The sequence below is a fragment of the Natrix helvetica genome, assembly GCF_964273705.1.
Source record: "Natrix helvetica genome assembly, chromosome: 5".
NCBI classification, from domain to species: domain Eukaryota; kingdom Metazoa; phylum Chordata; class Lepidosauria; order Squamata; family Natricidae; genus Natrix; species Natrix helvetica.
Genome location: NC_138551.1, coordinates 69,147,864 through 69,219,952, shown reverse-complemented (window position 1 = coordinate 69,219,952; position 72,089 = coordinate 69,147,864).

Genomic DNA, 72,089 nt, shown 5'->3' with positions numbered 1-72,089 from the left:
AATATATTCCAATTCAGACCTTGGGTATGGGATTAAAAAAATAATAATTTTAATTTTATGGTAGGGATGAAATGCAGACAGGTAATATATGTAAAGAGGGGTGAGAGGCACCAGGAGGCAATGATATGGAATCCACATTAGAATGGAATGGGTGCAAGTGATGGGTAACACAATACAAGACTTATTGCTTACATGCTTTAATAGCTTAATACCCGATGCCAATGGGGAGCAGGCCTATAGAGAATTCAGAAGTTCTAAAAAATATTAGAGACTGTCATAAAAGTCAGAAGCCAAAGAGCCTAATATTCATTCCCCAAGATCTACTTATAATCCTATGTCCAGAAACTGATTAAAATGTCTGAATCAGCTGCACTGTATGTTTGAAGATACCCATTAGCAATAAGACAAGAGACTGGAACATGTCTGCTAGCATATAAGCATCACATTTGGCATCTCTTAGACTCCTTGCCTTACTTTACTTTATTCCTTATATTATTGTAATATAATTTATTATTATTATTATTATTATTATTATTATTATTATTATTATTATTATTATTATTATTATTATTATATTGTAATAGAGAGGGCTGTAAAGCACTGTAAAGCAAAGTGTTATTGCTATTATTGTAATTAAGCAAAATAATTGCTATTAGCATAATTAGCATTCTATAAAGCTAACAATCAGCCATAGGCATGTCCTTAATTTGCAGTTTTTAGAAAATAGCTTGTGGGTGGGTACAGTCCAGGGTATTTACATCTGCTCAGAATAATATGAATTTGACGAGGTTATAGTAATAGCAATAGCACTTAGACTTATATACCGCTTCATAGTGATTTTACAGCCCTGTCTACAGAGTCAGCATATTGCTCCCAATAATCTGGGTCCTCATTTTACCCACCTCGGAAGGATGGAAGGCTGAGTCAATCTTGAGCCTGGTGAGATTTGAACTGCTCGAACTGCAGCTAGCAGTCAGCTGAAATAGCCTGTAGTACTGCTTTCTAACCACTGCGCCACCTCGGCTCTTATACACTTCCTCTTATCTAGGAGAATAAGGATGCATCTGAGAATAACTGGATTGGATTTCTTAGATAGTTGCTTTTGCAGTTGCTAATATTTGCCATGAGGATTATTTAATGCAAATTGTTATGACAAGTTAATAAAAAATTCACTTGTGCCCCGCCAAACATAAAATGCTGAGGAAGTTGTTATAGAGAAACATCAATTTACAAAACAGTTGGAAATTGGTGTCAAGCTATCCAGAGATGCAGTAATCAGCAGGAATTTTATGTATTGTATTAGAGCAACCATACCTGGGCTGCCCAAAATCCAGATGATCACTAGATGGGAGAAAAGAGATATAGAAAACTCATAATTCTTTTCTGCTTTATAGTGTTTATTATATAGTTCCAAGCATCAGGCCTGATTTTGTGTCCATGATTATTAGATTTTGGCTACAGTATCTATGCTTTTCTACCTGTTGCTATCTGCATGCTGAAAAACAATCCATACTTTAGGAACAGATAATCAAAATCTCTGATCCATTAACTTAGGATAATGAGACCTGATGTTTCACTCAGCTGATCTGTTATTATGTGTGCAGCCTACTCATATCTTACTCAATTAAAAGAAATATTATTGTGTGCCAACAACCACAAACAAAGAACGCCTACATTTTTGGTGTGGCATCAGTTTTTAAATCTTCCCAGACACCACTTCCTAAATTTAAAATTATTTGAGTTGTTGGGCAAGCATGAAAACCACTGTGGCATAACAGGAACTGTTTACATCCCTCCATGATATTTCCTTTTTCATCCTTCTAAACCAAAACATGGCTTACTGAGATGTGTGTATCAAGTTTTACCCTTCCAATCTATTTATGGCTACTCACTTCTTGGCTTAGTCAATACATAAGTTGAGCTATGTTGTATTTCATGGCTTCTGTTCCACAAATAATTAAAATATAGAAGAAATGCAGGCAGACACACACAAATCTCTCTCTCTCTCTCTCTCTCTCTCTCTCTCTCTCTCTCTCTCTCTCTCTCTCTCTCTCACACACACACACACACACACACACACACACACACACACAAAGAACCATACCACATCATACAACAACATCAAAATACTGTTACAGTGGTCCTCCAGATAAGAAACGGCGAAGACAGTTCTGCTAAAAGCGAATTATTAAAAAGAAAACAAAGGAATATAACATTGGTTTATTTGATTAAGGTTAAAAATAAGTATGTTGTTATCTCTGCTAACCACTAATGGGCTTTGTTGATTGGCATAATAAGGCTTTAAGAATTTGTTTATAGACAAATCTTTGGATATGAGAAGAAGAGTTCATTTATTATTACATTTTAAGAGAAGATGATGAGTTACTACAATTGTTTATACTTGAGATGATAAAAGAAGTCATTTTTATATGTTTCTTTATTCCTAGACTATATTATTCTGTCTTTCTTTTCTCTTTTTCTTTTTAATTTTCTTCACCTTCTATATCTTTCTTTTTATTCTTTTTTGTCTTTGTTAGTTTTTAAGTTTAAAACTGTAATTTCTAATAAAATTATTGCTAACAAAATTCTATCGCTTACCATGTTGCATGTTAACAAGCTACCACATCTAGCACATGAATTGGAAATCCACATGCATTGGAATTATAAGTCCTCAGATTCCTTACTAGTTTGGCCATTGAATTACCAGTTAGAGAGAGCTGCAATAGACAGTTCCCTTTGCAAAATTATACATGTCTCAAATTACTTGCCATTAGAGGTAAGGTAGAAATTAAAAGTGAGAGGTTTCTGACTGCTTTAATTTTGTCTGTATAAAACAAAACAACTGTTTAAATAGTCATTAAACTCTGCATAGGAAAACAATAAAGCTGAATTTTTCACCTTCCCCCACCCCCCCTGAAGTGTTTTAGTCTGAGCATGTGAGCCTCTGGCAAACATTGATACATCAGAGAATCACATCATCTTTCATTTTGTTGTAACTATTTAAAAAAAAACAACAAATATTTTTTAATGTCTTGCTTCAGGAGGTTATTATTGCAAAATGCATCATCCAAACAGGGTCATTCCTGTCTGTGTTAAACCATAAATGTACATGCCACCATTGTTAAAATATCATTTTTGTTTGTTTATTTGTTTTAGAAATTTCATTAATTGTAAATCTGTTCTATATTTGCCGCAGAATTAACACTGCCTCTTGATTAGCAATAGACTGAGCTCTGAGAATTTCTGGATACACATGAAAGATCTTTTGTTAGAAACCTCAAAAGGAAAATCTTCCAGAGGGAAAAAAAAATATTGGTGCAATTTTTTAATATGTTGCATATTTACTACAGAGAGAAGGAATCCGTCAACTCAACAAAATATTGCATGGGACCTTTCGTACTATGTGAAAAACACTTCAGTTATATTAAATGTCTCTATAGATAGATACCACATTTGTTGGTTTTTGAGGAAATCTAAGCTTATCTATTACATTAAAAGAATAGGGAAATAGTTCCCTTTGCAGTAAAATAATCTATATTCCACTAGAGAAAGCATATAGTAGTTAGCTTATTGAAAGAAATAGTGCAGTCTCTTCATAGTTTAACAGTCAAGACTATGCACATCATAAGGTCAGATTAGCTTTTTGAAAAATATTGTCCATATATATATGGATACATATATATATATATATATATATATATATATATATATATGTGTGTGTGTGTGTGTGTGTGTGTGTGTGTGTGTGTGTGTGTGTGTGTGTGTGTGTGTGTGTGTGTGTGTGTGTGTGTGTGTGTGTGTGTGTGTGTGTTACAACCCCTGGTATGACTATATATATATTTGTGTGTGTATGTGTGTGTGTGTGTGTGTTGTATTTGTACTGATAAATAAATAAAGGGAGACTAGTATAGATCTATTTCGAGCTAATTAGCTCTCATCAGCTAGCCATACCCTTACTGGGATTTGAACCTGGGCTGTATTATATTTTAGGCAGGAGTCTTAGCCACTAAGCCACAGGCTCGCCTCCTTATCAGTTGAGCCAGGGAAATAGGTATGTATTTGTGTCACAACCCCTGGTATTCCCAATTAAGTAAGAAACGGTAAAAGATGAGTGGAAAAATCCCTATCTGTAGAACAGTGTTTTTCAGTCTTGCTTTAAGATGCATGAACTTCATGCTGCCTTGGGAATCCTGGAATTGACATCCATGCATCTTCAAATTGCCAAAGTTGAGAAGCATGGGTCTACACTACAGCTTAGGATTTTACATTCTTGTTTTATTTAGAGTTTGGTACAATTAAATAAATCAGTTGTAGTTTCCCTAACAAATGGTGATTAAAGCGATATGAACTATTACTGGATTTTTTTATGAGAAACTGAAATTAAAATTTGATCTGGGCTTTGAGGATTAGATATGGGATTATGGAAATAATGTAGACAAATGTTAATCTTAGAGTAAGGATATGATATATTTTTACTTATATCGGTACCAAAAAAGATGGAAGTCATTCTTTTTTGCTTTTCTTTCTATTCCTCTTTCTTTCTTATACTTTCACTCTTTTTCTTTCCTGAACCTTGTCTTTTTTCAAATGTTTTTTATTCATTTATCCCTTAGCTTTGTATTTTTTTGATGTATGAAGAATATACTCAGCCATTATAATTCTACATTCCTTATTATAGAAATCATATCAAGAATTAGAAGTAGAATGAAGTTCACTGGGAGCCATCTCATATAAGGCTGGCTCTGAGTCTCCCTAACCAAAAAGTTTTTATTGATAGAAGAGAATATTTGTAGCTCAGGATTGAGCTGTGGGGTCCTTGATGCTCTCTGAGCTTGATGGTATTCTTGCCGATGTTTCATTACCAAACTAGGTAACATCATCAGTACTAGAAGGAGTGGAGTTTGCTCTTATTTTCATATACTTAATGGGGTACCCTGTCAGTGTTGATCAGTTGCTTTACAAACAGTGTTTTGATTGGTGCCGGGCCTCTACACCCTCAGGCAGAAAAGGGCTATTCTGCACCCTCCCTCAAATGTTCTTTAAAATACAGAGTTTCCCAGCATTCCTTTAGGAGTTCACATGAAGCAATGAATAAATACAACCTCTCTGCTCATTCACCACCAGCCAATAATTCCAAACAGTAGTATATTAATTCTTTCATTCTGAGATGACATATTAAATTGAAGAAATAATAGAGAAAAACTATTCTGGTGATGAAAACATAATATTTTAGCTACCTGTATGTTTTAGCAGCTAGTTCTGTGTCTCAGAAATCTTGAAAATAATTTAGTGAGGCTACTTTCTTTTTTGAAGGCTGGCAAATTTACAGATGAAGATAAAATCATTAAAAAAGAAAAATAATAATTAAAGAAGACAAATTACAGGTTTGGCGATAAAATATTTTCTTTCTTGCCTGTGTTGCAATCTGTACGAATTATATTCAAAGGCTAAAATTAAGTACTTTTATTACTTTTGCTGAAGATAGCATTGAATTTATAATACAATGACAATCATTAAAGGAGGGTAATGACAAAAAAAGTCAGCAAAATGAATAGCTATGATAAAGGCTGTTGAGATTCCTGTAACAATGGTCTCTCTTCCCCTTCTTCTCCTCCTCCTCCTTCTTCTTTGCAGAGGCTAATATGTTGCACTTCCAAATGGCTTTGCAAATATTAGGCAAGCACTTGGGACTCTTATTTCAATCCGTGCAAATTTGTGCAGCACACGAAAATCCTGTCTCAGCCAAACATCCATTCATTAGTTTCATCTTCACCAGCTTACACTCCCAGATAAATGTTATAATGGCAGGTTTCACATGTTTGCCAACCTCAAGCTATGACTAGGCAGTATGAAGGATGTAAGTGACATGAATTATAATCCTTCAAAAAGCAGTTCCTTCTAGAGGAGGCAATTGAGATGCAGCAAGATTTGGTTCAGTTACCAGCTAATGTTAACCTACAAGTAAATATTCCCTTGATCCGGGTGACTAATAGTTTTCGTACAGTTTCCTGGGATATTGGTTTTATTCAACTTCATAGCCTGAAATTCATATTCATTGCTTGAAATAGCTGGCCTTAGTAAAGATATTCCTTGAGTATGAATTTTAAGTTTTAAAATATATATGCAGTCTTTTTATTTGGAAAAAAACTACCCAGGCTCATTCCTTGTTAGTTTTAGTGCTGTTCTTCCATAAAAATATCAAGAAATCATCAGACCAGCATTCTAAGAAAAAGAAGATTGTGGATAAAAGTTAGGATGACTAGTACTGATTTCCAGTGATATGTATAGCAAACTGTGATGATAGTTTAGTTTAGTTTAGTTTATTAAATTTATAAACCGCCCCCTCTCCCCGAAGGGACTCGGGGCGGTGTACAGACAATAAATATAAAATAGACAATAAAACAAAGCACAGAAACCCCAGACAAAACAACTTAAACACACAGTCTGTACAGTGACCATAAACTAACTAATAGTTAAAACCAATTTAAAATCAATTAAAATACCCCAATTTAAAATTTAAAATTTAAAATGCCATCCAGGAGGTCAGGATTAGATTATAATTGTGGTTGGGCCAGGCCGGCTAATTGGAACAAGTGGGTCTTGAGTTTCTTACGGAAGGAACGGAGATCAACAGTAGTTCTAATATCGGGGGGGGGAGGTCGTTCCAGAGGGTTGGACCCATCACAGAGAAGGCCCTACTCCTGGGCACCGCCCGCCCGCATTGCTTAGCGGATAGTACCCGGAGGAGTCCCTCTCTGTGAGAGCGGATTGGTCGCAGGGATGTGTGGGGTAGGATGCGATCCCGCAGATAACTAGGTCCTGAGCCATGGAGCGCTTTAAAGGTGATAATCAACACCTTGAAACGCACCCGAAAAGCCACAGGCAGCCAGTGCAGCTCGCGCAGGAGCGGTGTTACATGGGAGTACCTAGTACTTCCCATAATAGTCCGCGCGGCTGCATTCTGGACCAGCTGCAACCTTCGGCTGCATCTCAAGGGGAGCCCCATGTAGAGAGCATTACAGTAATCAAGGCGGGAAGTCACCAGGGCATGAGTGACTGTGCGAAGGGCGTCCCGCTGTAGTAGGGGGTGCAATTGGCACACCAGGCGGACCTGATGGAACGCCCCCCTAGCCACGGCCGTCACATGGTCATCCACTGACAGCCGGGAATCGAGGAGGACGCCCAAATTGCGCGCCCTATCCACCGGGGGCAATTGTTCACCCCCAATGGCCAGGGATGGAACAAACTGGCTAAAGCGGGGCGCTGGTAGCCACAGCCACTCCGTCTTGGAGGGGTTGAGCTTGAGTCTGTTGTCTCCCATCCAGACCTGGACGGCTTCCAGACACCGGGACATCACCTCGATGGCTTCGTTGGGGTGGTTCGGGGTAGAGATATATAGCTGAGTATCATCGGCATATAGATGATACTCAACCCCAAACCCTCGAATGATCTCGCCCAGCGGTTTCATATATGTGTTGAACAGGAGAGGTGAGAGGACCGACCCCTGCGGCACCCCACACGTGAGTGGCCTCAGGGTCGACCTCTCCTCCCCTGTGAACACACATTGCGTCCGAGCGGAGAGGTAGGAGGAGAACCACCGCAGTACGGTGCCTCTCACCCCCATCTCCTCCAGCCGACGCAATAGGATACCATGGTCGATGGTATCGAAAGTTGCTGAGAGATCTAAAAGGACTAGGATGGAGGAGCAACCCCCATCTTTCGCCCTCCAGAGATCATCCACCAACGTGACCAAAGCCGTCTCAGTGCTGTGACCGGGCCGGAAACCGGACTGGCGCGGGTCTAGATAATCAATTTCCTCCAGGTGTCGAGGGAACTGTTGCGCCACCACACTCTCAACAACCTTCGCTAGGAAGGGAAGGTTGGAGACAGGACGATAATTGGCTATCTCTGCTGGGTCCAGAGAAGGCTTCTTAAGCAGGGGCCTCACCACCGCCTCTTTCAAGACGGCTGGCAAGGATCCCTCGCTCAGCGAAGTATTCACTAGTCCCTGGAGCCAGTCTCGTGTAACCTCCCAGGCTGCCAGTACAAGCCAGGAGGGACACGGGTCCAATAAACATGTGGTGGCCCACAGTCACCCACGTAACCTGTCCATATCCTCGGCGGCAACAGAGTCAAACTCCTCCCAGAATGGTCCCTCAAGACTCGCCTCCGATGTCTCCCCTAGATCACTAAAGGAGACCCATTCACTCCGGATCTGATTTTGTCCTGCAGATATTCCCCAAATTCCTCTGCTCTACCCTGCAGAGGGGCTTCCCGTGGCCTCTGTGAAAGGAGGGAGCGGGTCACCCGAAACAGGGCGGCAGGGTGGTTTTCTGCGGATGCAATAAGAGTGGCATAGTATCGACGCTTAGCCACCCTTAGTGCCACGAGGTAGGTCCGTAAATAGGCTCTTACCTGTGTTCGGTCACATTCGGAGCGAGAGGATCTCCATCTGCTCTCTAGGCGTCTCTTGTGGCGCTTCATCACCCTCAGCTCCTCGGTAAACCAAGGGGCCAGGGTGGTTCGCTGCCACCGGAGAGGCCGCAAAGACGCAACCCGGTCCAAGGCCCCGGCCGCCGCACTATTCCATGCGGCCACCAGGTCCTCCATCCGGGAGCGGGTCAGGGCTACAGGAAGTGGCCCAAGCTCCGTCTGGAACCTATCAGGTTCCATCAGTCGCCTGGGGCGGAACCATCTAGGACCTTCTGGTTCCGCCTCCCCGCAATGGGGACAACATTAAAATGACAACATTATACATCATGCTATCATTCGATACTTGCTTTAAAACAACTGACATAAGTATGTAAGTTTCACTTGTGAGATAATGTCATTATACACATGTCATTATGTGCTTTTCCTTGCAGAAGTTTAGACTCAGGTCTTCATGTGAAGGTCCACATAGAGATCAAAACAGTGAGGATTTTTTTGTTTGTTTATTTATACAAACTGTATAAACTGTATTTGACACTGAGGTAAACTCAGAGTCAAGATTCCATTTCATATATTATAGTTCTATGACAAAAAGTCAAGGATGCCAAGAGAAAAAAAAAGGATAAGTATCCTCTTCTGCTCTACTTTCCTTCCTAAAAATACCATATTAATAGAAAATGCAAATGATATAAGACATATTTCACTTTAATATTGTTATTTTCTCTATTCTAGGTATGACATATAGCATTAAGCTCTAACTCGAATAGAATGATAATCTTATGCATGTATAGCACATCATATTCTATCAATGTATTCCATTTTATCATCCTTTTTCCTTTTCAATGATGGCAATTATCAAATGGTTTTGCAAACTGTATAATACGAACCTAGATATGAAAATAGGTGAAATCAGCAATATTGTTTAATCCATAAAAACTAGGAACTATTTGTTTATTTGAAACCGAATCTCAGGTTCTATGGGATGCTTACAACATAAATTAGACCAATTTTATAGATAAATGAAACTATAATATCTTACGCATCTTAGTAGCTATTGGAGAAAGGAAAATCAGTTCATTGATAGATGGCTCTTTAACTCAGTGGGTGGCTAGTGATCAAAGTAGTCTATAACCATGTCAATACTAATGCTTTGGAACTAGGCTATGATTCCTTTTATGATAACTTGTTTCATATGGCCCAGTCATTCTTAATCAGAAGATTCTTTTAAACGTATTTAAAATCCTTACTTGATTACTTGTCTGGCTAAACATGTAGAACTATAGCCTGAGTTTCCAAATGGCACCCTCAATTGACTCAGTAATTATCCATAGTTTTAAGACTTCATATTAAGCATGATTTATGCCTTTTCCTGTAAAAAAAAGTAATCTACTTTTTAACCTTTTATACGTGGTATAGAATAATTTGTTTGTTAATTAAAGGTAAAGGTTCCCCTTGCACATATGCGCTAGTTGTTCCTGACTCTAGGGGTCAGTGCTTATCTCCATTACAAAGCCGAAGAGTTGTATAAAAACTCAAATGTTCTGACTGAAATTCACTAAATTCTTTTTGAAAATGCTTCACTAAAACACATATCCCTGACTTCATACATTGCGGCAAAATGAAATTTTCCAGGCTTGTCCCTGTTACAAGCGTGCCTGAAATTTTCATTGCATTAGATTGAAAACAAAACAAAAATTCAAATGATAAATTGTATTTGCCCTAATCTACACTAAGAGATAAATACATTTCTCTGTCAATTAGCAATCCAGAGTGAATTAAGCTGCTACCAAACCTTTAAATCAGGCCTTGCTCTGATTCAGTGATTTGTGCACATCTTACTAAAGGTGATAAGCATTTTTCCCTTTAGTATATCCATGCATAAATGAACATACAAAATTCTACATAAATGGACATACAAAATGAGACACAACACTAGAAAGTCCACAGCCTAAAATTATCGAGCTATGTCATTGTATCATTATAGATAGTTAGAAGTTGAAATACTGGAATATGCCATTATAGAATTAAAAAATATTTTTTACCCAAACCGCTGATACAAATTTGCAAGCCCACAAGTCAAAAATATTTGGGAATTGTGATTAACATTTGAATTTTGCAGATCAGATGTTTCTTTTTCAGTATCTTATTTAGTTTGAATGAAGAATGTGGGGATTTAAAAAAAATTTAAATCTGTCTGCATAATGGTTAAAATAATACAAGAAAGTCATTTTACTACCAGGTATGTATAATACTTCAGCTGAAAGAAATGTGATTTATACTTAAATTATAACTTAAGAGATATTTATTCTTTTTAAATAAAACAGCATTTTGTTAGCTAGCAATGACCATCGAAAATGTACCACAATATGAATCTTCATTTATAGAGAATGTCATTTCTTAAATTAGATTGACTATGAAGTATTTTGCAATCCGAAGTGTAAAGTTGTTCCTATTATTATAACAGGCTGGAATAAGTACAAGTTATTTTGAAATTAAGGTAGAAATTCCATTTGTTTCTTTCTCCTTTCCTGACAGCAATAAAAAAAAATGCATAATTAAAAATGAGCTGTCCTTTTGTAACATCCCAAATCACTTATTTTCTTTCAATATAGATACACATTTGAAAGCTGTTTTTCTTCCCTTGATTAGTTACTGATTTGACTCAAGGGCGGAGAAGGTTCAATTCTCCATCAAAATTATCCAAATACATAGAGAAGCATATACATGCATATACTATACCATGCATATCTAGAAAGTTTAATAAGAAAAAAAAAGTTCCCCTTGATGTCAAGAACTTTTTACTAAGTCTCTTTGCAGCCCAAGTGAGAAAGGGAAATTTTAATTCTAAACATGATTGCTGAGTGCAGAAAGACACTTCCCTCCCCACATATCACATTCTTCACAGAGACCTGTAATTAATTAAAGAATAGCAAAAATGTAGTTTCTTGCTACACCTTCAGTGCTCACTTGCCTTTTACTCTGCCTAATGATAGGGCTGAAGAATTATATTGCCTATCTCTAAACTTTCCTTCCTCCTTTAATATTAATAATAATTAATGATCTCCAATTAGAATATTGCTATCTATTTTCCATATGTAAAACATAAATTGTTAAATGGTTTATTCTCTAAAACAATGTCTTCATGATACAAATCTATACATGCACTGAAGCAGCTAGAATGATTTGCTAATCGGTGGGCTGTAATAAATATTTCTTTGTATCAATCTTTTCATCTATATTTCTAAACTTCATAACAAAACTTCAAGGGGAGACAGGAAAGAAACTATTAGCTGTGAATCAGACATTCTCTGGGAGACATAGAATTATTTTTCAGGATGGAGGGCTCAATTTTCTAATCTCAGGTGTATGATTAAAATCAATTAAATCACTCTTCCAATGTCAGCATCAAGATTCTCCTGACAAATGAAATTATGCGAGAAAAGTGTTCTCTTCACTTCTCAACCCTTTCTCAGTATCACTCACATCCACAAATGAGATCAAAATGTTCAGCTTAGGGATTTCGGAGATATTTTCCATAAGAACACGAAAAACCCCAGGAACTCTATGTAAGTAGACTTTATAGTCTCTGGTGGCCAGATTTTGATGGTCTCTGTATGGCTAGATATATTCATGGCTAACAAAAATAGTAGAAAAAAAACTGAACAAAATTTAACTATTTACCACCCTCATTCATTTCCTTTTCTTCATCACCAAATATGTTAATATTTCAACTATATAAAATTCTCTTTTCCTTGCTTCCCAGATATAACAAATTAGAGCTCTAGATTAAGCTTCATATAACTACACTGTATTTCTGAAGTTCTAAATAGGTTAATATTAATGTATATTAATATTAATCAAAATAACATGTTACATTGCTTTTCTTTTCCGCATTGGTGAGGTTGGGGAGGAACTGATTAACTACTAAAGAGATCTCGCCTCTTTCTCCTCCTCCTTAAATAATTATGTATTCTTTTAAAAACTGTAAATTCTAAATTGATCAGATGGCCTTCATATTTATTTATTTATAATTTTTAAATCATATTTGTGTGAGTGTTTGTCTATGTTGCAGTTGGAAAAAGGTTGCCCAATTGGGATCATACACATGCTCTCACCCAGGAACTCATGATGAGTCACCAGCTGGCCACTGAAAACAGATTGTTCCTTTTTTGCTGCTGATGGTAATTGAAGCTTAGTAATATATGCACCCTTGAATTAATAAGCATATACTGTACAGAAACAGAGTTGTGCCTTATCACATTGTGGTATTTTATGCCTAATCCATCTGCACATACTAAGAACAAGGGTTTATATCTATTATGGTGTTATTTAGGACTCTATTGCCTTGATTGTTCATGATACCTCTAAACTTTGAGATGCTTGGCAACAGTAAAAAAAAAATAAGAAGGGGAAGGGGAATAATAAAGATATTTTTGAAGCAGTTGCTTGAGATGGAACAATAAGGAGATAAAGTGTACTTTGGATAAGATCAATTACATTTTGACTTTATTGCCTATTTGATTAAATTTCTAATACCAAGATTCCCAAGTTCCAATCAGTATTTGTAGTCTTTCTGGATCACAAGAAAGATTTCATCATGCAAGGGTAATTCAAGGTGGGATTTCCAGAACTATCCTTATTTTATGTACCGTCTTTTATTATTATACTATTATAGTATTGATGAACCGCAATGAATCTTTATTTCTTTGGAATTGACACACAATGATTGAAACCCTCAAGAGGCAAAGCATGGAAGAAATCCACCAGAGACAATTATTCACTAAATGTTACCCCCCCCTTTTTTTCTCTTTTTGTTCTTCCATTTCTAACCCCCACTCCACCCGAAACCACGACCACAAAAACAACACCTCCAAGTGCTTTTTGACTTTCATTTTGTTTATTCCAATCATAAATATTTTATTACTTTAAAAGGAAAGCAGTGTTTGCTCCTAATTGTTTTTGATTAAATATGCTAATTACATTTTGGAATATTAATGACTCATACGCTACTAAATGTTTTAATAATGCAATGAAATAAGCTGGCAAATATAACAACAAATTAACCTGAAACCGCTACAAGATTTTCAGAATTTTATATTGCTACTACAAAAGAGAGTAAAATAAATAGTCTTTTATTCTGGCATGGATATTTAAGCTCCAGATTTTTAAAAAAGTAACGTAAACCACAGCAGGATGAATTTTCTTTTCAGAAGAGTTGGTAATAACCAACTACCAACCAATAACCCACCGTCCAATGCGATCCCACAGAGTTGGCCTCCTTAGGGTGCCGTCGGCCAGACAGTGTTGGCTAGCGACCCATAGGGGGAGAACCTTCTCTGTGGGAACGCCTTCCCTCTGGAATGAGCTGCCCCCGGAGCTTTGCATAATCCCCGACCTCTGGTCCTTCCGACATGCCTTAAAAAGTTGGCTTTTCCAGAAAGCCGGCCTGGCCTGAACAAAATAAAATAAATGATTGATTTAATTGTTAATTTTAATCTAATTTTTAAAATGTTATTGTTAATATTAATTGGGTTTGTTTTTGGATACTCTATCTAATTTCCTTTTTAACTTTTGTAATATGTGGGTTTTTTAAATGTTGTATGCCGCCCTGAGTCCTTTGGGAGAACAGTGGCATATAAATCCAAAAAAACAAACAAACAAACAAATAAATAAACAATAAGCTGATGGTTTCCTTGACTGAATATTTGACGGATGGCTTCCAGGACTGGCAAATTCAATTTTGACTTTCCTATTATATAGGACAGGACACATACAGACTTCTTACATTTTTATCTTTACACGAATCAAACTATGTTCCCCACAGTGATGTGCAGTCAGGTGAGGCAAGTGAGGCACAGCCTCACCACTCTCATCATGAAAAAAAAAAGTAAAAGGAAAAAGCTGAGCTAGTTGCTGCCTCACCGTGGATGACTCTGCTTAACCTCACTGGTGCTCTCCCTCCCCAAGTGTAGTGACTTCCTCCCCAGGCCCCCATTCATTTCTCTCTCACACACACACAGCTGGATAAAACTATATAAAAATCTAGCCCAACTTCACTGATTACAAGTTTGAAAAGGCAACGTGGCTCCACCTGCAATCAAACTACACTTGGGGAGGGAGAGCACAAGCGAGCACTGAGGAGACCACAGGAGGAAGCAGGAAGCCAGGCAAAGAGTCATGCTGTAGTACACACACTTCCCCCCAGCCTCTTTCTTTTGGAAGGCTCAGCTCCCCTCCGGCTTCTCTGCCTCTCCTCTCACCCCAGCCTGCCAGCAGGAGGTGGTGGGTGGGCTTTATTGTGTTCCAGGCATTTCCCACCCAGACAGCAGGCTGCATTTGCAATTGTGGAGGTGTTTGGGAAAGGCAGCAGGGGCAGCTTCTTGTAATCTGGAACTGATTACGTGGTATTGAAGTCTCCCTTGTATAATTCCTTATATGAATGCACATAGATCTCTCTCTCTCTCTGTGTGTGTTTGTGTGTATCATGTTAGTAAAAGAAAAACAACAGATAAGTATATTTAACAGGCATTAAAATACCAAAAATAATTTTTAAAAAGGAAAAAGAACTATTGACTTTCTCCTTTGTACATATTTTACCATATTGTAGAGATTTAAGCCTCTTATCAACTTTATTGTAAGAGATTATATTTGGCATGTTATGTGGATGTGTTTTATGCATGGGAATAATTATTGCTTAATTTTAAACTTCTATTGGGTATATATACTGTTGCATTTGCCATTGCTGTATATTCTCCAAGTTTAAGATCTCAACCAGATATTGTCAGAATTGTATCTTTCTTGCAGTATTGAGCAAACTCTTCAGATGTCTTCTGACTATAATTTTCAGAATACCAGCCTGAATGTTGGAAGCATGATTGGGAAATGTTAGAATTTAGAATTATAATCACATCTGGAAATTCCACATTGACAATTTGTCTTATATAGGGTGGAATGGAGAAACTTCTACTGAAGTGCAAATTCTCATAGTAAAAGTTACTGCAGAGAGTTTATTTTAATATTTATCATTCCGATGCAGAATGGTTAAAAATGGAACTTGAAAAAGATTTGAGTTGGGTGGCTAATAAATTTAAATAAATAAAATGTGAGTCAGCAAATAAATGATTTTTGTCAATTTCCATTGCTTAATTCTATCACGGTTTTTGACAAACCAATTATAACCTAAAATCCTCATTTTTTATTCCCTTATATTGCAATCTGGAACTGGAAATCTTCTTGTTTCTAGACCTCATTATCTTCAATCACTGCCAGTCCTATTGATTCTGCTGCTTTTAGGAAATGTACTTAAAGAATTATTCCATTTTCTCTAATACCTTATACTGTTACCATTAACCTAGGTTCCTGAGATTACTTAAGAACTGCAGGTTGTATCTTCTGTATAAATTTTTGAGCACTGTATGAGGATGTCAAGAGGGATGATAGATGGAAGAATTTCACCATTTTAATGCAGATACATAGAGTACATGTTAAATATAAATATGTCTTAAGTGCTGCTTCTAGATGTTGAAATCATGAAGAATATAGTATTCTAATCTGCACTAATTAAATAAACAGTTTTTCAATATGATTTTCCAATTTCCAGCTAAAAACACTAGATAAACTGGCTTCGTTATCTTTTTTTCATTTGCGAACACCTAGAAGCAAACAAAGCAATAGCCAAAAGCCAACATGGGTTTGTCAAAAACAGATCATGCCAGACTAATTTTATTGCATTCTTTGATAATCTGACAAAATTAGTGGACCAGAGGAATGCCGTCGATATAGTTTACTTGGATTTCAGTAAGGCATTTGATAAGGTAGACCATAACCTAGATAAAGTAGAAGAATGTGGGTTAGACAGCATCACCACCAGATGGATTCGTAACTGGCTGACCAACTGCACTCAATGTGTAGTCCTCAATGGAACTGCATCTACATGGAGGGAAGTATGCAGTGGAGTACCCCAAGGCTCTGTTTTAGGCCCAGTACTCTTCAACATCTTCATCAATGATTTGGATGATGGACTAAATAGGGAACTCATCAAATTTGCAGATGACACCAAGCTGGCAGGAATAGCCAACACTTCAGAAGATAGGCTTAAGATACAGAAGGATCTTGACAAACTTGAACATTGGGCACTATCTAATAAAATGAAATTCAATGGTGAAAAGAGTAAGGTTCTACATTTAGGCAACAAAAACGGAATGCACAGGTACAGTATAGATGGTATCTTGCTCAGTAGTAGTAACTGTGAAAGGGAACTTGGAGTCCTAGTGGACAACCATTTAAATATGAGCCAGCAGTGTGCATCAGCTGCCAAAAAAGCCAACACAGTTCTAGGCTGCATAAATAGGGGGATAGAATCAAGATCACGTGAAGTGTTAATACTACTTTATAATGCCTTGGTAAGGCCACACTTGGAATACTGCATTCAGCTTTGGTCGCCACGATGTAAAAAAGTTGTTGAGACTTTAGAAAGAGTGCAGAGAAGAACAACAAAGATGATTAGGGGACTGGAGACTAAAACATGAAGAACGGTTGCAGGAACTGGGTATGTTTACCTTAAGAGAAAGAAGGACTAGGGGAGACATGATAGCAGTGTTCCAATATCTCAGGGGTTGCCACAAAGAAGAGGGAGTCAAACTATTTTCCAAGGCACCTGAGGGTAGAACAAGAAGCAATGGGTGGAAACTAATCAAGGAGAGAAGCAACTTAGAACTGAGGAGAAATTTCCTGACAGTTAGAACAATTAATCAGTGGAACAGCTTGCCTCCAGAAGTTGTGAATGCCCCAACACTGGAAGTCTTTAAGAAGATGTTGGATAGCCATTTGTCTGGAACGGTATAGGGTTTCCTGCCTAGGCAGGGGGTTGGACTAGAAGACCTCCAAGGTCCCTTCCAACTCTACTATTGTATTGTATTGTATTGTATTGTATTGTATTGTATTGTATTGTATTGTATTGTATTGTATTGTATTGTATTGTATTGTATTGAATGGGTGGTGGTGGCAGAGGAGCTGCTTTCAAGCCACTGGAAAAGATATCCAATCCAACTTTTGTGTGTGGGGGGGTTTGTTTGAGAGTGAGTGAGAGTGAAGGGGTAGGAGCGATAGTCCAATCCAACTTGTGTGTGTGTGTGTGTGTGTGTGTGTGTGTGTTTGAGAGAGGGGGAGGAAGGGAGAGAGGGAGGAAGGAGGGGAAGGAGAAGAAAAAGAAAAAGAAAGAAGGCGCAAAGGAGAAAAACAAATGCTGTCACTTTAAATTGGAACTGAGCATGCCTGGCTGTGGAATTCTGGGAGTTGAAGTCCACAAGTCTAAAATTATTTGAAACTCAGCACTGTGTCAGTGCCTCACCAGTCATAAACCTCACCGCACGTCACTGGTTCCCCACCATTATGAACAATCAGTCACTTTGGAGTTAAGAACATATAGAGCAGGCTATATCTGGCCCATTTCATTATCACAGGCATTTCAATCATTACTCGGTTCCATAAACATTATACATTGTTTTAAAAAAGAAATGTAAGAATATCCACTTTAGCTTTATAAACAGTTTACAGTGTTTCCAAAATGTAAACTACAATTTTAAAACCGATAAACATTTTCAGGATGAATGCTAACAGATCCCACTATTTACATATATATTTGTGCTCTGACAGATTTTGATTACTATCAGATTTATTAATATGAACACGTTAAATGAAAATGAGAGTATGGCAATAAAAAGACACTGGGAGTGCAGGTAGAACTCAACATACAACCACAATTGAGTCCAAAATTTATGTTGCTACACGAGAAATTTGTTACGTGAGTCTTGTTAAATTTTATGACCTTTTTTTTGCCCCAGTTGTTACATGAATCAGTTGTTAAGTTAGTAACCTGGTTATTAAGTGAATCTGGCTTCCCCACTGATTTTGCTTGTCAGAAAGTCGCAAAAGGTTATCACATGACCCTGGGACACTGCAGCTGTCATAAATGTGATTCCGTTGTCAAGCATCCAAATGTAAATCACGCTGCCCCAGGGATGTTGCAACAGTCGTAAGTGTGAAAAATGCTCATAAGTCACTTTTTTCAGTGCTGTTGTAACTTTGGTCACTAAGCAAACTGTTGTAAATTGAGGACTACTTGAATGGAATCATCTGAACTTTACCCTAGAAATGAAACTGTATGCCCCTCCCCTGTGTCTATTCTTTGTGAATAAGAAGACTCTTCCATGCATCCCACAATGCTGAAACTAACCAGTGAATGAAGGTTTACAGCTTCATTGACCTGCATGTGCATTATAAGAATAAATCAAGTTACTTTATTTATAATGCCAATGGTTGATTTGAGCTGCATAAGGAGATCTATATTAATTAGTAGGAAAATGTGGCATTCGGATTGTTCTGCCTTAAATACAAAATTTTCTTAGTTCTGCTCTTTCATTACTATATATTGACATACTGATCTGATTTACTAGTTACTCTTAAGAGTCTTCACAAATGTAAACACCTATATATCTATGGAACAACATGTACAATTTGTTTTTCCACTGATTCTTGAATGAGGCTGAATGGGTGAATAAGTCACTAAAAATTACTGCAAACCCAAAATTTTACACCAGTGTGGGATTGACAATATAGGTACATGTACAGTATTTATCTAATGTTCTTATTAATTATATCCCATCTTTTTATTAACTGCATAGCACTTAAGTGTTGCAATGACAATGCTTGATATGAATTATACCAATATTTTTATTTTATTTAACATCACAACGGAAATTATGTCTATGCAATGCAACTAATTTATTGCCAATAACATCTCTTCTCTACAAATGTAGAGGGTAATTAGGTTGCTTCAAAAGGAGGCCTAGATGCTATGGTAAGGCTTCAGACTTTCAGTCATTCTCTGGCTAGCTATATACAACTGGAGATTGTGAAATGGTTGAAGATAAGTCAAATAACCATTGAATATTATATGTTCCTTCTCACAGCAAGAGCTTTACCAGGCGGAATCAATGGGCACAAACCCAGGGCTTAAACAGTAGGTGTAGATATGCTCTTTGACAGCACCACCACCTACAGCTCTCCTTCTCTCACACACAGTATTTGCTCAAGGCCAAATTGTGTTACATTAAGCATGCTCTTTGAGAAGTGCATCAAAGTTTGCTGAGATTCAAACTTCACACATTCAGCTAAGCATAACTAGAAATTCTAGTATCTCCCCATTAATGGCAGTAGTTATTAGTAATAGTAACAGTAGATTATTCCCTTACTTCCTCCCCCACTAATGTATCTAGCTGTCAAGTATGTTACTTAGAAAATTGTAGTCAGTATAACTGACAGCAAGTTACAATAATGTGGAACTAAAAGGATATGATTTTGGAGTAAAAAAAATAATATAGGAAAACACAAACTAAGTTGGAGTAATCTACTCTTACTATTAATAAGGAAATGTATGCTATTTGTCTCAATTCTTCAAAGCCAAACTTTGATGTGATGACTACTATGTTAATATGTATCCAATTTACCTTATCTAATTACAGGCTTGTAAATTGGATCCTTATGTGAAACTCTCTCAAAAGCTTGGAAATCCTCCCCCTGAACACCTGTATGTGTTTTTATTAAATTGGGATCCATTAGAGAACACAGTATTAGCATGAAGCAAAGTATCCAATTATTTATTGGCATAAACAATTAATTACTTTGATCAGAAAAAGTAAAAACAAAGTATATTTGTATATGTTACATTATATGTAATTTTTTTCTAATGGATTATCATTATTACAGTAGTGTTACTATCACCATTATCAGTAAGTAGTTGATCCACAGAGTACTATATAAATTGATAGAAGGGAGAGAGGAAGGGAGAGAGGGAGGGAGGGAGGGAGGGAGGGAGGGAGGGAGGGAGGGAGGGAGGAAGGAAGGAAGGAAGGAAGGAAGGAAGGAAGGAAGGAAGGAAGGAAGGAAGGAAGGAAGGAAGGAAGGAAGGAAGGGAGGTCATTGAATCTCATACATAGAGATATTGGGAAATATTTTTTTTAAATGGGGAGGGGTAATTAGGATGTCCTACAATAATGTTAATCCCTTCTTCCTGTGGTTGATTTTCTTTTAAAAAAATATGACACAAGAAATATCATGACTTGTAACATCAAATATTACTTTTAATAGAAGACTTAGTAGAAAGAAATATGAATTCAACTAAAAAAACCTATAAAATATAGAGCAGGTGTTAAGTTGTCTTTTGCCAGATTACTTTCCCACAGCTATGTTCTCGAAGGAAACTAAATTTATTGGGTAAGCAAAGGGTGCTTCCTTTGAGAAATGTGTTTAAACCAATGTGTTAACAGAAACATTTCCTTGCGAGAAAGCTCAAAAAGTACATTTTTAAAATTATGAAACCACTGGGATGTAGATTACCACTTTCATTTCCTAATCTTCGACAAATTAAATCATTCCATTTTTGTGTTGGGACAAAATTGCAGCTATAATTTAAGATTGTGTGATTCCCTTCATGATCCTGCTTTGAGATAAATCTCTTAGCCTTCACTCTTCCCTTAAAAAAAGAAATTTATTACCGTAGTTGGCATTTTCTAGTTACTTTACAAAGCCTTGCTTTTTAATTATAATTCTTTGGTTACACACCCACACAAAAACATTTTTTGAGTAGTAGGGAAAATCCTAAATCCATATCAGTTTTTCCTGTCGCCTATGTTTTAAAAAGCCTCATGGCTCATTAAAGAAGTAATTAGACTTCCAAACCAGCTATGTCAAATTATAGCAAAGAAACAGGATTATGTGAGGTTTGAATTGCTGTAGTCCAACATCCAGATGATATGATGTGGCCTTAAATTAGCCAGCCCTATCAGGTGTTTGTCTTAGGCAACTGAGAGGGAGCACTAGTTCCAGTCAAGCAATTCATCTTTCATTATTATGGGAAAAAATAGAATTAGGGTAGACTTGGCAATCCAAATCTGATATATTGGTTTGATATATTAATATTGTATATATAAACAAAAGTCTTTCCTAGAAATCAACCATTTTTTCCATCATAATTAGATATGCGTTGCAGGATTGCATTCAGTTTGGAACACAAGAGATAACTAAGTACCCTTTACCTTTTTTCATTCGGTTCTTCTAAAATCCATGTTGGTTTGGATTATTAGCAAAATAACTTGTGACAAAAAAAAAATCTGAAAATTGCTCAGAGTTGTTTGGATTGGACCGCCTGTAAACGTAAACAAACAATCTTGTTTTGGCAGCCTAAATAATAGTGTTAATCTTGCAAATTCAGGATTTTCTGATTTTTAATTTTTAATTTATTGACTATTGACTGACCATATTTTATTAAATCATTTCCCCAAACAAAATTTTGGAAGGACTTGTGTCATCTTATTAAACAGCATGATTTTGTTGCATGCTGACTCACAGCCTCTAATATTGCAGTGGAAATACTACTCATACAATCAGGAACTGCATTTTCAAAATGAATCACATAAACCCATAGACAATAATTTATTAGAGTGATTTTCCTCTGGGTTTAATTGCTTATTGATTTTGGGATCTTGGATGGTCAAATACCACTATATAGTTAGCTCACAATTGCTATGCAGGTATAATAAAAACTCAGAGTTACAAATACCTTGGGAAATCTTCATAAACAAGAACATTCTGGCACCTTCCTTGAAATTTTCATCTGCCAATCACCTTTCTTTGCATGTGTACATTACACAAACACACTTTCCTATTTCTGCCAGCTAAAAAGACAAACAACTGTTTTTTTTTTACTTCTGAGAATGATGTGGCAAAATACCAATGAGCTGTGTGATTAGTTTATTGACTCATCCTAATTTCAGATCTGTTCACACTGTAAAGTTTTTTTGGGAAAACCAAATTAGCACAATATTTTTCAAAAAAAAAGGGTCACCATTGCAAATGTTTTTTGTACTTGCAAAGGACTTAGTATTGATATTTAAACACCTGATAAACTATCTAAGATGTACAAAGGTATGGCAAATGAATATTGGAAGTGTAAAAGTAAAGAAGGGACCTTTTATTATCTATGATGGACATGTGATAAGGCAAAAATAAAATAATTTAATCCAAAAAAAAATGAAAATGGAGATAAATATGAAACCAGAGCTTTTTCTTTTGGGTTTAATGGAAAAAGAACTAGAGAACAGAATTAGAACTTTGTTACTATATGTGTTGACAGCAGCAAAACTATTGTATGCACAAATATGGAAGGATACTTCGATTCCTACTATGGATGAATGGTCACAGAAATTGGTTGAAATGGCAAAATTAACTAATTTAATTAAAGAAAAGAACATACTGTAAGTACTTTTGTTTGCACATGGAGACCGCTTCTGAACTTTGTGCTTGATGTGGAAAAGAATGAAACTTTGACTTTGGGATTTACCGATTACATTGATAGATCTTTATAGAAATGGCTTGTTTATATTATCAGGAAAAAGCAAAGCTGTGATTTGATGTTAGTGCTTTATTTTACTGCAACAGAGAGTCAGAAGTCATCTTTTTCTTTTTCTTTTTTATCTTTCCTCACTTCTCCTTCCCCTTTCCCTCTCCACTGCTTTCCAATTTACTTTGTCTTTTATATTTCTCTATAATTAAATCAAAATGTTTACTTGGCAAAGGAGTTAGTGAACTTCTTTTCACATTAATTTGTATCTTTAGAAGCATATACTTTAATTAGAAAAGAAACCAGTTATGCTCAGGTGTATAGTATGAACTTAAACAACCTCTTCACAGATATTGCGAGTGGATAATATTGGGAAACTGGCATGATAGAACTGGAGAGAAAGTTATCTTCAGACTGGTGTCAAACTTCAGATTTGGCCTTCCAGTCACAACAGTAGTAATGTGATCTAAAATTGTATAGCTTTTGCCATGGTTGGATCATGTCTAATACAACCATGGCGGTGGTGGGATTCAATTTTTCTTTACTACTGGTTCTGTGGGTGTGGCTTCATGGGTGTGGCATGGCTTGGTAGGTGTGGCATGGCTTGGTGGGTGTGGCTTGGTGGGTGTGGCAGGGGAAGGATATTGAAAAATCTCCATTCCCACCCCACTCCTGGGGAAAGGTTACTGCAAAATCCCCATTCCCTCCCTAACCCACTAACCTGCTTTCCAGCTCCATTCTCCTGTGCAGGGCCATAAAACAAGACCCAGCCCAATAGCTGGGACTCAGGAGGCAGAGAATAGATCAGTGGCGGAGCCATACAGAGGTGGTATTCGGCAGTTCTCTGAACTACTCAAAATTTCCACTACCGGTTTCACCAGAATCAGTCAAAATTGGCTGAATACCACCCCTGAACTATGGGCAGTACACCTCTGCTCTGCAAGCTACATTAGTTGCCAATTTGCTTCTGAGGCCAAATCAAGCTGCTGGCTCTGACATTTGAAGCCTGGAAGTGGGCTATCTGAGGAACCACCTCTCTCTCCCTCGTTATTTTCCCAAGTACCAAAAGTCAAGACAAGAAACAATGGATGGAAATTAACCAAGGAGAGAAGCAACTTAGAACTAAGGAGAAATTTCCTAGCAGTGAAAGCAATCAATCAATAAAATAACTTGCCTTCAGAAGTTGTAGGTGCTTGCCCAGTGGCGAATTGCCCATGGTAAGTTGTCTCATAGCAAGACAGTTGTGGCAAGGCAGCCGTGGGGAGCCAGTGGCGGCAAGCCAGCAATGGCAAGTTATGCTTATACAAACTTGATAACTCTTCTGCCCACTTTTTTATATTTCTGCATAAAAAATATGACCATAGACTTTTGAAAGACATCAAAATCACAAGAAAGAGGGGAGAAATTAAATATCAAAATGCACATAATAGGATGAGATGTCATTTCTAACATTCTGTCAGACTCTTTTCATCAGCAATCACCCATTCCTAAAGTTAGGATGGGAGAAAGGACGTTCAAATCCCATTTCCATTGCAAAGTCCAGTGATTTATTTAAATGTGCTACTTCAGAAAGGAAGCATTGTGCAACACTAAAAGGATATTCCTAGAAGCATATTTGTTAAATGCACAAGTAACCACTCAGGTCTGTATATTTTACAAATTCCTCTTCCAGAATTTTCTTTAGAATGTTTGGAATTTGCATTTGCACTTTAGCAAAAGGAATTTGCAGTACAATTAAAAGTTTTTGCAAAATAATCTATCTGTCATTTAAAGGACTCAATACAATGTTGTTATAAATATACCATGAGGTATATATATCATAAAGGGATTAATGCAAAACAATGGAAGGAAGAAATCTATCCCCTCATTAGGCTAACAAGATATAAAATGAACAGTTTTAATATTTTTGTAATAGGTAATTTTAACCGTCCCAAAACATAGCAACACAAACTCAATGGAAAGCAGAAGTAAGAAAAACAGGTTTGTATCCCATTGCTCTTTTAATGGCTTTTGATCCTTACCCAAGGGATAACTCACCTTGTGGGTTCCATCAATCCATTCTCTTTCCATGAATCTTCTGCCATCTCTCAAAACTGAGAATGATGAATTAGTAAAGACAGTGTGTTTCTGTGTACATGTCTGCCCAGGGATGACTTCAGAATATTCATTTCATTTCATTTGTGACCTTTTTCTGTTCTATAAACCCAAAAGGTCTATGCTGCATAATCGCAGCTCAGAATGAAATTATAAATGAACTAACTAACCGATACCAACTTGGACATTTACTTGACCTTATGATTTTAACAGGCTGTATTAATTTTTTCCCCTTCCACAGCCAATATCTGTTCTACAAATTAAGCAGTAATAAGTATTTGTATTTTTGTTTAATTAATTAAAGCCGATTACATAAATCTTTAACCAAGCAGTGACTAATCTGAGGCACAAACATTCGTTGAAAAGATACATTCAGGCAAACATTTTTGTGGTAAAATGTTATCAGATAGCGTATAATTAGGTTAAGATTCTTGGTTTAGGTCATTAAGTGATGGTATTGGGAACATTCCAGAAGGGACTACTGAATAATAAGTACTTTAAGCTTCTATGACTTTGACTGAGATTGCTAGATTGATGCTCTATGAATGACCGTGTTGTTATTCAGAGAATGTCTTTTCACAACTAAAATTATGGTGCACCACGTGTAATTCATGCTAGTTTAGGATTTGAATTATGTGATTTCTACAAACGTGTTACTTTTTCACAGAACTTCATTGATCTTCAAAAGTTATAAAATACTAGAAAACCAATAAATATTAAAGTTATAGATTAATCTGATCATTTTTTCTTTAAAAAAAAAGAAAGTAGTGGAAAATTACATCCCACTGTTGCCAAGAAAACATATCCATGAATATATCCATGAAATCCACAGGAATCAAGTTTGATGAATATTCCCCATTTTATTTTAAAAGAACAGTAAGCTTTTTCAAAATTGTATCTTATTAATCAATGGAACAATGATACTGGCACTATTCTATTGTCTTATAGGATAGGTTTTCTCCAAGTAGCACACATAGCTGTAGTGTCTCAGTGGCTAGAACACTGAGGCTAATTCTTCTGACTGCTAAGGGTTCGATCCTCACCAGGCTCAAAGTTGACTCAGCCTTCCATCTTTCTGAGGCTGCTCAAATTGTTTGGGGCAATATGCTGACTCTGTAAACCACTGAGAGACAGCTGTAAAGCACTGTAAAGTTGTATATAAGTGTACGTGCTACTGCTATCTACAGACTAAAGATGAGGAAAATGAAGGAGATGCATATGCCTGCAGAATGATATTGCTTCTTCAATAATTATCTGAAGACTTTGGGATGGGGGGCTGCACTAACAAAAAATATTTTACATGACCAATTCAGTTAAATGGACATGGGAAAAGCAAGTGGTAGGTCATGGCTGCCCAGTCCTTATTTTCATAAAAAGCCAGTCTGTAAAATGGATATTCCTTTTCATTTACTTCTGTTCTCACAGTAAGCCAATTTAAAGCAGCAGATATTTAAGATATATCAAGGTATATCTTCTAAGTATGCTTTTCTGTTCTTGGTATGTAATTCCATTGATGTAAATAGTTTGGGAGAAATGGAGATAGAAAGAGAAATGTTGAAAAGGAAAATTGATTGCAGAATCTAAATGAAAATATTTACATTTTGTAGTTGTCACTAGTCCAGTAGCATTGTTTAACTAAAACTGTGTGAATAATTGTTGGGTAAAATATTATTGCAAAACCTTCAATAACTAACTTGAAAATTTGCAAACCTTTTGCCTCCAGCCTAAAGCTTGAGTTTCTAAATTTTTGCCTATAATCAATAGTTGCTTTAAATTCTTAATTTGGGTGAAGTCAAGGGCATTCTGCTTATAATGTTGTGTCTTATGATATAGCCTTGTTTCATTTGCCAGATTTCAACACTTCAGATTTGAATTCAGGAAGATGCACATTGCCTCTGTATAGCTAGAGGATGTCAAGGGTTAAGTAACCACACTTCTCAGTGTGGTAAGTATCACTGGTAAAGTTCTCATGAACAAACCAATTGTTTGGCTTTCCATTTTCAATATTTGGTTTCTTGTTACATGAAGCATGGAGAATTTAACAAAGTTGTTTTTCATTGTTTAGAGAAAAGTAAATTGCTAAACCCCTGGAGAGCCCCTTCAGTTTCTATTGTGGGTATTTTTACTTTCCACATTAGAGATCCAAGACAGTAATATTGAAGACTGAGAATCTATGGAGAAATTTATTGAATGTATAAAACAGACAATTTAAATTTGAGTTCTTACAAACAGAAAGAGCACGGTGCTAATTCCTGTTGCACGAGGCCAAAGTGTTCTGTCTTGAGATGCCTTCGGAATTCTAATTCAGGGTGTTGGTTCATATCAATGAAGACCTTCCCCTTCGTGGTATCCAGCAACTGAAAAAAACAAGGATACTTGTGTCACGATGCCTTCCCTTGTCATTTCAGTGGCACATAGGAAGTCAGAGAGGCTATAGAATATAGGAGGAAATTGTACATAACAGAAATACACTCATACTCTGCCCATAAGATTTTTCCCTTGACATTCTCTTCTTTAAAAACAATCTAAAGTAAATAATTTCATTGATTTGCAGAAATTCTAGTAATATTCAATAGGGAAAATGAAGCTAGAGCTTCAGTCTCGTTTCATGATTGGTGGAGGTGCAGCCTGGTCATATGGAATCCATCTGTCTCAACCCAGAGATCAGTCAGAACTAGAAGAAGCTTCAGAAAAACAAATCAATCAATCAATCAATCAAATTTTATTTGATTAGCCGCACCCTCTCCAGAAGGACTCGGGGCGGCTTACAATTAAAACACATAAAAATATACAAATATAACAATAAATAAACATATACATATGCATGTGCATGGAGGAGGTAAACAAATGAATAAAATAGCATTAAAATTTCAATTTAAAAACCCTCAATTGCAATACAAAATACACAATTAAAAACCCGTCAGGAGCGATATGATAAAACTATGGTTGAGCCAGGCCAGCTACTTGGAAGAGGTGGGTCTTAAGCTTTATGCGGAAGGAGCGGAGGTCAGAGGTGGTCCTGATATCAGGGGGGAGGTCATTCCACAGGGCTGGGCCCATCACAGAGAAGGCTCTGCTCCTAGGCGTCGCCCCCCGACATTGTCTGGTGGACAGCACCTGGAGAAGTCCCTCTCTGTGTGAGCGAATTGGTCGTAGGGATGTATGGGGCAAGATACGATCCCGCAGGTAACTAGGTCCTGAGCCATGGAGCGCTTTGAAGATCGTTATCAAAACCTTGAAACGCACCCGATAGACCACAGGAAGCCAGTGCAGCTCGCACAGGAGAGGTGTCACATGGGAGTACCTTGTACTCCCCATAATCACCCGCGCGGCCGCATTCTGGACCAACTGAAGTCTCCGAGTGCATCTCAAAGGAAACCCCATGTAGAGAGCATTGCAGTAGTCGAGGCGAGACGTCACCAGCGCATGAGTGACTGTGCGTAAGGCATCCCGGTCCAATAGGGGGCGCAATTGGCGCACCAGGCGAACCTGGTGGAACGCCCCCCTTGCCACGGCTGTCACATGGTCATCCATGGACAGCCGGGCATCCAGGAGGACGCCCAAATTGCGCGCCTGTTCCACGGGGGCTAGTTGTACGCCCCCAATGGCCAGCGATGGAAGTAACTGGTTGAACCGGGGGGCCGGAACCCACAGCCACTCCGTCTTGGAGGGGTTGAGCTTGAGTCGGTTGTCATCCATCCAGACCCGTACGGCTTCCAAGCACCGGGACATCACTTTGACGGCCTCGTTGGGGTGGTTCGGGGTGGAAATGTACAGCTGAGTATCATCAGCGTACAGATGATATCCCACCCCAAAACCACGAATGATCTCACCCAACGGCTTCATATATGTGTTGAACAGGAGCGGCGAGAGGACGGACCCCTGTGGCACCCCACAGATGAGGGGGTTTAGGGTCGACCTCTGCTCCCCTGCCAACACACGTTGCGTCCGGCCGGAAAGGTAGGAGCCGAACCACCGTAAAACGGTGCCCCGAACCCCCAACCCCTCCAGTCGGTGCAACAGGATACCATGGTCGATGGTATCAAAAGCCGCCAAGAGGTCTAATAGGACCAGGATAGAGGAACAACCCCTATCTCTGGCCCTCCAGAGATCATCCACCAACGCAACCAAGGCCGTCTCCGTGCTGTGTCCGGGGCGGAAGCCGGACTGGCGCGGGTCTAGATAATCATTTTCCTCCAGATGTCGTGGAAACTGATAAGCTACCACACTCTCTACAACCTTCGCTAAAAAGGGAAGGTTGGAGACAGGACGATAATTGGCCAGCTCCATAGGGTCCAGAGAAGGCTTCTTGAGTAAGGGTCTCACCACCGCCTCTTTCAAGGCGGCCGGGAGAGACCCCGCACCCAGCGAAGCGTTCACTAGGCCCAGGAGCCAGTCACGTGTAATCTCCCAGGATGCCAGTACAAGCCAGGAGGGGCACGGGTCCAATAAACATGTGGTAGGTCACAGCCGTCCACGCATTCTGTCCAAATCCTCGATGTCAACCAAGTCAAACTCCTCCCAGACTGGTCTCTCAAGACTCGCCATGGACATCTCGCCAGGACCACTGAAAGGGACCCAATCCTTCCGGATTTGAGCGATTTTATCCTGCAGATATTTCCCAAATTCCTCTGCTCTACCCTGTAGAGGGGCCTCCCGCGGCCTCTGAAACAGGAAGGAGCGGGAGACCCGAAACAGGGCAGCAGGGCGGTTCTCTGCGGATGCAATGAGAGCGGCACAATATTGACGTTTGGCCGCTCTCAATGCCACAAGGTACGTCCTTAAGTGGGTTCGTACCTGTGTTCGGTCAAATTTGGAACGAGAGGATCTCCAACGACTCTCTAGGCGTCTCTTGCGGCGCTTCATCACCCTTAGCTCCTCAGTAAACCAAGGGGCCAGGGTGGATCGTTGCTGCCGGAGAGGCCGCAAAGGCGCCACCCGGTTTAAGGCTCCGGTGGTCGCATTATTCCACGCGACCACCAGGTCCTCTACCCGGGGGCGGGTCAGGGCTACAGGAGGTGGCCCAAGCTCCATCTGGAACCTCTCTGGTTCCATCAGGCGCCTGGGGCGGAACCATCTGGTTTTTTCCGGTTCCGCCTCCCCGCAGCGGGGGGGTAGCACCAGGGAAGTCAAGTCGGAGGAGTGAGTGATCTGACCATGACAGGGGAGTGATGGTTAAATCCCCTCCTCCCAGATCACTCAACCACTGGCCAGAGACAAAAACAAGGTCCAAAGTGTGGCCTCCCTCGTGAGTCGGGCCCTGAATCAATTGAGTCAGGTCCATGGCTGTCATGGAAGCCATGAACTCCCGAACCCCCTCGGAAGCTTCTCCCATCAATGGCAGGTTAAAATCCCCCATCACTAACAGTTTGGGGGTCTCAACCGCCACCGATGTGAAGTGATTTTTTTGTTGCCTTTTTAAAAAAGCAGTTTTGGGACAATGACAATGATGATGATGATATGATGTGTCTCATCAGAGCAGCAGTTTTAAATCACAGTTTTAAATCGCTGGCTGAGAAGGTTACAACGGTGATTACATAACCCCAGGACAATGCAACATCCTGTTTGCCAAGCACCCACATTTGATTAGTTGACCATTGGGATGCTGCAATAGTTGTAAGTGTGAATACCAGTCATAAATCACATTTTTCAGTGCTGTTGTAACTTCAGAAAGTCACAAATGGTTGTCATTTGAGAACTACCTGTACATAAAATGTGTGCAGATCTTCCAGGCTAGCTCACATTGCTGCATAATTGTGGAAAGACCATGGCTGATTGATCAAGTACAGGTTTTACAAACCAACAATCAAGGCTAAATTCCTTCAGATTTTGTAATCAGGTATTTGAAGAATCTCTGCCTACTTACTGGAGAACCACTGCCAGTCATAGAAATCAGTAAGAGCTAGAACCAACAATATTTGGGTATATTTTTCTTAAAGCAACAATAATCAACATTAAATTGTAAATTTTGATGTGACAGAAGCATGAAAGTTATTAAATGTTCTTCACAGTATTCAAGTATAGCGATTAAAATTAATCAAATTTATTTAGGCTCTGATATAACTGTTTTGGTCTTCGCTCCAGCCAGTTTTGAAGGGAGGCAGGCAGGATACTGCTCAAAAGCCAAGTGTGGCTTTCTGCCCAAGCAAAGTCAGACAGTCCTGAAGTCGATGGGCAGATAACATATATCCATGGGTCATTAGGAGAGGAAGTAAACATACAGGGGGACAAGCAAAGAGAACGATGCCTCAGATAAAAACGAAGTCAGATGTTCAAACCTTCTTTTAAAATACATGATAGTGGCTGCATTCAGGGATCAGAGTTTCCTGTCCTGTCCTCTTCCTCTTTTTCCCCCCTCTGCAAATCAATTTTGCAAGTGTGAAATATAGAGGCATTGATGATACGTGTTTGCATGGCTGAACTTTACATTGGTAGTGTTCAGTGTCTTGTTGCAATGCATTTTTATAACTAAACTTCCTTTAAAAAAATTTCTCCTCTCAAAATAAGATTTAAAACATTCACCATTCAGTCATTTTCAGTTTTCAGTTCCACTAGAAATATAACAAGCAAACTCCCCCTACAGGATTTATATGGTAATCGCAATCTAAATCTATGCAAGCTTTGCAATACTGTATAATATGTATAAGGATGTTCTGGATATCTTTGCAAATACAAAAGTAATGCAACATTTCTTTTGCTTAATCTCTGAAGCCAGAAGAGACAATAGGAAATTTCTTAATTTGAGTTCAGTTTTCCAATTTTTTATTAGCAAAGCTATACTGAGCAAAAGGAAAAACAAACAAAAATACTTTATGAAGTATGTAATTTTAAGAGAATAAAAAAATATGGCAAAATTTAAAAAAAAGTAAATTAGGCTTTAATAACATCAGAAAAAGCTTTACTGTGTATATGCCTTATTCACCAGGCACTCATATGGTAGATTTAATGAAAATATATTCAATTGCACATTTAATGGTCTATTACAGTGGTTCTCAACCTGTGGGTCGGGATGCCTTTGGGGGTCGAATGACCCTTTCACAGGAATTGCCTAAGACCATCGGAAAACACATATTTTTGAAAAAATACGGAAAACATAAAATAATTTTATGGTTGGGGATCACCACAACATGAGGAACTATATTAAAGGGTCGCGGCATTAGGAAGGTTGAGACCCACTGGTCTATTATTTTTACTCCACGTGTGAATTGCCCAAACTTTGGTATAAAATGGATGGATATATAAGTGATTTATATGAATTAAATAAATATTTATAAGACAGGTGATGTTAAATAGATACATCAGGGATAGACACATGATAGATAGATAGATGAGAGAGAGAGAGAGATGGAGAGAAAGAGAGAGAGACAGAGAGAGAAGGCAGAGAGACAGAGACAGAGAGACAGAGAGAGAAATACTGAAGGTCTCTTCATACAAAGTCATGTTTTTCAATTTTACAAGTCTAATATGCAGCAAGTGTGTTTGATTGACCTAAAGTCACCCATGTTTGAAGAAGAATCAAAATGTGATTCTCCCTCCTCTTAGTTCAGCATCTCTTAATGAGAGTATTTGCCATCTTGGTCACACGCTCACACGGATACACATACCTACACTTCATTAGAGGTGGGTTGAACCCGGTTCGGCCCGGATCATGTGAACTGGTAGTAACGGTAGTAATGGTAGTGGGAGGCTCCGCCCACCCACCCACGCGGGCACTTCTGTGCATATGCAGAAGCGTCACGTGCACGAAGAATGAACCGGTAGTAAAAAAATGGAAACCCATCACTGCATTACATGCAAAATAGTGAATTGTAATTATAGCCTCTATATGCCCTGCCACACTGAACTAGTGAAGACATGCTAAATTTGGGTTAAGTAAATAAATAAACAAATCTGAAATGTAAAAAAATTAAACTTCAAATCAAATCTGCAAAAACAAAACTATCAGCAGTTTGGGCCTAATAACAGCAGTTTGACTAGATTCATTGTTATGATAGTAAGCCTAGGGAGATCAAGAGCAAGAAAAGGAAAGAATTTGGCCCATATATAAAGAATTAGGAAGATGAAAAGGAAGTGTTCTTAGTGGAAGTATTCCAACTAATATTACTGAAAGTGTTTCAGTCTGAACATTTTTGAAAAATTACAGCAGTGCTGAAGCAAGGTCAGAACGACTTTTGAACTTGGAAGAGAACACATTCAGTTTAAATCAGAGCTGGTCACACCAGGGCCATTTTGAATATAAAATGTTATTGCCCATCATTAGAAAGGAGTATTACTAATCTGAAGGTCAATCACATTTTTTTTTCACGTAGAACTTTTCCGATAGATAGATGATAGATAGATAAATAGATAGATAGTAAGATAGATAGATAGATAGATAGATAGATAGATAGATAGATAGATAGATAGGTGATAGATAGATAGATAGATAGATAGATAGATAGATAGATAGATAGATAGAGTCACTTATTTTGATCTTGTCTTCAGTTTTGATTAGTTTTTTCTCACTGCTCTTGAAGGGTGGCAAATTAGATACTGATAAATTGGTATTTTCAATTAGCATTGTGTTTTATAAAATAACTGAGTTTTTAAAAATCAGCTATAATAAACTTAAACTGTGAAATAATATGTATATTATGTATGTGTCTGTATATACACACACATACACACATATACTTTCACAGTTTGGGTTTTATATACTGATTTTTTGAAACTCCATTATTTTATAAAAATAATTATAAATTATATATAGTGACTCCCACCAAGCACTCCCACGAAGAAGAAGAAAACTTATTTTGTTAATCTATATATATTCTCTTGAGACTCAGTTTGGTACAGTGTTAAAGCATTGGGCTAGAAATTGGAAGACTGTGAGTTCTAGTCTCACCGTAAGGACAAAGCCAGCTGGGTGATGATGGGTCAGTCACTCTGTCTCAGCCCTAGGGAAGAGTGACTGCCAAATCACTTCTGAAAACCTTGTTAAGAAAATATAGAGAGTTATCCAGGCCATCTCTGTGAATCGGACATAATTGAATGGAAGAAATGTATATCCTACACTTAGAATTTACTCTTCTAAAGTAGTGAGAAATTGATAATGTACTTTTGGAAATGAGGAAAAGCTTATCAGTATAGCCAAAACTTTCAATTGTTCCTGTTTCATATATAAGGCTATTAATAAAATAAAACATAAGCCAACAAAGTTAAAGAACATAGGTTATAGTATGCGCCAAAATCTTTGGAATATAATCAAATGGCATAGCAAACTAATCACGAAGGCAGAAACTATATCACACAGGTTCTCAGCAGAAGTAGTTTTTCTGACTGCTCAGACAACTTGACTTTTTCTCATCCTACATTAAACAGCTGTTATATTATGTATTCTGCAGACGAATGAGCTGCAATGCTCATCTAAACTTATATTTCTTTTTTGTCAGCTTAATTTTTTTGGCCCACCAGCCAACAACCACAATTTGGGAGAATATCTCAGCTGGAGGGAAAATAGATTAATGTCTCCTCATTCTGGAAAAAAAAAAAGGTAAAAGTGCTCTCTCTAGGTCTCTGGCCAAACTTACCCCGAGACGTGTTATTTATTGAAGAAAATGGATCAGTTAAGGAATGTTTCAAAATTCTTTTATGGAGAAACAAGATACTCACTGCACCGGGATGGTTTGCAATAAGGACCCCATTACTCAATTGTTTAATAGTACCTGAACAAGGATTTTCCTTAATTGCTGAAGATACAATATCAGTGAAAGATTTAATCGCTGAAATGAATGAAACAGAGAGCTTGCATTTGTTTCAAGGAGATAATGAAAAATATGGTAAAGCTTTAGGATAAGGCTCTATTTATGCAAGTGGGTTTTGCTGCCTCCAAATGTATCATATTATTATCATCATATATTGTAATGATGCTAGGGAAGGATAGGGTCAGCCGTAAACATATCAAACATGTTGTTTCTGTGTGAAAAGATAAGCTAGTCTTCCGCATGCAACCGCAGACAACTGTTCATACTGTATAGTTATAAATTAATTTGTAGGGAAATTCTCTATAGCTGATGCTAAGTGGGGTAGGCAGTTGTTCTGGATAGGCACAATGTAACCTTCTTTAAAACATAAAATCTGTTCATCTGTATTTTCATTATTGTGTTGTAAATTATGGAGTTTTTATGACAAGGGTATCAGTCTATGTGTTTCAAAAGTTGGACAGGCTGACTTTTTGCTGACATGGCTTTCCTCTCAAAATCCCGAAACAAGAATCATTTTCATTCTATACACAGCAGCAGTATAAGAAACCTAAGGATTTTCTTCTTAAATATAACCCCAAAGTTTAAGTTTTATGAAGAATTTAAATTACAAAAGTAAAAATAAATGCAAACTAAATTTAGAGGAAGAAAAGAGAATGGAAAGAAATAAGAGAAAGAAAAGGAAGAATATAAGAGAGACAAAAAGAAATATATAAATAAGTGCATTCCAACTTTCATTGCAACATAATAAGCAAATTTAATCACTCTTACTGCCTATAAAGTTAAACATACATCTCTTTATCACATAGCCCAACCCTTAACTATAAGCAAATTCATAAAGCATCAACTTTTCAGTCTTGGTGATAGCGAGTCTAAAAGTTTTGCCAGAACATTGTAATGAAATTGCAATGAAATAAATTGAAATGTAATACATGTAAAATATATTTTAGTTGATAATTTTGTAAAATACACTTTTTGTTTCTCTTCAGAACATTGCAGCATTGCAACAAAATGTCTCATTTTACTCAAATAAACCAACTTTATATGCCTTCCTTTTACTTCTAATTGTCTTTATAATCTGTATATTTTGATTCATTCAACTGTTATAATTGTGAAATTGGAGAGCAAGATTGTATAGCCTGTTTGCATAAAAGAAACAATTTTCTTCCTAGGTTACAAAAATGTATAGAAACATGAACATTAATTATGCTATTATATATTAGACTATTATGCTACTCCTTTTGGGGGTAAGCAACATTATGCATAGGACAAAAAAGGACAAAGGAATTTTACTAAGTGGATTAAGGCATGAACTAAGAAAAAATCCTAAAATATAGGTAAGTTTACACAGACTCCAGTCACTCTTAATAATTCTTCATATCTTTTAGCGTCCACACTTACTTCATCTATCATACCCCTTTCCTTCCTAAAAATCAAGAAGACTTTTCGATTCTATGGGAAAAACATTCATATGATAGAGAAAGTCCTCACATACTCATCTCAGATGAGACCAACCACTTCACACTGAAACATCATGACATCATATGCTCAACTTATAACAGCAGCCATGGCAGTCAAGGTATATGTATATTAGCAATGATACCATTGGAAGATATAGAAATATAATTCTGCGCCTTTGTTTTTCCACGTCTATGAGTTTGAGTGTTTAGGTGTTGTATCATTGATCAAAACAAAAATCTTACCATCATAACTTAGTAGGTGGTTATTGATTTGTAGCAGTGGTGGGTTGCTAACCGGTTTACTATTGGTTCGTTCATGCTTGTGCATGCACATAATGCTACTGTGAATGTGCGGAAGTGTCCAGATGGGTGGACGGACCCTCCTGCCACCATCACTACCGGTTCAGTCAAACCGGGCCGAACCAGGAGCAACCCACCACTGATGTGTAGCACTGTTGTATCTAGGGTTTAAAGTTCCATGTTACTCTCCAACTAATTACCTAAAAATAAGCATACTTAATTAAGCTGTTGAAACAAACATATGGTTGCAATTCCATTGGTTTGCAAAACTGAGGGAAATTCAATGACACCTCTTTTGCAAACATAGTTGTTTTTATAATTTGGATTATAAAGTGAAATGTCATCTTATTATATATTTCAATCCAGATGAGGTGAACCAGTTTGATTTGAAAAAATGGTAGGAGAAAATTTACACCACTTTTACAAGCAACATGCAAACAATTCACTACCTTCAAAGAAGCAAGTCAGTCAGTTGAATTTTTTCTGTGTAGATAAATAACTATGTTAAAGTAATGCTGTACAATCTAGAAAGATACATGATAACTGGTAAGGGGAGGAAATTCTCATACCTGCACCAATTCGACCTTCAGAAATCAGGCGATGAACCTTTTCATAGAATGAAAATAGTGACAATTATCTGCTGAGTTCATTTGATCAAACCACACATCAAAAATTATAGCCAAGAAATAATAATAATAACAGGAAGAACACTATTCTATTCCTCATCAACTCAGACTAAAATTGACAATATCATTCCATTTAGAGAGCACCTTCCTATTTTCTTATCTAAGATTGGGCCATTCCTGCTTGGATAGTGGGGTTTCTGAGGCTTTTTGTTTCCAGATTGTCAACTTCTTTGTCTCATCCCACAAAGAAGATCAAAAGAAAAAACAGAAAAATTGTGATGAAAATGGAATTTGACATCAGATAATATGTGGTAAAATGTAACAATGGAGCACAGGGGGATTAAAAAAGGACATCTTCAAAGTTTCATACTTTAAGGCAAGTTCTCGGAGGTCTTTAAAGTTATAAATAAATAAATAAATAAAATTGAATTTATTAGCCGCTCCCTTTCCAGGCAGGACTCGGGGCGGCGTACAATGAAACATATAGAACATAACACATGTGTACAAACACATAAACATACATATATACAAAGACATACATGCACGGAGGAGGTAACAAATTACAACATTTAGACAATTAAAAATCACCATTAACATACCCCAATAGTAAAAACCCAATGTACAATTAAAATTTAAAATTTAAAAAGACAGTCAGGAGGAATAGGAAAAATTACGGTTGAGCCAGGCCAGAGGTGGGTCTTCAACTGTACACGGAAGGAGCGGAGATCGGAAGTAATCCTGATGTCATGGGGGAGGTCATTCCACAGGGCTGGGCCCATCACAGAGAAGGCTCTGCTCCTGGGTGTCGCCCCCCGACACTGTTTGGCGGACGGCACCCGGAGAAGTCCCTCTCTGTGTGAGCGAATTGGTCATAGGGATGTGTGGGGCAGGATGCGATCCTGCATGTAACTAGGTCCTGTGCCATGAAGCGCTTTAAAGATCATAATCAAAACCTTGAAACGCACTCGGTAGACCACAGGAAGCCAGTGCAGCTCGCGCAGGAGAGGTGTTACAGGGGAGTATCTAGTCCTCCCCATAATCACCCGCGCGGCCGCGTTCTGGACCAACTGTAGTCTCCGAGTGCATCTCAAGGGAAGCCCCATGTAGAGAGCATTGCAGTAGTCCAGGCGAGACGTCACTAGCGCATGGGTGACTGTGCGTAGGGCATCCCGGTCCAATAAGGGGCGCAATTGGCGCATCAGGCGGACCTGATGGAACGCCCCCCTTGCCACGGCTGTTACATGGTCATCCATGGACAGCCGGGCATCTAGGAGGACGCCCAAATTGCGCACCTGTTCCATGGGGGCTAGTTGCACGCCCCCAATGGCCAGAGATGGAAGCACCTGGTTGAACCGGGGGGCCGGAAGCCACAGCCACTCCGTCTTGGAAGGGTTGAGTTTTAGTCGGTTGCCATCCATCCAGACCCGTACGGCCTCCAAACACCGGGACATCATTTCGACGGCCTCATTGGGGTGGTTCGGGGTGGAAATGTATAGCTGAGTATCATCAGCATACAGATGATATCCCACCCCAAAACCACGGATGATCTCACCCAGCGGTTTCATGTATGTGTTGAACAGGAGAGGCGAGAGCACCGATCCCTGTGGCACTCCACATGTGAGTGACCTCCAGGTCGAACTCTGCTCCCCTGCCAACACACGTTGCGTCCGGTCAGAGAGGTAGGAGCCAAACCATCGTAAAACGGTGCCCCTGACTCCCAGCCCCTCTAGCCGGTGCAACAGGATACCATGGTCGATGATATCGAACGCCGCCGAGAGATCTAATAGGACCAGGATAGAGGAACAACCCCTATCTCTGGCCCTCCAGAGATCATCAACCAATGCGACCAAGGCCGTCTCCGTGCTGTGCCCGGGTCGGAAGCCGGACTGGCGCGGGTCTAGATAATCATTTTCCTCCAGGTGACGTGGGAACTGCTGTGCCACCACACTCTCTACAACCTTCGCTAAAAAAGGAAGGTTGGAGACTGGACGATAATTGACTAGGTCCGTTGGGTCCAGGGAAGGCTTCTTGAGCAGGGGCCTCACCACCGCCTCTTTCAAGCCAGTCGCGCGTAACCTCCCAGGATGCCAGTACAAGCCAGGAGGGACACGGGTCCAATAAACATGTGGTGGGTCGCAGACGTCCATGCAACCTGTCCAAATCCTCGATGGCAACCGAGTCAAACTCCTCCCAAAGCGGTCCCTCAAGACTCGCCACGGGCGTCTCTACTGGACCACTGAAAGGGGCCATCCCATCCGGATTTGAGCGACTTTGTCCTGTAGATATTTCCCAAACTCCTCTGCTCTGCCCTGTAAAGGGGCTTCCCGCGGTCTCTCAAACAAGAGGGAGCGAGTCACCCGAAACAGGGCGGCAGGGCGGTTATCTGCGGACGCAATAAGAGCGGCGCAATGTTGACGTTTGGCCGCTCTTAATGCCACAAGGTACGTCCTCAAATAGGCTCGTGCCTGTGCTCGGTCAAATTCGGAACGGGAGGATCTCCAACGACTCTCTAGGCGTCTCTTGTGGCGTTTCATCACCCTTAGCTCCTCAGTGAACCAAGGGGCCAGGGTGGTTCGTCGCCGCAGGAGAGGCCGCAAAGGCGCCACCCGGTCTAGGGCCCCGGTAGTCGCACTATTCCATGCGTCCACCAGGTCCTCTACTCGGGGGCGGGTCAGGTCCACAGGAGGTGGCCCAAGCTCCGTCTGGAACCTATCTGGTTCCATCAGGCGCTTGGGGCGGAACCATCTAATACCTTCCGGTTCCGCCTCCTCGCGGCGGGGGGTAGCACCAGGGAAGTCAAGCCGGAGAAGTGAGTGATCCGACCATGACAGGGGAATAATGGCTAGATCCCCTATTCCCAGATCACTCGTCCACTGGCCAGAGACAAAGACAAGGTCCAGCGTGTGGCCTCCCTCGTGAGTAGGGCCCTGAATTAACTGGGTCAGGTCCATGGCTGTCATGGAAGCCATGAACTCCCGAACCCCCTCAGACGCTTCTCCCATCGACGGCAGATTAAAATCCCCCATCACTAAAAGTTTGGGGGTCTCAACCGCCACCGATGAGATCAGCTCGAGGAGTTCAGGCAGGGCCGCTGACCTATAGCGAGGAGCCAGGTATACTATCAGCAGGCCCAACTGCCTCCCTGGGCCCCATCTCACGACAAGGGACTCACACCCGGATGTCTGTGGCACGGTGAACTCTCTCGGCTCTAAGTCTTCCCGGATAATCACTGCTACTCCACCGCCCCTTCCCTGGGCCCGAGGCTGGTGAAATGCTCGATAACCTGGTGGGCACATTTCCACGAGGGGTAAACCACCCTCGTGGCCCAACCAGGTCTCGGTTATTCCTGCGAGGTCCGGCTCCCCCTCCAAAATTAGATCGTGGATGAGGGGGGCCTTATTGACAACGGACCTCGCGTTGCATAACAGCAGTCTCAGGCCTTGGGTCTGTAGATCCTGACCACCTAGTATGCAGGGGTTGGTACGAACGACCGGGAATGACCAAAAACCCCGGTCTCCCAACCGACTACGCGCTCTTGATCTGTCCTCGCACCTGCCCCTCCCCACGACCGTTGGTATCAAGTTCTTCATTGTGCAAGCAGAGGACAATTTGTTAATGATTGAAGAGGCTGGAATGGCATCCTCTCACTAAAAACAAAATTGAATGAGACATGGAAAATCTCCATATGTCCTTTAGAATTTATATAGAACTCCTTAAAACTGCAGGAATACCTAATCAAAGATTTTCGACATCAAAAATAGTTAGATTCTCAGATAGCTTTTTGAAATTGTTTTTTTTTTTAGAATCTTTCAAAATCAAAAAAAAAAAAAGTCCATTGAGTAAATTAGATAGATCAATTGAACAGAAAAGATAAAACTCCTTTTACTGAGATCGGCTAAAGTAACAGAATCTTATAAATCGGATTATTCTGTACTTTGTTCTCCTCCTAATGGTGGGATTCAGCCAGTTCACACCTATTTGGTAGAACCAGTTGTTAACTTTCTAAGCAGTTCAGACTTGGCTTAGGACCTAGTTACTTGCGGGATCGTATTCTGCCCCATACATCCCTGCGACCAATTCGCTCGCACAGAGAGGGGCTCCTCCAGGTGCCGTCCGCTAGGCAATGTCGTGGGGCGGCGCCTAGGAGTAGAGCCTTCTCTGTGGCTGGCCCAGCCCTGTGGAATGACCTCCCTCCGGATATTAGGAATACCTCTGACCTCCGCTCCTTCCGTATTAAGCTTAAGACCCACCTTTTCCAAGCAGCTGGCCTGGCTCAACTTTGATTTAACCATATCGCTCCTGACGGGTTTTTAACTGGGTATTTTAATTATATTTAATTTCTAGGGGTTTTAAATACAGTATTTTAATTGTTTTTATCAATCGATCTCCTCCTTATGTATGTATGTATGTTTTAGTGTACCTTTGTTATATGTTTGTTTTGTTTACATATTTATTTCGAATGTTTCGTTGTACACCGCCCCGAGTCCTTCGGGAGAGGGTGCGGCTAAGAAATAAATATATTATTATTATTATTATTATTAGAGATCCAGTTGTTGGAAGAAATCTCATTTTTTCTACTTTCCAGGGCTAATCCTGTAAGGAAGGCAGGAAGGAAACATTCTGGTGTTGTTTCTAGCCTAATCTTTATTGCCCTGCTACAGAAACTGCCTCTCCAGTAACAGCTAAGGCGAAGCACCCATCAAGGTGAGTGATGTTGAGTTGACCGCGCCTATTCAGTCACATGACCATTGAACCCCGCCTACTCAGCTGGTCATAGGGCAGAGAACTGGTGGCTAATTTATTTGAATCCCACCACTGTCTCCTTCCTATAATTCAGTAAAGTAGAGAGGTGTCTGTCTGAGTAGCTTCCAAATGTTTTATCATAGTTGTGGACTTTAAAATGTTTCAGCCCCTTTTGCCTAGAAAACAGTTTCTGCAAAATTCCATCAAGGCCACCTCCCTTACTCTCTGAATGAACTTTTATTAAGAATTATGCGTATAGCAGTTATCTGAGGGAATCACCTCTTCCCAGTTACATCTCCTAAGGAGGTACATCTGGTGGGGTCCAGAAGGGCCTTTTCTGTGGTGGCTCCCTCCCTTTGGAACATCATCCCCACAGAATCTAGATTGGCCCCCACTTTGCTGCTCTTTCACAAAGAACCCAGAGTGGGTTGGAGCCCATCAAGTGGCTCATTTGATTTTATGTTGTCCTCGGGGAGGTGGTGCTGGGTTACTGGTTTTTATCCTTTTATATTGTGTTTATTTTTAATTCTTTGTAAGCCATTCAGAATTATTGAGAATGTGTGGGCAGTCATACAAAACTTCAAAATAAAATAAAATAATGTCACCATGATGGTTGCCACAATGGTCGCCACAATGTAAATAATGTTGCCACGATGGTCGTCATGTTGTAAAAAAAGATGTGGAGACTCTAGAAAGAGTGCAGAGAAGAGCAACAAAGATGATTAGGGGACTGGAGACTTAAGCATATGAAGAACGGTTGCAGGAACTAGGTATGTCTAGTTTGATGAAAAGAGGGACTAGGGGAGACATGATAGCAGTGTTCCAATATCTCAGGGGTTGCCACAAAGAAGAGGGAGTCAAGCACTTCTCCAAAGCACCTGAGGGTAGAACAAGAAGCAATGGGTGAAAACTAATCAAGGAGAGAAGCAACTTAGAACTGAGGAGAAATTTCCTGAAAGTTAGAACAATTAATCAGTGGAACAGCTTGCCTCCAGAAGTTGTGAATGCCCCAACACTGGAAGTCTTTAAGAAGATGTTGGATAGCTATTTGTCTGAAACGGTATAGGGTTTCCTGCCTAGGCAGGGGGTTGGACTAGAAGACCTCCAAGGTCCCTTCTAACACTTTCATTCTATTCTATTCTATTCTATTCTATTCTATTCTATTCTAATGTGAATAGGATGCATCATTCCAGGAATGATTTCCAGGCTTGGAGACAACATAGTAGATGAATGGATTCACACAACAGGCTAAATTAGTTTAATTTTTAGTTCAAGTCATTGAATATGCTCTATGAATTATAAGTGCTTGGCTAGTTTATAAATTGGCATTTTATGCCAACCTGGAAAATGCATTAAGACTGTTGTGCAAATGCTGCTTCTATGTTGTTACTGTTATTCAATTTGCGTTTGCATTAGCCAACTTGAACAATGTCATAATTAATTATGTAGGCTACTCCATGAAAGAAGGGGGGGAAATCCCACAGTGAAGCCCAGAGGGTATACTGAATTTAGATCTCCATGGAAGAAAACAGATGAATATGTGACATGAAGTATTTTACAAGTGCTTAATAAGAACATGATTGGGGGGGGGGGTTAGAGGGATTGAAATCCATGAAATCAATGTCATAAACTTATATTGCTTTTTTTTACAGTTAGTGAAGTGCAAGAATATCAATAATAGAACAACATTATTCACTTTAAATATCAGTGGCCTCTAAGAACAAAAGTGAATGGCTAGATATGATGAGAACACCAGTAATACTAAATCGGGAAGATGAGAGGATGCAGATGGGGTCAATACTAAACACAAAGAGTGATGCAATGTTAAATTAGTTAGTTTGGAATGCAAGCAAGTGGATTAGAGAGGAGTACAGTTCAATATGATGAAGTAGAAATTAATGAAATTAGGGTGGGAGGTTAGAAAAGAAAATAGGTTGTCGTTCATGACCTGTTTCAAGATCGTTACTGAAACTGTGAATATTATATGGAAGAATGAAGGCCTTACTTTCTTGCGGTCTCTGAGGTCAAACCACACATGGAAAATTCAATTCTCTAACAGAGGGCGAGTAAACCAGTTCCCCCCAAAAATTAAGCACCAAAGTTAAAATATTTTCACAAGAGAAAATCTGTTTAGAATGCTGACTGATTTTGTGACTGACAGCACAAAATCGATATCAGACACATACAAAATATTTCTTACCTTAGTTTGACATCTTTTGATGTGTTTCTCAAGGTTTTATAGTTTGCAAGTTGTCTTTGTTCTTTGTAATATTTTTAAAAAATATTGAACCTGTGGTAAGATAAATAGACAGACAGACAAAGAGCTGTGGTGGCGCAGTGGTTGGAATGCAGTATTGAATGCTAATTCTTCTGGCTGCTAACTGCCAGCATTTCGGCAGTTCGATTCTCATTGGTTCAAAATTGTCTCAGTCTTCCATCTTTCTGAGGTCACAGATTGATTGGGGCCAATATGCTGACTCTGTAAGCCACTTAGAAAGGGCTGTAAAGCATTGTAAAGTGGTATATAAGTCTAAGTGCTATTGCTAAGATAGAAGATAGATAGATAGATGATAGATAGATAGATAGATAGATAGATGATAGATAGATAGATAGATAGATAGATAGATAGATAGATAGATAGATAGATAGATAGATGATAGATGATAGATAGATCACCAAAGGACCACTACAAAGCATTAGAGAAATAATAGCCTGGAACTGTTACTTCTTACAAATAATATTCTTACAAATAATATTAGTACTTTATTTGTGCTTTGATAAAAAGTATATTTAAATTAAGAGATGCAGAACTGAATCAACAAAGCCAGAATTAGAATGCCAAATATTGCTCTGAACGCAAATCAGTCCCAGATATTGTTTTCCAAACTGACTTCTTCATTGACTTTTAGTGACCCCTCCCCATTATTCTCTTCTTCTTTACATTCTTTACATAAATGTATTCCATTCATACTTCTTTTTTACTATCCTGCAAAGTAATATGTGGGGCGCAATGCATTTTCTATTCTAGTATCTTGTTAGGTTTGTTGATAACAAGCCTAGATTTCAGTCACTTCAAAAAGAATGAAAAGGTTTACTATCCTTGTCAACTAATGAAGTTGACCTCTCTTGTTAACTTCCTATTCACCCATGAATGATTACTCTACCAAAGGCTACAAAGAACAATATCATAGTCCCCAACCATTCTACAAGTAACAAATATACAATTTTGCCTTATATGGAATCAAAGCATTGGCCCATCAAAACCAGAGAAAGTTCTCTGACAGCAGTAGCTCTCCAATGCCATAAGTAAAATTTCTAACGCTACAATGTCTCTTTTCTATGATTACTTATTCCTTGCCTTTTTAAAAAAAGGTCATTTAAAGCAAAACTGAGCAATTGGAATTCAGAAAATGGGTTGATTTTGTTTTTGTTTTTTTAAGAATTAGGCACGATAAACTTGGTTTAGGTTATTTAAAGAATTAGGCATGATAAAAAGGTTTAGGTTATTTAAAAACTCTGCAGTTTTCCCATGCACAGTGGCTCAGGGGCTAAGACACTGAGCTTGTCAATCAGAAAGGTTGGCAGTTCAGCGGTTCGAATCCCTAGTGCCATTAATGAAGTGAGTTCCCATTACTTGTCCCAGCTTCTGCCAACCTAGCAGTTCAAAAGTATGTAAAAATGCAAGTAGAAAAATAGGGACCACCTTTGGTGGGAAGATATCAGTGTTCCGTGCACCTTCAGCATTTAGTCATGCTGGCCACATGACCATGGTGATGTCTTCGGACAGCGCTGGCTCTTCAGCTTTGAAATTGAGATGAACACTGACCCCTAGAGTCAGGAACGACTAGCACATATGTGCAAGGGGAACTTTTACCTTTGTTACCTTATGCAGTTTTCCCAGGGGGAGATTTGCTATTTTGCTCCCAGTTTAATGTAGATTTGTGGGTAAAGAGAAACCTGGAAAAGTTATCACTGATAGCTTATGGTTAAAAAATAACAGTTGCCTATTCCATATTTTAAGTCATATACATTCAGTGTAGATTGCAGTTGAGTAACTAGGTTATTCTTCCCAAATGTAAACCTTCTGACCACCTAGGGGGCAAGAAGTTCAGATTAAATGTACAAATGCCAGAAGCACAGTTTGCCCAATTGTCCAATTCTTGAGGTTGAACTGGTGGTATGATCCCAGTTACCAGTCATTACTGAAGATTTTCAATGAAAACATTGGTCAAGGGGAAAATAAATACGGCAAAAACTGTCACCCTTCTAGTTCTTTCCCATGAATTTCCCATCTCACTATCACTGACAACTTCTCTGCCATGACGAATAGTGACTTGTACACTTAGGTACTGTAGATGGTACAATTGCTGTCAGTGTTGCAATGTACAGAATTTTGTAATGCTCGTCTGCATTATTTGCTGAACTTTTTTTCCCTCATTAAAAATATTTATATGACCTTTGCTTTCTTTCTCTGGTTTGTTTACAGCTGCCAGGAAAGCACTTGAGAAAGTTCTTGGTTTTGTTATCATTTCAAATTCTTGGTTTTATACTACTTCGTTTGTTCTTACTTAAGAGTCTTTTGGAAGAACAAATGAAAGAATGATTCATATTTTTGTTTGACACATATGGGCTAAATGTAGCATAAACCATATTCTTTCATTTGCCACTTGTTACTTAAATGAATATTTCTAGCGGTTTCACAGCAAGGCTTCAGCATAATACAAGCATTAGTAATTGATTTTCTTTTTAATTAATGAAATTATATGATGTATTATGACTGTGGTGCATGTAATACAAGATCTCACAATGCAGTAGATTTACTTTAATAATTTTTTTTATTATATTAAGTCCTAGAATATTATTTTTCTTCAGCTATGAACAGCAGCTGAACTGTCGCTTTTTTCATTTTTCTAAAATGTTGGTAATGTTTGCAGAGATAAGCATTAAATATCAATAAAATCTGCTATCTGCAATGTGACAGATTCAAGCATATGAAGTTACTTGTCCTTTTTAAACTCTGGGTATTCTTGGATTTGGTCTTATCTGTCAGTGTATTGAATGTATGGCTCTTCAGCCAAGAATTTGTGATGCTGGAAATGTACTAGTATCTTTCTAGTTTCCTTCTGATTTCCAAGAATTTTGAAGCAGCCAAAAAATCCTCCTGGACAACATGCTGCAGCACAGGAGGATAAATGGAAAAGGGGAAATACGTACAAATAGCAAGTGGGGGGAGGGATTATTTTTGTTGGGAATTTTTTTATTTTATTATTCCTATGGCCAGTTCAAACTTTTAAGAGTGAGTTTGCACCCAGCTGATTGACGCCTCCTAATTTTTCTTCTTTATTTGTTTTTAAATTTTCTTCTTCTGATTTTAGGGGTGTGCATTCCTTCATTTCACAATTTAACATTAGAAAAATGCAATTTGATTAGATGTTCATGAATACAAAATGAATAGCAATTGTAACATGATTCTTTTGTATTATTCCACTTGTCCAACTACCGCTCTTTGATGTTGGGCATTACTGTTTCTAGAGGCAAGAAACTCCTTTCTCCTGATACTTTTTGCTAACCATCTTTTTTATTTTCCACAGTGACGGTGTACAGCTAACCAATGAAGATAACAATTTTTTCCTACTCTGCCTAGGTAAATGAAATAATCTATTGCCTGAGTCATGCTGGGAAAATAAAATGGCATCCATAATTAAACAGCTTCTAACTATTTAGTAGTGTTGCTTCCATTGGTGCTTTCAAAACAAAGCACAAACATAGAAAAGTATATTTTAAAAAGTTGATGCATAAATAATATGCCAATTAGTCAGAAAAAATGAATGTGGATTAATGTCTGAAAAGTACATAAAATAAATACCAGTCAAGGGAGACAACAGCAACACTTGGTAGTTGGCAAAGAGCAGAAAATTTGAAGAAAGAAACTAAAGGACTATTCCTGGATGCACAAGACCAAACCTTAAGAACAACTACATACAAAGCCAGACAGAAAGTTCATTTTTGCAAAGAAGCTGAAGAAACACCTCGATAGCTGTTGCAAGAAAGTTGCGCAGACTGACTAGAAAAACAGGCACGTTGAACTGGCAACAACGATGCATTGGAAGATATTCAAGCAAGAACTGGTGGGACCATAAAATAGACTAAGTAATACAAAATGAAGAAGCTGAAGTGGTCCAGGACTTTAGATTTTCAAACAGACAGGCATCTGCCACATAACACAAGAAATATGTATGAAATACAGCAGAAGAGAAGAGGTAGAATTGGAGAAATTTACAAATATGAAGACATGGAAATAGAAATAGAACAACTGTGACAAAAGAAAGCCAAGATAGTGCCAATAGTAGTAGACACCCCAAACATTGGAAGCTCCACTTGAACATCATTGCCACTGACAAAGTCACCATCAGCTTTACTTGGAATAGCTTACATCCCTATTACAATATCATCAGACAACATTTGTCAATCCTTGGGAAGACACAATGGGTGAATAAAAAGGCCAAATCTATTTTAAAGACCTGGCTGGCTGTGCAACCAATCATAATAGTAATATGTGTACCTTGCCTTTTTGCCTATAAAGGATTATTCAAATGAACTTGCGGAAATAAAACAGAATGCAAAGTATGAAATACTGTACTTAAATCAGACCATTAAAATTAAAATTAAAACCAAGGCGAATAAAATAAATTCAACATTTTGAAACTTCATTGAAGGGATGATGCTCTTGGAACTCGCACACTCCTTCTTTTAATTTCTGTTATATGATGATCAGTAAGCTGATAAAAACTGCTTCTCTACCATATTTGGGCTTCTGAAGTGGATGAAACTCCAATTGAAATGGTGCACATAAGGAACTCTACTCAATGGAACTTCAAGACTATCTTCTACTTGATCTCAATGGCCAAGAATATTTGACATAGCAGGGGCATCAAACTGGTGGCCCGCAGGCCAGATGCATCACATGTAGGCCTCGCCCACCTCATATCAGTGAAGGGGGAAAACATTGTGAAATGTCACATGACAGCAATGTGACTCCACGAGTTTGACACTCATGATTCATAGTTACGGAGCTTCTGTACCAAGGCATAGCTTTTCAGGCCAAGTCTTTTAACTGGCTCCTTTAAGGAGGTGAAAACTCATCTCCTAAATAAGTCATTGTCTTTGTTTCTCATCTCTGGCACTCAGCTAAAATAGCTTCAGATTATCTTAAGTTATTTCAGTTTGAAATACTGAAGTGTTTTTCTCCCTTGCTTTATAATTATATAATTATGAATATCCATAATTAGGGGCATTTCATGTGAGTGAAATTAAAGTCAGAAGATCTAACCAGGCCCAAATCTCCTAATCTCGTACATCTGGTTTACCCAGAGATATCTACCCATGACAGAACCGCAGAACCCAATGTGAGCTTCCTTCTATGCACCTCTTTAGCACTCTTTTGAAAAAGAGCAGGGATAATTCTTTGAGAGGTTAGTATGAATTGACAAATAAAACCAGGTGTTGTCAGCTGTTGCTGCTGGTTCTGTCACATAAGTGAATTACAGATGTTCTATGTCTGCTGACAAATAGGTTTTGTGTAGTTGTATGGTTTTTATTATTATTATTCTGAGTACTACAGGAAAGCTCTCTCCTTTTTGCCCTGCCATTAGACCTTTGGAGAAAATAATTCCTCCATCTTCAAATATCTTTGCTCCTCTTTGACAAGGTTGCCATGTTCATACATGTTTGACCTAAGCATATTGTCTCCCAAAATATGGATGGCTAACTGAGGGCCAAACTACACAATAGAACAATGCTTTTTTCTGTTTCTTCAATCAGAATATTCAATCAGAATAGAGCTGGAAAGGACCTTGGAGGTCTTCTAGTCCAACCCCTACTTAAGCAGGAGACCCTATACAATTTTGATAAGTAGTTGTCCAGTTTTTCTTAAAAACCTCCAGCGATGAAGAACCCACAATTTCTGAACGCAAGCTGTTCCACTGGTTAATTATTCCTCGATTTTAGGAAGTCTCTCCTTAATTCTAAGTTGCTTCTCTCCTTGATTAGTTTCCATCCATTGTTTCCTCCCTTGCCTTCTGGTGCTGTGGAAAATAAGATGACACCTCTTCTTTGTGGCAGCCTTCAAATATTGGAGCACTGCTATCATGTCACCCTTAATCCTTCTTTTCTGTAGACTGGCCATATCCAATTCCTGCAACTGTTCTTCATATGTTTTTGTCTCAGGTCCTTAATCATATTAGTTACTGTTCTTTGCACTTTCCTCCCAAAGTCTCAACATCTTTTTTGTAATGTGACCAACACTGGATGTAGTATTCCAGGTGTGGTCTTACTAAGTATTTATAAAGTGAATATCCGCTTTATAATATAAGTGAATAATTATTATTTACTCAGTTCTGTTTCCTTAGAGAAATATGTGGGACTTGTTCATGTGGCCAGAGACCAAATAAATATATCCCCCCCACACCAAAAACCTTCTGCACCTGAAAACACATTAGTTGGCCCTCATTTCTTTTTAAAATGAAAGTGAGAATAAGTTTCCAAATTCAGTTTCGCATAGGGATTTGCACAGGTTGAAGTTTTCTGGCACTCCTAAGCCCTTGCATTCAATTTAATTTTGCTACCTACTGCAGTAATGCTAAAAGCTGCCATTAGAAATTGAGAAGAAGATGATTTACAAAATAGTACTAAATTAGATAATAAGATAGGATTATGTCAGAATCAAAACAAGGTGTCTCATTCAAAAGCCCAGTTCAAAAGACTTCGGAACAGGCAAATAGGAAAAACCAGCTACTACCATAGGAACTCTGAAAACACAAGTGTTTTTCTTTGATCATAAAGGCAACCCAGAAAACAGAAAATATAATAGTTAGATTCAACAGCGATTAGGGGCACACAGTGGCTAGTCTGCCTCCTAAGAGATAATGATGGTCTATTGCTGTAAATTGAAAAGAAAACTAATGAGCATATGCAATGGCATTTTCTGGAAGATATCTAGTAGCTATAATGTTGGAATAAGAATGTGGAATTAATGGCATTGAGGGAATTGAATCATGATTTATTTACAAGCACTGCGGATTAGCTTCATGAATGCAATGGACTGCTGTAACGAGACCAAAATTAAATCCAATTATGACAGTGAACTAAAATATAAATATTATAATAGGTAATGGTATTGAAAATCAGTCACAATTTATATGAAAATATAATTTTTCATTGGGTTGCTCAAAAGAACAGAGAACAAAGCTGTGTTATAGTCATACTCAAAGTGTAGCGATATTCCTTCCTTGTCATCCAGAAAGCACAAAGCTATTATTAAAGTAAATGTTACAGTTATGAAGCATCCTATAAAGTTAAAATGGCCTTGTTGTCTAGTACTCTTATACAGATTGAGGTCAGAAAAGCCTTCGGGGGAAGAGTAGCAACATTTCCTTTTTCGGAACAGAAACTCCGACACTTTATACATTAGAAGAATGGAAATGACCAGGTAGTCCTCCACTTACAACCAAAACTGAGCCCAACATTTTTGTTGTTAAGCGAGACATCGGTTAAGTGAGTTTTGCCCCATTTTATGCCTTCTCTTGCCACAGTTGTTAAGTGAATCATTGTAGGTGTTAAGTTAGTAGCAAGGTTGTTAAGTGAAACTGGCTTCCCCATTGACTTTACTAGTCAGAGGGTTACAAAAGAGGATCACATGACCCTGGGACACTGCAGCTGTCATAATTATGAACCAGTTGCCAAGCGGCTGACTTTTGATCATATGACCATAGGGATGCTGCATTGGTCAGATGTGTGAAAAATGGTCATAAGCAGAGGTGGGCTTCTCCTGGTTCAGCCCAGATCGGGTGAACTGGTAGTGGCCACCCACCCATACGCTTCTGCACATGCGCAGAAGCAGTGTGCACACGAGCAAACCAGTAGTAAAAGAAAATGGAAACCTGCCACTGGTCCTAAGTCACTTTTTGGATGCACATTGTAACTTTGAATGCTCACTAAATGAACTGTTGTAAATCAAGGATTCCCTGTATTTTCAGATATTTGCATCCTTACATAAAACATCTCTACTAGTCCTCCACTTCACTTGCTGCCACTTATAAAATGACAGCACCTGTATCAATTGCATTGTAATTTGCAAAGTGTTCTGTTCTCTAAACTCAGATAGTGTCTGCTCCATTAGGCAGACCAGACCAGGAAATCAATTCTCTGGGAAGTTTAAAGTTTATTTTTTTAAAAGAAAGAAACTAAAATTGACTATAATAGCAGACAGGTTCTGTTATACTTCCTTCTGTGTCTTAAATTTCAGTGAATTAGTCTCTGCTTGAGCCGCTTCCAAATGTTATCTCATTGTTTTGGACTTTTGAAAAAAAAAGTGTTTCAGCCCATTTGCCTAGATAACAGTTCCTGCATATTTCTGTCAAAGTAGAGTCAGCTGAAAGAAGAAGCAGCCAGATGTGTTCTGGGCTTGCATTTTTGTGCATTTACCATGCATAAATTCAAGAGCAGGAAAGATGCTTCAAATTGAAAGAATACCACCTGTTCCATTGAATCAGATACGGAAGATGCAATACTGCCCACCATCCAAAAACTGTCTCGCTTAAAGATTGAGTGAGTGCTAGAAAAAGTCTTGAATAACTATGGCCTGGCAGTAGATTCTCTAATATTTGAAGGTCTTGATAATTCTCTACTGATCTCACTAGATAATATAACACTGAAATCTGAGATTCATCCTTGATTGAGTACCAGCACTGCCCCTTAGAGTTCACAACTCCAATAGCAATAGCAATAACACTTAGACTTACAGTATATACTGCTTCACAGTGCTTTACAGCCCACTCTAAGTGGTTTACAGAGTCAGAATATTGCCCCAATAATCTAGGTCAGGGGTGTCAAACTCACATCGTCGTCATGTGATGCATCGGGACTTCCCCCCCCCCTTCGCTAAACCAGGTTGGGTAGGGCCAGCATGTGACATATCCAGCCCATGGGCCAGGAGTTTAACAGTCCTGATCTAGATCCTCATTTTACCAACTTCAGCAGGATAAAAGGCTCAAACTTGAGCTGGTGAAATTAAAACTGCCAAATTTGGCCGTCAGTCAGCAGAAGTAGCCTGCACCACCACAGCCCAGATCCTAATCCTTTCTTACTGTTCCTCTCCCCTCCCACTCACATTTCTGCCTCCAAAATGCCTTGACAACTAATTGGACCCTCTTCTATTTCTTCTAAAGTTGTGCAAAGACTCTACTAACTATGACTTTCACCTGCTCATTGAGCAGGAGTTCTGAGTCCAGGGCAACCCTCAAGATGTAGACTGGATGGATCTGGGATATTGCCACCTCATCCAGAACTAAAGATGATAAAGTCCTGGATCTTGGGACTGCATGCACACAAAGCCATTCCATCTTGCCAGGGTCTTGTCAAAATTTGTTGTCCCCCATCCATGTCAGTCATACTAGAACACACATTGGGAAGCAAATATGCTATGAATTTGGTGCAATATATTTAGAATACAGATTTCTTTTTAACAAAGTTAACATTTAGATTCTCCAGTGAACTTTAACAAAAATTTCAGAGAACTGATTGGGCGGATATCTCCAAAGATAATCCTGAACCTAAATCCTCCTGACCTCTCAGAGGATCTACACTTTGAAGTATACAAATGACAGAGAAAGTCCCAGGAGTGTTAAAGAATTACTTCTGAAATGCGAGATCCAATTTACAATGATTCTTCATCCATCAAGGTCTAGTTTAAAACTCTACCTGACCAGTTGAAAGTCATGTAGGGAAAATGATTGGAACATATGTTCAGGGGAGTATATTGAAGTGTTCTATATTAGTCCAATTCATGCCAGGATGTACAGTATTTTATAATTCATGCTTATCTCAAGAAAGTCAAATAAAATTAGCTAATTTCAGATTTACTATAAAAAGAAACATGGTTCTGCTATACAAGCATCTTGGAAGATTATTTATATTGAAAGGCATCCTGAGGCCAAATTGTTAAGTGAAGATAATGGATATAAACCACCTAAGGCATGTAGGTGACTCATTAATGAATTACTTGTAAAACAAAGTCAGATGTTCCACTCAGATAGAAACTACATTTGAATTACATGTGATTAAGAGTTGAAGAAAACTGAGGGGGTCATAGCATGTATCCTCAAAACCGCAAGCTTAAAATATTGCATTAATATCTTACATTAATGTTCTTCTAGGGTTCTTATGCTGCCCTTCATAGGTCATATTATTTATATGGAAAGGTTCCACAATGCATATTTTAAAAACTGAAAATGTTTTATGTTTCTCTTTGGGGGAAAAAACTTCAGAATTATACAGTGTTTTAATCATAACTATTATTGGAATTTCTTGGGTTGAAAATATAACAGAATAATTTTCCATGTGGATCATACCCAAGAAATTGTGGAGGGGGGGAGGAAATATATATTATCATCTTTGTTCGATGCTTGATATTGAGATTTTGTTTTAAGGGTGGAGAGCTACATGCATGAAGCAGCTTTCTCAATAACAATGTTGTGATTAAAAGGACATATTTGAAACCGATAAATATAGGCAGGCATAGCTGTAACACTTATATGGAATTAACTGTCCTGATTCAGTGACACTGTTCAAGTAGACCAAGCTGGTGACACCCAGATGTATTACAACTCAAGTTCCAGGTATTTCCAGTCAGCATATAGGCTGGGAATTCTAGAAATTTTAGTGCCAAATTTTCTGGATAGCAACAGGCTTCCCAATTCCATCTCAGAATTTACTGGATAGAAAAAAAAACACCTCATCAATCAATAAAAGAACTTGTGGAAGGTTGGAAAATTACCCAAAACATTCCTCCACTATACAGTACATTGAACTTTCTATGAAAACAGCTTTACCATATATGTTATTGAAGTGAGAGTTTTATTCAAACTTAGGAACCAATGGAATTCATATGGAGATTTTGTGTGTCATGGCCATATTTGTGATGCCCAGCTTTCAAACTTTTACCTTCACATCATAACCATAACGTTTAAGCATTATGGCCATATAGAGTTCCATCTTCCATCTATGGCAAGAATAAAAGTTGCCAGATATTTATGATAAACCAGCAGTGATTTTTCTGTGGCTGCTATGGTTAGCTGGATCTTCTACATCTTCTTCAAGATCTACCAAAGTGATCAATCACAGTAACCCTCAGGCCAGAAGCAATTCCAAAGCACAGATGAGGACTGAAGAGAACTTGCACAGCTGGCAAGTGAATTTCTGAGACGAGATCAGACCAAATGTTTTGCCAAGGGCCAGTCAGAAGTCGGCAACTGCCAATAGCTGGCCCTGACTGACTGCCAGTACCCAAAAAGTAAAAACAAAACCTGTTTTGTAAATTAAGGGCACTTAAACATGGACAAAAATGTGTTTTAAAAATAAAAATAGAGAGATTTCTGAATGATTATTGGTTAGGTATTCTTGAATAAAAGTTTGAGCCTCTTTTTAATTATTTGATTGATATCTCTTTAAAGAATAAATAAAACAGAATCATGGCAAATTATATACACATATTTTTCTCAGCCACACAATGAAAAGAGCAGCTTGACTATGGGAAGTATGGAGTGTGATTAAGAAATTCTTGCATCTCTGATGTAAACAAAGGGTTTATAATACTAGATATTAGTATTATAAATTATGATTCCTGCCAGAAGATATTTTACTGGATTAAACTGTAAATTGGACTCTAGACCATTATATGAGTACTACTATGACCCAATTAATTCTTATGACAGCTTTTCTGTGAACATGACACAAGAGTACAGAAGGGCCCTCTCTGGCCCATATCCAAGCAATTTTCATATGGAGGCATTGCTTAGGAAAGAGAAGATCTCTGTGTTTATGTTTTATCACTTTGCATGATTCGGGCATCTACTTTTTGGCCCTGATGGATTGCCAAAGTGTGCATGTGATTTCCAGCAATGTGGATTTGCCCTCTGCAGTTCCTCAAAGACAAAGCTTGAGATCCCACTGCTGATTTCATGTTTTGGAAGCAAGATAAGCAATTCTCAGGGCTTCCAAAATATTGGAATGGTTTTTTTGGTCTGATCATTTTAGCAATTTGTAACTGAAGAACAGTAGCACTGATGGTGCTAGTGTTCATTAGCCACCTGGCTTGGCTAATGAAATGTCTGCAAGACAACAAACAAGCTCAGAGAAAGGCAAAGACCTCTCATCTTAAGAACTGTCAGGCCATGCCACGTGCTTGCTTTAGGTTCCCTGAAACATAAATAACATATCATATATGCCACTTTTTGGTGATTCAACTTGTCATTTTAAAAGACACTTAAGTGTCCAACTATGATTATGAGTACCTGTACAGACTATCACTTGCTAATACCTTTAACCCATAAGACTACTGATGATAGTACAGCTATTCAACACAACCTACAACAGTTGTATATTACAGCTATTCAACACAACCTACAACAGTTGTATATTGATGGAATATATGAAGTGGATAGTTGAGTCTTGTTTAGTAATAAATGACTAATACTTATGGTGCCAAAAGATTCTTTGCTATTCTTGATGCAAAAACTAACACAGCTATTCCTTTGGGTAATAATATTCTTCATCTTTAAATTATTAAAAAGTATCCTTTTAGAAGTATATTAATCATCAACTACTCCCAAACATTTTTTTTTCATTAGCCCGTGGGTGGACAGTTATATAAATGCCCATTACTACATCCCATTATATAGTTGAACTGAAAAATCTGCTTTACACTTTCAAAATTATTTGAAAGCTATATATTTTATTTTCAGATTTCTAAAATCCTGGCAGTCATAAAGTTAGTTGATTAATGGTGAGTTAAAATTACCTTATATAGGATTGTCTTTTTTAGATATAGATTTTTTTTTATTAAAACCTTTAAAAGAAGAAGATAAAAACTAATATAAATCAAGGGCTTGCCCTTAAAATCCATACGGAAGCTTCAACTGGCCCAGAATGCAGCAGGAAATAACACCTCTATTTCTGAGATGTACTGGTTTCCAGCTAGCTTCCAGTATGAACACTGTGGACATTGACCCTTATTTTTTTAAATACTAACCAAAGTGTTAACAACAACATCTCTTTTTGAGTTTCCTGTTAAGCATATGGATATGTTTTCTTGGCAACAAAATGGAAGTGGCTTGTAATTGGCTCCTTCAAGATATGTGTTGACTCCCCAATCAGCCAGTTGTGCTATTAATCTCTGGAGATGTCCTGTCAAAGTACTAACTACAAGTTTCCAAGCCTAGATAAAGTCAAACAAGTGCTGCCAGTACTATGGAACTGCCAGCAAAAACAATGTTCTTCTAAATTTGAAGCTGTAAGATGCAACACTTTTCCAGAACTGCCATCAAATCTGCTACCACATTATAAAGTACAATTAATTAAGCACCCAATTCTCCACTTTGCTGATGTGCTATTCTGATAGCCAAAAATGCAAAGGACCTGCAAAATCTAGTAAAATAAGTCAAGAAGTGAAAGTTTTTAAATTATTTACAGTTAAATACATAAAAGCACAAACTATTGAAAATAGATACAGCAACCAGCCTTAAAACAGCCTTAATATAAATACTATAGAGAAGGATAATTTCCTCTTTTTAGGACTGAGAGCAACGGAATCAGCAGTCAAGAAATACATTGCAGACTAGGCCTTGATAGAGTAGTGATAGAAAAATATGAATATTCATAGAAATATTCATATTAATGTCTCTGCATATACAAAGAACCGAATTGTGCAAGGAATGGCTTGTGACACTCTCTTGAAGTGAAAATCTTGGATTTTGAAGAACTAGGATAGAAAAACTACAGGTAATTCTCACAAAATAACTACAATTTAACTCAGAATTTTGGTTATATGATGGTCTTGATTGTCATTAAGCAGATCACCACATCACCTGACTCAATTTTATTTTCACTATGGCCATGTGCTCATTAAGCAAACCCATGTGATTATTAAGTGAATCCATTCTCCTGCATGAACACTTTTTGCTGAAAACCAGGGGAAAATGCATATCCCAGTAATATGACCATGAGATCCTGCAACTGGTTGTAAATTAGCTGGCTGACAAGCATCCAAAGTGCAATCACATGACCGTGTGCATGACAGTCGAAACATTAATGGCAGGTCCTAAGTAACATTTTGGAGGTCTGTCATAACATTGAATGATCATTAAGTGACCAATCATTAATCAAGGAGTACTTGCATTGATACTTTGGAATGCTGATGTGGAGAAGACTTGTGAGAATACCATGGATAGCCAATAAGACAACTTGTTGGCTATCCAATGATCCAAAATAGATCATTGAACAAATTATAGAGTTCTCATTTGCAGCACAAATGACCTAACTCAATTTATAGCACCTTGGACACATTACATAGAGACCCAATTTTTTTGGAGAATGCTCTCAAGCTGGGAAAAGTGAAAGGAAGGAGAAGACAATGATCCTCTTACAGCTGAGAGGTGCATTATTGGAAGACCCGAAAGACCAGGAAGAAATCATCATGGAGAAAATCTATCTTCTCACTAAGAGCCTGCACTGATCAACCAACCAACCAATCAACCAACCAATACATTCATGTTGTCAAGTGACATATTGTGACTTTGCTAAACTAGGGGTGAGCATGGCCAACACATGACGCATCCAGCCCATGGGCCATGAGTTTGATACTTCTATGGAATGAATTTCAAACCAATAGTGCTTTCAAAGATCATGTTTATAGCCATCCTGCATGTAAGTTGATCTTTAAAAACCAGTCTGGTAAGAAAACAGATTTGGTTGTGTTACCAACTAATGATATACAACTGGTCTTTTTTATCTGCGGCTATGGACATCTATAAGCCTGGCAAATTATAATAGGAAAACTAGGGAAGACACCATTGCGACATTACAATGCTAATTTCATTTTTTTAAAAAAAAAATCCTATTCTATTGATGCTTCTGCCTAAAGTACTTTGCCTAATTCTCTTTATGGAAAGAATAATTTGTAAGTGCAAAGGATCTATAAAATTAGTTAGCAGCAGAAACAGAGAAGCTGAAAGTTTTGTTCATATGAAAAGGCTTGGAGGATTTGGCTGGGAAAGAATTAATCAGGAATATGAACAGGGCGAATATTTTTAAAAAGTCAAAATGGCAAGATGACTGTGCAATCAAAGCCCCTCACCTTTTTACAGTCAAAAATATGTTTCAAAAAATAGAGATGGATCTTCAACTTTGTAATTACAGCTGCCATTTTGAGTTTTTAACCTTTCTGCAACTCCACAGAAGTCACAAAATGACTCCAATAATCAAGAAATGCTGAAATCCTAGTAGCATTGAGTTTAAGAATCGATACTTTCATACTGCGGCATTTACTTTACTTTTATCACTTCATTGACATTATCAGTCAAATACAGCTATTTCATATTCTGGATGGTATATTTATGGTTCAAAATTTACTGGCTTTCTATAACTGTAAATCTAATTTTGCAATATTTTTTAAAGTATTGTTTATTATTTCTGTACTGAAATCATTTATACAAGCCTAATTACTGCTGTCAGTTATGTGTTTATTCTGTTAAAGGTGATCCCTGAATTAGAAAAAAAAGGATTTGGCAATGGAAAGATTTATAATTGAAGTAAAATTTGCATTCTAGGTTCAGAATTTACCCTGGTATAGCTTTTATGTGATTGTCCACATTATCATATTGTCTGGAAATATTCTTCAGATCCATAGCATGAAAGTGCTATACAAGTGTAGAATGATTGATTGATTAAAAGCTGATCTATGCAAGAAAACTTCAGAAATCAGAACATAGAGGACCACAAATGAAAATACTGATTAGACGTTGGAGGGATAATTTTCAAGCATTATAAGAATGACCTTGAAGACTGCCCAGCAGCATTGGTGTGTATGAATTTTTTCAAAGACAGAAATATATTGTAGGTTGATATTCCCCTGGCAATTTTTCTGATATCAAATGAAAGACAGTGGGGACAAGGAAGGGAATGAACATGCCATACAAGACCAGATTTTAATTTAGTGTCACATAAGACCCAGAAAGCTTAAGATTTATCCAGAGTATTATTATACATGAATAAAAACCCCCACAGCTTTATTGGATTTATTATATTTTATAGATATATGCTAGTGTCAACTCAAAATTGTAGAAAGAGAATTCTGAATACATGGAAAAGAAATGAGCTTGGAATCAGAAAAGCTGTGACAATCAAGCTGTTGGTAATTATTCAACCCACTGCTATTTTAGCCAAACTGTAAGTGAAAGGCAACTGCAGCCAAGAAACAAATGGCTGGAATTTTACTCGAGTCGAACCTTCCATTCAAAATAAAGTAAATAAATGTATATATGCAATTATGGATGTAAAGAACATAGGTGCAGTTTCACATTAACATCAGTAGTGTTCCAGCAGTCATCTGGGATCCATTGAATTTGCAGGCCACACTTTTACTGTGTTCCTGGAATAGGAGAAAATGCATTTATATTTATGCGAACCAGTTTCTGCAGAAGACTAGATGTGCATGATTACAGCTGGATCAAGTTGTTTATTGCCAAGACTAATAAAATATGACTATTGCTAGTAATAATAGAGCTGGATCAAGAGCTTGAAGTTTATTTTTGAAATTGGTTTAGTGCCAATAGTACTAAAATATTACTACTACTGATAATATGCTGAAGCTATAACTGAAAATACATGAATGCATATTCAAAATATTTTTTTAAAAAAAAAAACATTGCTGCCAAAAATCAGCAGCAACTTGAAAGGCACTTTAGGAACAATCCAAAACCGTCATTAATTTATTACCTTTGCTATAGAACAGCAGTGTCAAACTCGCGGCCTATGGGCCGATGCGTCACACGCTGGCCACGCCCACACCCAGTATGGGAAAGGGGGGAAAAGTTGTGATATGTTACGCGATGATATGAGTTTGAACCCCCTGCTATAGAATGTCTAATATGGATTTTACATAGTTGATTCCTAGGAGTTAAATGGAAAATACGTTTGACTATCTAGTTGTGTACAGGAAATCTAGGTTCTCCCTATATTCCTGCATATCTCTGATCTTTGAAGCACGGTGACAACATCTCGGAAATACCTTTAGAGTGGCATCTTGCAAGAAAAGTAGAAACCTTGTTTGTGTGTAGTTACAATGTGACCTTAGATATGTCTTAAAACATAAACAACATCTGGAAAGACTGGAGATTATCCCAATCGGTTACATTGTGATTCTTAAGGATCAAAATGTTCTTCTGCCTCTCCTCTCTGGCACCTGTCAATAATTTTAAGAATAATTCCTGCATTTTTTCATTCACTTAAAATATATCACTGCCACCCACAAGAGAACCATTCTATAAAATTCAGCAGTTAAATGCTGACTGCAGTTGTTCTGTGTGCAGATGACTTCCTATTGAAGCTTCCAGACTGGAAAATATACAAATATATTTTCTGTTTCAGTAGCTGTTAGTCCTTCGGAATATTGGTCTACATTGAGAAAAAATTGACTCATAGATACTGTATGTACCAATACAGAGGAAAAATGCATTAGGATATTGCAGAATAGGAAACTATATATCTATATCATCTACTACACCTATACATCCTGCACCAGTAAAGGAATGATAATTTGTGCTTGCCTCTCTGCTGACAATAACATGCAAACCAAACTAAGCTTATTACTTGCATTATTATAATTGCTGTTTTATATGAGAATAAATATTTCCTTACTACAGAAAAAGAAAGGGTACCATATAGAGGAAATATCAATCAATTTTGCTGATGGTTTAAAGGACGTTCTGTTAGTTATAGACTTATACAGGTCCTAAGAGATAAGATGTAAGTGAATATTTAACTGAATGGAATTGTCAATGACACTGATTTAACTAAAATTATGTGTCCTCCTGGCACAGATACATGTGCTTTTTCACTTGGTCAGCAGAGTTGAAATTTATTGGGGAGACCCCCAGCTTAATTAAGTCAGTATTAATTCTGAGGAACAGAATTATAATTCAACGAATTCACATCACTTCAAAATAATCTTTACAAAGAAAGCATATGCCAATGAATATAATTTGCAATTTTTATGTTGCCACACTAGTTGCAGTCTCTCAGATAAAATGGTCAGTGAATTCATAAAATGTCTTTTCTCTATAGTATAGCCTAATTCTCATTGGAATATACATTATGGTCTAACTCTATTCAGTAGTTCATTATCCATGTAGTAGAAATGCAAATAAAAAAAAGAACAAATTCATGGGCTTTGTGCCGCTATCATATTTTTGTTCTAATAAGTTTCTTAACCTATGCACAAATTACAAAATTACAAAGGAAGTTTTCTTTATATTCATAAATACAGGTCTTTTTATGCACATAGACTATTGTACAATTTAGAGCTCTCCAGACAACAGGTGCAATCATTGCCTAGACCAGTTCAGGATACTGTAAGCATGCTGATATATTCTAATCTTGACTGATTCGTAGAGCAACGATATGCATTGATCCAACTAATAATTCTGGATGATTCTAGATTGGTAATTAGATGTACAGAACTAATTAGCATAACTATAGTTTCTACTAACATGTGTTCATACTTCATTTTTGCAAGATCAGATCATTTCCTTATGTCATGCATCCAGGTTCATAAATATTGTAAAATATTTACCCTATATAGCTACTAAAGACCCCCTGAATACTCCTCTTCTTGCTTCTGAAACTTATACCACAGGGCTTGGTTCTCCCTCCCTCTTATATAATATCTACATATGTCTACTGGATGGGGCACAATGGGCTTCAGTTCAACCCAAGGAAGACTGAATAACTTGGGGGCTTGGGTGTTCCAGTAACAAGCTTTTTCCAATTCTGGTCCTGGATGGGTGGCATTGCTTCAGATGATGGACCCAGGGTGCAATCTTGGGGTCCTCCTGGATTCACAGCTCCTTCTGGAAATCCAAGTTGCAGCAGTATTGCACATCTTTTGGGTTGTATACCTGGTACAGGATACTCTGCTCACTGTCATCCATGCCCTTATGACCTTCCATTTAGCTACAGAATGCATTCTACATGGGGCTGCCCTTGAGGAGCATTCCAAAGCCTGGGCTGTGATAGAAAGCAGATGCATGAGTTGTAAATGGTGTTGGCTATGAAATACCCTTTCTCTCAAGATTAAGCTGGCCCCTATACCCTGCTAGCATTCTGGAAAGTCTTGAAGGTCTGGCTATGTGCCTGGACCTGGAATCCTGAATGTGTGAAGGGCCCTGTTTCCTTTTATGCTGATACTGGCAGATTATAATTTCTCTTGGTTGCTAATTGCATTTGATCTCAGCCAAAAGACCAAAAGGCTTTGCATCTAATTTATGTTTCTATTGAGTTTTAATTATTTTTATTATTATTTTCTGTCCAGAGTCTTTCCAAGGTTTTGAAATAGGAGCTATATAAATTGAATAAATAAAATTATTTGTTGCTAGATGTATTGTTATTTACCAGTCATGTGAAATTAATAATTTAGTTAATAATTTTATATTCTCAACACATTCAAACTAACAATTCTGGGAAACTTTTGGATGGGTTCTGGAGAACAAGACACTTTGGGGATGGTTGCGATGGTTAATGCTTAAAATAAAAGGTAAGCAATTTTGGTGTGGAAAAAGAATGAAAAAATTCTTTACTAAATGAAGAAATGCAGAGATAAATCATTGAATACTTGTCTGCCCTCCAGTGTCAGCAATCAAACTCAGTAATAGAATCTGGTCCAAATTATCAACTGGGGATAATTGGTTTGTCCTTATCACAACAGAGTTTAGAGCTACTGAAATTTGGCTGAAACTGGAGTTGACTGTGATTTTATAATCCTATCTGTTTAGATTTCTATTTTTCAAAGTTAACATAATGGAACTGGTTGATATTAATTATGCACCTAAACATAAAATTGACTGTCAAGTATCCGGCTTCCAAAAAAAGGTATCCATTTTATGCTGAAAAAAATTAGCAGCAGAAGTCAAATCGCAATGTTAGAAATGTAAAAACATTTTGACAGTAAATTGTGATGCTAATTTCAAACAGAAAACATTTATTTAAGTGCTGCTCACATGTTACTCATAGATGTTTCATTGTGATTCACATCATGTACCACTTAAGAAGGTGTCAAGGATTGAAACACACACACACAAATAATTAAAATGTAGAATTGAATTGAAGGGCTTTTCTTGGTTAGTAACACTGAGTGGCAGAATGAGAACAATTTTTAAAGGTATGATTAAATATAAATTTTATGAAAGGAGTCATAAAACATCATAGCTTAAGGCTCTTTAAAAATCTATGCATACTGAAAGATTCTAAAAATAAGACAACTTCTAAAAACTCAGAAGTAGCAAAATTATATGCTGCTATTTAAATTTGTTACATTATAAGAGCTTTGTGTCAGACTTCCTTCTTTCCCCAAATTTTGGGCATTAACTTCATCAAGTAATCATTTGATGTCACACACAGGCATATAAATAGCACAATGCAGTAAAGTCCTGCTTTAAGTCCAAATGAAAGACAGAAATAGAAAAAGCAAATACATTGGATAAAAATATCCTTGTAGAATGACTCCCTTCAACTATGTGATTGTCTAGATCTTTTCTTGATAGATTTGAGGCTCAGTTATGGGAAAGAGACAGCATGGTTGCACTCGTGGGTGATCTGTGGCAAGAACAAGAGAGCGTAGTGCTCCATCCTGGAATTCTCAGTGGCTTTTGATTCTATGGATCATGGTATCCTTTTGGGCTGGTTGCGTGGTTTGGGGCTGGGTGGCACAGTTTTGTGGTGCTTCAGCTCCTTTCTTCAAGGACAGTCCCAATCAGTGTTGATGTGGAGTGAGAGGTCCATTCCATGGCCATTCCTTGTGGTAGGTCATAGGGTTCTAGTCCCACCTTAGTCATCAACTCATCTGGATGACCTTGGGCCAGCCACTTTCTCTCAGCCCTAGGAAACAGACAATGGCAAACCAGTTATGAAATCTTGCCAATAAAATTTCATCACCGAGTGCCAAAACAGGAGCGCGCAAGAACAGGTGAACACCAGAAACAAGAAGAGCAGCTTCCTGGCACGGATGCGCTGGAGTGCCAGAAACTGGAAGGGCAGTTACCAAGCGTGCATGCGTGTGCTGAGCTTCCAGTTTCCAGCATGCGCATTAGTCACCTTGTCTTCCGGTTTCTGGTTCACATGTGCGTGCAAAGACCAGCTGGCTGGCGCACATATGCACCAGAAACCAGAACTTCAACTTTCTGGCATGCACATGCATACCAGGGAGCTGCTCTTCCTATTTCCGGTGCTCCGGTGCACACAAAGACCAGCTGGCCGGCATGCATATGCTCACCGAAGAGCAACGGGCAACAGCTGGCATGCCCGGAGAGATGGCTCTTCATGCCATTTCCAGCACACGTGCCATAGATTCACCATCATGGCTATAGAGAGTTGTCTGGGCAACAACCAGGAGTCAATACTGACTTTATAGATACAAAACGTAGAATAAGTAGTAGCGTCTCAAAATATGATGGCAGAAAATCTACAAAGATTGTAGGACCATCAAGAGTTTTGTATAAGATAAATGTTAAAAAATAAAATTAAATGTAAAATAAAAAAAATAAAAGTAGTTTTTACTCTCTCAGTGTCATTAGGAAGAAAAATAAAACTACACTTTCAGTGATCTCAGATGTTCTAACTTGAAAAGATCTAACTTGAAAATTCTTTTCAAATAAGGAAGTGGAAACATAAATATGGAAAGGAAATATTTTAAACATACAGTCACCAAATGTGGGGCTTCAAAGGTTATCACTTATTATTGAAGCTGAGTCAAAGAAGAAGCAGTAAAAACCTGATAAGTCGGTACTTTCATCATTATACACTCACCACACTTCCTAAGAGTCTTTTGAGATTACCTTGAGTAGGACATATTACAGTATTTTATATGAGCTTCTGAAATACACAAAGTTAGACCAAATTCATTTTCAAGAGAGGCTTTTTAACACTACCATCTATTCATATTGCCACAACACTAGACATCAATAGGCAGTTTTGCACCCCAAAATATTTTTGCCCCCATTCCAGTAGGCTAAGCTATAAACCTCATTGGTGTAAGGACAGAAAACACTAATTCAGATTAAACAACATTTTTCTTGTGTGAGATCTATCTGCTTTCATAATTGTTGTTCTTTCTTAGTGCCTTGATTATATAACCTTGCACTACTAGCCAATTATTCTTCTGAAATTATGGCAGGTTTAAAGGACTTTTCTGGTTTTGATGGAAATGATAATCAGGGCTGCGTGTTACCAAAAGCACCTAAAACTGTGAACTAGTTTTTGTAAGTGGTTGCGCAGCTGTTGAAAATCAACATCTAATGTTATATTCAGCCATGAAGGAGAGAAGCTATTGCTCTGTGTTCCTCTTTGACAGTGAACAATTAGATAAGAACCATGTACGTGAACATGCATGCCAGCCAACTGATCATTGGGCGTGCATGAGCACCAGTAACCATAATACTAGCTCGCCGGTGCGCATGTGCATGCTGGAAACCAGAAGTTCATTTTCTGGCATGTGCATGCTACCTGGGCAGCTCCTCCTCGGCCCTGACGAGCGTGCACATTCCATTTTCGGCACTCGGTGCCGAAAAGGTTCACAATCACTGATCTATAGTATTATTTATGTCTTTAAAAATTCAAAATGTATTTTGCATAGAAACAGGCCTTTAAGCTAGCTTTAGATATTTCCATAAAATTTTATCCTTAAATGAGGATTCATCTAGTTCTTTCAGTATAAATACAATTCTTCGTTATTTTTAAAGTTCCAGGCATTGACTCAGGAATTGCTTTGTTTGAAATGGTCTGGCTAGAATTTGTCTTCCTGTTCACCAAAGAAAAGCTATCAAGTTAAACTAAGAATCTGTATCAATGCAAAAAGAAAAATATTCCATCTGATGTTTGAATGGGACTCCTTAGACACGCCCATCAAAACCTGGATGGAACCTGGACAAAAGCTAAAGATTATTATTAATTTTTAGCATATCATCAAAATAAAAATATTGTATCATATATAGTATTCTCGCAGCACTTTATGATAGACTTTAATATTGATATGGTATCCTGACATCCCTGAAACAGGGATCCCCACTTCCCAGGATGTGGCCTGTTTGAAACCAGGCCACAGGACAAGTGACCAAGCTTATGAGTAATATGTAGCTGTGTGTGCACATGTGTATGTGACACTCACATGGCCACCCCCCCCCACTGGCCCAGGCCATCAAGCTGGAACAGTTGGGGACCCTTGCCTGAAGAATCTAGCAAACTAACCCCATAGACAGAATTCAACTTTCGTTAACTTAAAAAAATGTTTCCCCCCTTTCCTATAGAAGCAAAACTTTTGAAAGTAAAACTCCATCAAGAGTCTTCATCATCACCACCAAGAATTTCTGACTTAATGGCTAGGTCCATTACATAGAGCAACATCTATTCTTGTCTGGAGAAAAACAGAGTCTTCCTCAAGAAGCTTGTCTCCCTTTATGTCCTATGTATCTTTGCTTAAGGAAGGCAAATCAACAAAGACCAAGGTTGGCATTCTACAAACATCTAAAGTAAGTGTGGTAAGACCACACTTGGAATATTGCATCCAGTTTTGATCGCCTTGATATAAAAAAGATGTTGAGACCCAAGAAAGAATGTAGAGAAGAGCAATAAAGTTGATTAGGGGATTGGGAAAGATTGAGGGCAAAAGAAGAAGGGGACGACAGAGAATGAGGTGGCTGGATGGAGTCACCGAAGCAGTTGGTGTGAGCTTAAATGGACTCCAGAGGATGGTAGGGGACAGGAAGGCCTGGAGGAACGTTGTCCATGGGGTCTTGATGGGTCGGACATGACTTTGCAATGACCAACAACAACAAGGGGACTGGAGGCTAAAACATATGAAGAATGGGTGCAGTAACCATTTAATGAAAAGAAGGACTGGGGTGATACGATATTGTTCCAATATTTGAGGGATTGCTATAAAGAAGAAGGAAACAACCTATTTTCTAAAGCACCCGAAGGCAGGGCAAGACGCAATGGATGGAAACTAATCAAGGAGAGAACCAACCTAGAGCTAAGGAGAAATTTCCAGGCAGTTAGAACAATTAATCAGTGAAACAACTTGCCTCCAGAAATTGTAGGTTTTCCACCACTGGAGGTTTTTAAGAAGAGATTGGACAACCATTTGTCTGCATTAGTATAGAGTTACCTGTTTGAGTGGGTGGTTGGACTAAAAGACCTCCAAAGTCCCTTCCAACTGTTATTCTGTTAAACAGGAGGCTCTATAACTTCTCTCTCTAGTCATCGTCTCTGCCATGAACATATCCTGAAACCAAAAGCTTCATCATGAAGATAAATGACTACTTTAACTAGGATGATTGTATTGGGGGGGAGGTCTAAATATTAGATTCTTGCTTTCTTTGTGTATACCTTTTTATAGGTACACTGGCTGTACCCGGCCATGCGTTGCTGTGGCCCAGTCTGGAATGGAAAAGAAAGAAAAGAGAAAGCGCAAGTCCACCAGCAGAGGTGGCCCCCGCATGGAAGTGAGCCACTGTGGGCCCTGCAAGAACCTCCACAGAGGATGCTCCCACAGGCCCTGGCCTGGCCGAGCTGAGGAGGAGAGGAGGAGGAGGAGGCCATCACCCCCGACCCGGCTTCCCTCAGCAGTGGCAGCGAGAGGAGGCGGCCAGCGTCCCCTGAGGAGCAGGAGGAGAAGGAAGGAGTGGCCCCTGGCGCCGCCGATGCGAGGCAGCCCCTGCTGGCCGCAGCCCCATCCAGAGACGCCATCGCTGCTGCAGTCACCACCTCACTGGGCAACCAGCCCCGCTGCACCTCAGATCATTTTACACCGCCGCTGCCCCGTAGGAGCCACCTTGGCGAGGCCATAGCTGGCTCCCTGTGAGGTGGTGGAGAGCGCGCGCAGCTGGCCAGGCTGAGGAGACACTCCGCCTCCACCTCCTCTGGAGCTTCACTGGGCTGGGCGGGGGGAGGCTGCCTTAAGGGTGGGAGGAGGCGGCCGAGGGATGGAGCAGCCGCCGCCCCACATCAGATAGAAAAGGCCTGGCGGGAGAGGAGCAGAGAGAGGGGAGGGGGAGGCCGAAAGGCTTCGGCTCCCCTTGATGGAAATGGCGAAGCTCGTTGGAGGAGGGGCAGAAAGGGGAAAGGATGCAGCCACAGCCCAGCCACACATATAAAGGGACCGTCGGGACGAAGCTGGAGAGAGGCTTAACTGTTCCAAATATACTATACTCAAGAAATGAACTCTATGGTATAGCGTGTGTTGCTTTTACGTCCAGCAGATGGCACTGGTTTTCAAAAAGCATGTTTTTACCAGTCACGGATGTGACATCTATATAATATACATATATAAAAACATGCACGTAGTCGAATGCAGCGTTGTGTCAAAATTTCAAACCAATCGGTGAAGAACTTTCGGAGATTTGAGATTTTGAACAAACATTACATTTTTATTTATGTAGATTTGGGTTTACCAGGAAATTTGACATTAAAATTTTCCTTTCTCCCATATAAGACTGTGATACATAGCTACCTCTGTGTTTCAGAACTTACCAGGATTATTCAGTTCTGTATACGCCTTTCCTTTTCTATTCCCTTTCTATTTCCCAGAACTGGCCTGAAAAGAGAAATCCAGGTAGAAGGGCTAAGGCTCTGCAGTGGCTCCAACTAGAGCTGTTAGGAGGCTTGGCCTGAAGAATGGCAGCTGTCAGAATTATATTGACAGAAGAAACCTTGAAAGAAGTGTCTGCCAAACAAGTGTTTACTTTATCTCATTCTCCCAATTCATAACATCTGTATTTAGTGTACTTCCAGCTATAATCCTGAAGGGATTCCTGGTTTCAAGAGCGGCTGGCCCCCTGGGGATTTTCCTGGGAAAATGTCTTCCAAGTCCTTTGGAATTTATTTTTTATGAAGCTTGCTTCTTTTCTTTGTTTGAGGAGGAATTTCCACATTCTCCACAGATCTTCTTACTGGCTGACACACCGGGTGATTCCTTTCACAGGAGGGAACTCTTTGCCAAAGGACTTCTCCTCAACTAAACTAGAAATTCATCAAACACACAGGGAGGAAACCCTTGTGTGATCTCCCTTTTCCTTTCACTCATATGTAGTCTTCACCAGTTTAACTGGAAGATTTAGTATATTTCCTTCTTAATTTTTGAGTTCTGTTTCACTTTAAATCCCAGACTATTTTTTATCTCCAGTGGTTTTCTGATCACTATCTTTCTTTTCATTGCTGTCACACTGATATGCTTAATGCCCCTGCACTGCTGCTTCACTGCCATGGCAAACCATGGTAAGGTGATTATTTTCACTGTTTCCTGCCAACTTCCTAATAAGGAAAGTGAAGGAGGAAGTCAGCAGAAATTTGGAAGTTACTTCTGTTCCCACTACTTTTTGCCTGCCCATAAAATAAGGATTGATTTAGATGGGAAAAATACTTTTGAAATAATGATCTAATGGACCATGGGTTGTTTAGTAGAACTTAAAACTATCAAGGCTAACTAGTTGGCCTTAGTCAGAATAAGAAACCAAGGATGTTCATAATTAACTTGAGAAGTTAAGCAGGCATTAGAACAGATCTTTGTAAATAAACCAGAAGCTGATTATTTAATTCACAGAAGATGATGGCATTACAAGGACTTCATGAAGTCAAATATTACTTCACCTTCAATTTTGCTGTTGTTACCAGCTACATTCAACACAAAGAAGTTGTCCAGGGTTCTTGAAATGTTTCTTACCCTAAATTAGTTAGGACAGAACAAAGAAGAAGTCTCAGGCAGGCTGAGAAAATGCAGACTTTTACTAAAGAAAAAGGGGAACTCGAGAGCTTAACTCTTTCTGTAGAGGGTGAGTAAAGGAAAACTGGAGGTCATACACTGGCCACATTAATTGCTTTCTAAGCAACTGGAAAATCTCACTCTGAAAAATATTTCATTATTATTATCTGCAAAAATTAACCTTGCACAGCACTGTATTATTTGGTTGTTTTTAAACGATGGGACATCTGCTTTTATTTCACATATCTCAATTGAAGAAATGTACCATTTGGTAAGGATGCATTGGCTCAGTGACTAAGACACTGAACTTGTCAACTGGAAAGGTTAACAGTTTGGTGGTTTGGATTCCTAGCACCATGTAACGGAGTGAGCTTCCGTTACTTGTCCCAGCTTCTGCCAACCTAGCAGTTTGAAAGCATGTAAAAATGCAATAGAAAAATAGGGACCCCTTTGGTGGGAAGGTAACAATGTTCCATGCACCTTCGGCATTTAGTCATGCTGGCCACATGACCACGGAGACGTCTTCGGCTTGAAATGGAGATGACCACCACACCCTAGAGTCAGGAACAAGTAGTACATATGTGCGAGGGGAAGCTTTACCTTTACCTTACTGTTTGGTAATTTGGAATTAGTAATAAGATAAGTAAGATACATACTTATTAAAATAGGCTGAATATTAAGATGGGACAGAGCCATTTAAACAGACAACTCTAATGATTTCTGCATTTTGCTGCAGGTAAAAAATAGAAAAGTGGCTGATTTGAATCTTCCTTACAAACTCCTATCAATAAATGAGAGATAAGGTAGATCCAAAACTCCTGAGTGAATTATATTTTTATCATTACATTTTGCCTTCAGGCATATAAAATCCAGAAGGCTAGGAGTGTTGCTTTATGAAAGTGGATTGAGCCAAGAGTCCACTGAAAAGCCTTTAACATAATTTGTTTGCAATGGATGGATGGGTGAGTGGTTGGGTGGATGGATGGAAGGCAGAATGAGACAATCCAAGGTTCAATTTATAGTCATTTACTCACAGACTCATAGCCCTAGCAATATTTTATGTATTTTTGTTGAAAGTGGAAAGAAACAAACTGGTGATTTATGGATTTTCTGAGGGAAAAATATTGAGTATTTGAAAAAAAAATATTAAGATAGAATTTTGATGAGGGGAGGATTAAGATAAGATTGGAAATGCTGTAAGGAAGATTGTAAATGGTTTCTCTATATGTTTTTGTTTCTTTTTGTGTCTTATTCTAGGTTTCTATTTTCTTTTTTTCTCACCTCACATTTTTCTTTTTCTGTATTCTTACTCTGTATTACTTCATTTTAATTCTGTGGATATTTTTCAGTCAAAATTAAATCTATATAAAAAAGGACTGTACGTAGTTTTCATGTTACATTTCCATCAATAAGTGATATGGTCGTAAGGGATATGGTGAC